Here is a 72089-nt window from a genome sequence, read left to right as displayed (position 1 = left end):
TGGCCACCTCTTCAAGGTTCAAAAGGATGCAAAAGTGTAATTCAGAAGTCTAATAAATTATTGTATGCGACTCATGATTGTTATGAAAGCATACAAAAAGGTTTGGTGAGAAACTATTTGGTGAGATAGTGAAAATCTTGACCGACCGTTGCTTTCCTATGCATGTTCATGAGAGTGCACAAGAGCAACAGTTCACGCAGCCTTTGCTCGCGAGATTGGTCATTCAAGAGAAAAAATGCTTTGTTTACCACAAAAGGACCACCACAGAGAAATTAACAACAGAGAACACAACACAGCTGCACAGAAACCAAAGAACTGACTTATCTAAGAACTAACATATCTGAAGAGTTTGAAGTCGAAAAGGAGGAGATTACCTTAAACAGACTTATTTGTTTGAACTGGAGTACTTGGAAATTAAACAGAGAAATGGAGGGAGCTGATGATACAGCCACAGTCACACCGTGTCCTAACCAGACACCAAACGACACGTGATAAAAGGTATCTTTTCTGTGTAAATCAGAGTGTTTGTCCTAACCATGTGCAATGAGCGACAGGACATAATGTCGATCACTTGGTTTCTATTTGTGGCATTGCGCATTTGTGGAAGAACAGTTCCATTTGTTGCCACTAGTGGTGCTGTGTATTAGGAAAATGGTGACTCAGACAAAACAACAACATAAAGTGGAAAAACAGGAAATAAAATAGATGACAGCTGTAAATACTTTCTGTTGATATGCCTTACAAGGTAATGCAAAGGCAGTCCTTTCATAAAATGAAGGTGTGATCATAGATTGTCTCAATTAGTAATAATCCTAATCCTCTTTCTTCTCTGCACAAACACCCCTGTGGGTGAAGAGGTCTCATTCACTGATGTAGTCTGGCAATGGACTGGGCTAGTGTGTCAGTTTGAAAACAAGGATTGGTGGTTATTTGTTTTTCTGTTTTAAATGCACCACCACACTGAGCACTGGAGCCCCCCAGGGCTGTGTGCTCAGTCTACTGCTGTTCACTCTGCTGACTTACAACTGTGCAGCAATGCACAGCTCGAATCACATCATCAAGTTCGCCGATGACACGACCGTGGTGGGTTTCATCAGCAAGAACGACGAGTCAGCATACAGAGAGGAGGTGCAGCGGCTAACAGACTGGTGCATAGCCAACAACCTGTCTGTGAACATGGACAAAACAAAAGAGATGGTTGTTGACTTCAGGACAGCATGGAGAGACCACTCTCCGCTGAACATCGACAGCTCCTCTGTGGAGATCATCAAGAGCACCAAATTCCTTGGTGTTCACCTGGCGGAGAACCTCACCTGGTCCCTAAACACCAGCTCCATAACCAAGAAAGCCCAGCAGCATCTCTACTTTCTGTGAAGGCTAAGGAAAGCTCATTTCCCACCCCCCATCCTCACCACATTCTATGGAGGGACTATTGAGAGCATCCTGAGCAGCTGCATCACTGCCTGGTTTGGAAATTATACCGTTTCGGATTGTAAGACCCTGAAGAGGATAGTGAGGACAGCTGAGAAGATCACTGGGGTCTCTCTTCCCTCCATCATAGACATTTACACCACACGTTGCATCCGCAAAGCCACCAGCATTTTGGATGACCCCACGCACCCCTCACGCAAACTCTTCACCCTCTTGCTGTCTGGCAAAAGGTACCGAAGCATTCGGGCCCTCACGGCCAGACTGTGTAACAGTTTCTTCCCCCAAGCCATCAGACTCCTCAATATTCAGAGACTGGACTGACAACACACACACACACACACACACACACACACACACACACACATACACTCAACTGAACACCATCCGACTCCCTTTGCACATGCACTTTATGTAGAAATGTGTAAGTCTTATTTAGTTCTGTGTAGTCTCATGTGGTTCTGTGTTTGTTTTATGTTGTTTTATGTTGTTTTATGTAGCACTATGGTCCTGGAGGAATGTTGTTTCGTTTCACTGTGTACTGTACTATCTGTATCTGGTTGAAATGACAATAAAAGCCACTTGACTTGGCTTGAAATGCATTTCCTTCCAAGAAACGGATGTGTCTGTGTTCTGATGCAGGAATCCAGATGGAGTTTGGGTTTGGTTGACAGCTTTCTTCTCTTTCTTTTTTTGTTTTTTTGTTCCTTTGTGTTTTGGCACTGCTGTGTTTCTTTACCTGCAGACTAGCTTCGAGAATACTGCCAGTTGGATCCCCACTGCGTTTTTGACAAAGCTTTTGACTGGTCATATTAAATGTCTCCAGGTTGTGGCAGAACACAGTAGGGCTTAAAGGAATATTCCAGGTTTACTACAAGTTAAGCTCAGTCGACAGCATTTGTGGCATAATGTTGATTACCACAAAAATGTATTTCAGTTTGTTCCTCTTTTTCTTCTGGGTTACAGTGAGGCACTTTCAAAGAAAGTGAATGGGGCCAATCCGTAAACGTTAAAATACTCACTGTTTCAAAAGTATAGGCACATGACCTTAACAATGTGTGTGTTGTAACTAGGGCTGAAACGATTAGTCAGCGTTATCAACAACGTCGACAATAAAAAATTGTTGACAAAAAATGTAATTGTCAAATAGTCATTTGATCTCATTTAACATTAGTTCACATTAAACTCTAATGATGATGCGCGAGAGCAGCACTGCAGCTCGCACCTGACTGATGAGAGGAAGAATAACACAGCTCACAGTCCAGATGCACTCTTAGCTTTCCAGGTGATGTAGATCGCAAAGTATGAGGGAATTATAATGCAAAAATACAAAATAAGTAAATACAGAAGCACTCTCGTTGTGGAATAAGCGGAGCCGGAGCTCTTTAAAGGAAACACCCTGGCGTTTCATTCATCTTTAATGAAGTTATATTTAATGTGTTATAGCTTTATTAAAGTTCAAATAATACGGAAGCAGATCATTTAAATAACCACAAACTCCAAAACTGGCATTTCTCTGTGTGGTCAGCGCCTCTTCTTTCTTATTTGAAGAAAAGGAGGGACGAGTCAAAATAATTTTTGTTGTAATCAACATTATATCACAAATGTTTTTGATTGAGTTTTACTTGTATTAAACCCGGAATATATCGTCTTTTTAAACCCTATGATAAGGTCACTTTTAACCTTGGGTAAAGCAAATTTTTACACTCGTAATTTTAAAAGAGGTTTCATAACGAAGGGTAGCGCCGCTTTTAACCCTGGGTTATGAAACCCTGCTCCGTAAAAGGTTTAATACCGCTTATGTGATGTTAACCATGAATTGCATTGCCAAAGGTATATATTGTGACACGTTGTGGTGCTAGAATGTTATAGCGAGTTGTTTAGCCCCAGACAACTAATCACAAACTGCCTCAGTGCTTATCTCAGTAAATGTTCATGTACTTTGTACAGTCACAGGAACTTTACACACGCTTTGTAGTTTTATTGTCTGAGGGAAACGGCAAATGCGTTTACTGAACAGAGAAACCCCGGGGTTTACAAATGTGCATTGAGCAATCTGGATACCTGAATACCCAGGATTAATTATTAATCCAGAATCAAGTATAACCAGTGTGAAATATGGATCAAGATAACCCAGGATTGCGTTTACACAGGGTTAAGAATGGTCCTGGGTTAACCATTTCAAAGGGTGAAAAGCAAAAGAATTGAATTTAGCTTTGGGTATCTGTGTTAAGATTATACAGTATATATGAATATCATTACACTTCAAATAAAATGCAGATTTTTTTCTAGCTCTGTCGTAGATATTACACATCAAAACTGTGTGGGAAGTACTGAACTACATGGGAACACCTTAGCTGTCCATTCACTCAAGTGTATCATCAGAGATGAATATTTCACTGCATTACATGACCAGCACAATGGCCGTTTTCCCCTTTTGCAAATGCAAATACGAAGTAATCAAAGCTCAAGTGTGGTTAGTGCATAGGATGATCGAGCACATGGCTTTGATGCTGATTGATGCTTTATGGACAATGACTAAAGACCCCAATAAACAGTTGTAAAGTGAGCAGAGGAGGTGTGTTTGCAATAGAAATCCTACAGTCCTTTGCCTCTGAGCAGAGGTGTCCAGTTAATCAGCTTTGTCATACCTATTAAAGCACTGTGCAGTGGTACTCAATCTCATTAAAGTGACCTTGACTAAAGAGTGGAAAAGAGAGCTTTAATACTAATGCAGCCATGCCACGTTTTAAGCTGTGAACTTTTCGTTAGCTTCCTGAATTATTATGCAAAGTGCATTATTATACCAAATGATTTATAGTACTGAAATTTCCCATTTTTTGACCTTATATATATTATTTTTATTTTTTTAACCAAAATGTGCATTTTAGCTTATATAGCAAAAATGCTATATTGTGTTGGTGACACAAATGACACACATTTTGTTGAACGACCCCTATTCTATCAGTTGCTTTTGCACAGGAATACAACAATAAGATTATGGTAAAAAAATAAAAAAATAAACAAGTCTTGACATGGTACACAGTTGTTGTCCATCTTATTACTACACTATAAAAAAAAATCCGCTGTGGTTGCCAGAAATTTACCATAAAACCGTGACCATTTTTAGGCTTTACGGGATGTAATTTTGATGCCTGTATATTTTACAGTTCACTGCCGTTTGTATTATTAAATGATATAAACTTGATATACTAACCTTCTGGAGACATAAATGTCTGCTTTACCCTTAAATTGTATTGCTAATCACCATAGTAACTAAAAAAGGCCACATGATGACTTAGTTCATCAAGAGTGACACTTTCCAGGAGCAATAATTAATACACATGTTGTCAGGCTGGTTGTGGAATGGAGTAGCGAAGACACAGGAGTACTTTCAAGGTTTTAATGGAAGATGTTGGAGTAGAACAAATGCCGTACAGGGAACAATCAAGGAAATATGCTGGAGTGGAACAAATATCTCACAAGGAATACATCGAGGAACAGGCTGGAGTGGAACACTGCTGAATGACAACATAACAATTTAAGAACTGAAAAAGGAATGGAAAAACTAGAGGGTATTTATGCAAAGAGCTAATGATGGAATGGAAAACAGATGAGAATGATCGGGAACAGATGGTAGTGATGAGGGCAGAGCATTCTGGGAAATGTAGTCCGGGGAAAACACTTCAAAATAAGATTCCTAGGAAACACGAGGGAGACAGACTGTGACATGTAGAGACTTACACAAACACAAAATACCATCAGAGTAACACATGTGACGCTATAAAAAATGCAATACAAATTAACTAAACTACATAAAATATAGCACAGAACACCCCAATGTACATAATAAACTGATATTAAAAATATGGAAAAATAACTTCCCATAAAATATTATGAAATGTGATGGGTCACACAAGGACTTCTTGGACTTGTTTTATTGTAAAAAGTACATGTATTCTCTTGTAAAGCATAATATACATTTTTACCATTAATTATACGGTCATTTTACACCAACTTCACAGTTTCATCCCTTTTTTTCATTGCAGATCTTCCACCCTTTTGCAAACCTTGGAGTGCAAGAGTTGTCCTGCAAACAGCAGTAGATAGACAACACAATGAAGGTCGCAGTATTCTTTATCCTCAGTTGCCTGGTGGGGGAGGGCATGGGGAAGCCTGAGTTTCCAGGTCAGTTAAGGCACTTTTCTTCCGCACTGATAAGCTTATATTGTCATTACTAAGTATAATTTTATCAACCCTCAATGGAGACATTGGATAAAAAAATGCCATTGGCTAGTACATTTTTGTTCTTATTCGCAAGACTTTTGACATGAAATGGAAACGTAATGCAACTAAAACTGAAAATGTTGGGGGGTGTTGTCACACACACACACACACACACACACACACACACACATGTTGGTGTGGCTATCATTATGAGGACTCTCCATAGACATAATGATTTTTATACTTTACGAACTATAGATTCTATACCCTAAACCTAACCCTCACAAAAAACTTTCTGCATTTTTACATAAAAAAAAAAAAAACTAGTCTAGTATGTTTTTAAGCGATTTGAATTATGGGGACACTAGAAATATCCTCATAAACCACATTTATAGCATAATAACCTTGTAATTACCAGTCTGTAACCTAAACAAATGTCTCCGTAAACCACCCAAACCCACCTACACACACACACACATATATAGTACTTATACTGTATATTCATATGTATGTGACTTCATGCACTACAGAATGTGAAAGTGTTTACTGTATTTTTATCATTGTTAGAATGTGGAATTTATATTTTTAGACATTTTAAAAAGCTAAAATGTGATAAATATTAGGAAAAATAAATTATGAATTAAAATATACATATAAACATACATTAGGGCTGTGAATCGCTAATTGTTTATCGAATTAATTGCATAGTATGCCAATTAATTAATCAAATTAACCGCAATTAATCGCATACATAAATATGCCCCTCAAATAACAATAATTCAATATAAAATGAATAAATAATTAGAAATCGTTTTATTTAAATTATAAATTAGATATATATATTATAAAAAATAATAATAGAGATAATTAAAATGCATCACATTATATTGGCACACAAGTAAAGCATTAAAAAAGACAAAAAAAAGTGGCATTAGAATGCAATATGTTGTTTATTTCCATATTATTGAACATAAGCCTGTCACTGGCCTACAGTTCACAGCAATCTATTTTGCAGTTGAATTCTTCAGTAAGTCCGAGATTTATTATAAGCGCTTGTTTAAGGACGTGTCAATGTACACCTGCATCAGATGTATGCTTGTGGAGCGTCTCGGATGCATCGTGTCATAAACATACTGTTTTTAGGTCACTGTGTCATGTTAAACTAAGTTTGAAAACATGTCTTGAGATCCCTGCATTTAGATTTGCACTCCATCAAGCTGTGTTTGAACACAAGAACGTGTTCTCATCTTGTGTTGTCTGCTCTGAGTAAGTGTGGTTGTATAAGCTGCGCGTTGCCTATACAGCGAGTTTCACTTACTGCCCCCTGAAGAAAGCAGGTGGTATTCCAAACCTGAATTGCTCCGATATAAGGAATATTCCTTATTACGGTCTGGGGCAGGGACATGATTAATTGCGTAAATGTTTTCAGGCACTATTTTTGGTATAATTAATCGCACTGAATTAACACGTTAAATTGACAACCCTAATATACTGTCACGGATCCATCTGACCCTCCTGCCACATTCACTCAACCCTCTCTCTCTCCTGATTACTGATCACCTGTACCTGCCTCTCATCACCACGTCAGTCAGCTCCTCTACTTAAACCCCATTCTACTTTCAATCATTGTCTGGTCTCGATAAAGAATACAGACTCACTTATCTGTTCCTTCAAACATCCTCCTCGCAAGACTCCTAGCGATTCCTCTCCACTCCAGCGATCCCGATCTCCTAGCGATTCCTCTCCGCTCCAGCGATCCCAAACATAAGCACCCAGTTGTACGTTCGCCACCTTAAGAATATCCATCTCCAGAATTATCTCAGTCCATCATCACTGCTCCTTTCTACACGTCTGAACCAATCTGTTCAATTACTACTCACCTGTTGGTTTTTTTTTGTTTTTGTGTTTGTGTTGCAATAAACTCCTGCCGTTGGGGTCAGGAGTCTGGGTATTCCTGACATATACATATATTTAATATATATATATATATATACACACATACAGTATATATATAAATATAGAGAGAGTTGTATGTCAGATACTGTATGTGCTAATTATAAATAGTGTAACTGTTTCAGGCCACCAAAGGGTTAATATCCCTCTTTGGTCTTGCCCTAAGTATGGATGTAGTGCAAAACTCATTTCAAATGTATGTGATCTTTCATAAGAAGATTGGACCTTTGGGTCAGATGGCCTCAGATATATTCATTTATGTGATTGTGGGTTTAAGAAGCTTATGTGGTCTGATGAAAACATGCATAAAATAGAAATTAATTTGTTACCATTGTAGTGAATTTTACAGTAAACATTGCTGTATGTAAGTTATAAATACTGACATTTGAATTGAACTACATGGGATATCTGTTGTACTGTTTTCCAGTCAAAATATTTAAATAACCTTAAAGCAAGATTAACACGGGATATCTACGGTATCTACAATTGTTGTCCCATTGGATTTGGTATATTCTGTTCAGTTTATTTTAGGAAGAGAGATAACATGCTCGGTATCTCTTCATGGAGACCTCCAGTCTCAGTTCAGGATTGTTATCTTGGTGAACAGGAGCATCTTTAGCGGTTGTTGGTTATAATTTGTGGTCAGAAGTGTAATAATGTTTTCTTTTGGCTTGTAGAGAAAGAGAAGAACCCTGCTTTCTGGAGACAATGGGCTCAGACTTCGATAAAAAATGCCTTAAACCTTCAGAACCTCAACAAGAACATTGCCAAGAATCTTATCCTCTTTCTTGGTGATGGTAAGTGATTCCGTTGTTGAATCTTTGTGGATTTTTACCCTGAGATATTCGTCTGGTTTTACCAGGGGTGATATGTTGAAAGATACTAATTTCTGTCAAATTAATATACTTCTAACCAGCTTTTCTAATATATTTTATAATTTAATTGCTTAGAACATGCAAAGAGTACACATAGAAGTTTAGATAAACAGTCAAAAATTAGCTTTACATGATATGGGACTTTTAAGAGAAAACAATACAAAAATGCCATCTATTCCATAGTTGTTAATTTTTTAAAGCCCTATAACATGCTTCAAAATTAAGCATTAAAGCAATAGTTCACCCAAAAATTAAAATTCTCTCATCATTTACTGCCTCTCATGCCACCCCAGATGTGTATGACTTTCTTTCTTCTGCAGAACACAAATGAAGATTTTTAGGAGAATATTTCAGCTCTGTAGGTCCATACAATGCAAGTGGATGGTGACCAGAACTTTAAAGCTCCAAAAATCACAAAGGCAGCATAAAAGTAATCCGTATGACTCCAGTGGTTAAATCCATGTCTTCAGAGGCGATATGATGGTGTGGGTGAGAAATAGACCAATATTTAACCTTTTTTACCATAAATCTCCACTTTCGCATCTTCTTTTGTATTTGGCGATTCGCATTCTTTGTGCATATCGCCACCTACTGGGATGGAAGGAGAATTTATAGTAAAAAAAGGACTTAAATATTGATCTGTTTCTGACCCACACCTATCATATCGCTTCTGAAGATGTAGATTTAACCACTGGAGTCGTAAGGATTACTTTTATGCTGCCTATATGTGCATTTTGGGGATTCAAAATGCTGGTACCTATTCACTTACATTGTATGGACCTATAGAGCTAAGATATTCATCTAAAAATCATTGTTTGTGTTCAGCAGAAGAAAAAAAGTCACACATCTAGGATGGCATGAGGGTGAGTAAATGATGACAGAAATGTCATTTTTGGGTGAACTATCCCTTTAACATTGGCAGCGATAGATGCCAGTTAAGTAGAAAAACGGATTTAGCAAAGTTTTCGATTTGAACAATTTGTGCTTCAGATTGCACAATAGATTTCTTCTAGCCAAGTCTGTGAAAACACTGTGTATCAAAGAAAGCCTGGAAAAAGATGGTAAGAAAGAAAGGAAGGAAGGGGCATTTTTAAAAAAATTTTTTTTAAATATTATATACAGTGAAATTCTTTTTTTCACATATCCCAGCTAAGCTGGGGTCAGAGTGCAGGGTCAGCCATGATACGGCGCCCCTGGAGCAGTTAAGGTCAAGGGCCTTGCCAAGGGCATTGTAGTTATTCTTGAGAAAAATTGGGAAAGATAACATCAGTCACAATAGAATTCAGCTATTTCAATTATATGGAGAATTTGGTTGGAAAAACTACCCTACAAAAGCAATGCCAATGAAAAACGCCAGTTTACGAAAACCTAAAAAATACACGTTATGAAGTCTCATCTAGATTTATTGCAGTACTCACTGTCCACCCCTTCAGAAACCACATATCAGACACAAAAAGGAAGATTTTACATAGAGGATTATCTAGAAGCCATGAAATAGAAATAAAAGAAAATTTGGACCCATCGAGCCATCCATCTATTTGTCTGAGAAATGCTCTGCGACTTATCTGACTAAATCTGAAGTATTCCTGGAAGTCTCCCTGTCAAGTTCTGCATCTGCATGGGTTCTGTGGATCATTGTAGATTTGCATTGTTGGTGTGGTTTCTAGAATGCTTTTCAAGTAATTGTTTTACTCAAAATAGTTTTATACTATTGAAGATTGGAATATGTCCAAACAATGTCTAAACAAAGATGTTTATGCATAATTATCAACATGACAATAGGTGGAAAATACAGCATGATTGCGAGTGTGATATTGCTTTTATACAGCAGTTAAACAAGCAAGTAAATAAATAACTAGAAAAAACTAAAGGCTGTCCCAAAAACACATTTGTGTGTGAAACTGCTTTCTTACTTTCTTATAGTTCAAAAGATGTGCCTCCGTTGACATCGCTTTAGAACAAGTAATGACAGCTTTACCAAATTGGAGGAACAAGGATGTGTGAGTGAGAGAGATAGAGAGAGAGAGCGCGATTGAGTATGTGATTACCTGCATCTGTTGCATTGATGAACAGTAAGCTGTTAGTGTGTTCACACTTGTAGTTTGGTTCTCTTGGTCCTCTTGGTCTGGACCAAAAAAATAAAATGATGCATTTAGTCCTGGTTCGCTTAGCGTTCACGCTGGCATTTTTAACACCGAACCTAACGATACAAAACAAAAGGCATCAGGAAAAAGTCACAACCTGATTGGACAGCTTTTATGACGTATATTTTGTGATGGAACTTGCCAAACATCCAAAAAAATGCTTGCTGCTGGGCGAAATGCGCTCATTATATATCTATATATATGTATGTATATATGGTGGTATTTTTACCAGCTGAGAACAAACAAAGATCTAATAAAATGTGTAAAGGAGTCAAAACAGCACCAGGAATTCCTCTGTTGCACACACAAACGAAGATATGCTGCAAGTACGGCTGACGGTAGTTCCGACGCCTGTACCGAACTGTAATGGGTAACATAGCTCCAACCAGGTATGTTTGAGTTCAGTATTAGGCAAATTACTTCCTGTTTTTGGTCCGTTTAGACGTCTTTGGTCCAGAGTTCGTTTGGAAGCAGACCAAGACCCACTATTCAGGCGGAAGACAGCTTCCTATCTTGTTTACACACTCTACTGATCGGTTAGGTTTAGATAAGGGGTTTGAGTAAGGGCATAATATTAATAAGCACGTCCTTGACATCTTGTGCATGGAACTCGTGCTTACTTCCGCATTACACATCCGGGCATTTGCGCATGATGAAATTTTATGAATTCATACAAATGAAATTGTACGAAATCATACGAAATAGCCAACTCAATATGTACAGATTTTCATGAGATTGGGTTGGAAACTCGCGCACTGACTGACTGCATTTTATCAATGGCATCTCAACTCGCTAATAGCACACACAAGACGGTCTTTTGTCGCCACCTGCTGGCTCAAATCTTTAATGTCACAGGGATGAATGAAAATTCACATATCTAGCTGCTCTTACATATATGTATTGCTCTCTTACTCTTTAGTTTGGAATGCCACGAACACAAGCGGAGTGATACAAACAGTGAAGTGTCCCAGTGCTGATGGTCTGAGCAATCAGCACTCTTGGGATGCCTCTCATCCAATCAGATTTGATGAGTGGAATTAACTGTTGTATAAAAAAGAATATAGGAACTTTCTCAAGCACACTGAAGGGGATAGTTCACCCAAAAATGAAAATTCTGTCAATTACTTACCATGTTGTTCCAACCCACATGACTTTCTTTCCTTCTTGTTCCATCAGTCAACATTCACTTTCATTGTATGGAAATGAAAATGAATGGTAACTGAGGCTAACATTCTGCCTAATATCTCCTTTTGTCTTCTAAAGAGGAACGTCATACAGGTTTGGAAAAGAGCATGAGAATTTTCACTTTTGTGTGAACTATCCCTTTACAGATTGGAGGAACAGGCAGTCCATGTTACTCATGACTGACAATACTTACAGGGAAGAGGCATCTTGTTAAATATAGACAACCTTCAACATGCCACTCTTTATTGTGTGTAGGTATGGGTGTACCCACAGTGACGGCAGCACGGATTCTAAAGGGTCAACTGAATGGACAAAGCGGCGAGGAGTCACAACTGGAGATGGACAAATTTCCCTACATTGCCCTCTCTAAGGTATGGCCCACGTGCTATAGTCCCATCATGCCGTTCCTTTGTGTTCATAATCCATGCAGTCGCATAACAGCCCTACCCCGGCCACGGAGCACAGAGATTCAAATTATAGTTTGATTTCTCTAGAGGTCAGAGTTCTCGGGTCGCCAGCTCATGTAGTTAGATATTTCACTGATATGTACGCTATTATTAGCTATTATACTAAGGTAAGTTATTATCGTGATGTGTGATTTTTAGGCCTGGAAATGTCATGGAAATAAATACAATCTTAAAAAAGTCATGGAAATTTCTATAGTGAACGTAATTTTTTTTTGTCCCACTTTAAATTAGGTGTATTTAACTACTATGTACTAACATTGAAATAAATACAATACAATTAATTTATTGTGTAACTACATGTTGTTCTGCAAAATTCTCACAAGATTCAAATTTGCTGCTGCTGAGGTTGAGATACGGGTAGGTTTATGGTTAGTGTTAGGGTTTAGGGTAAGGGTTGGGGTAAGGTAAACAGTGTAACTACAAATGTAATTTAATATGCCCCATGACAATGAATGCCAGGGAGTAAATAATTACCCCTTAATGGAAAAGTTCATTTCTGACCCTGTTATAATCATTTATGCTTTATACTGAATTATGATGAATCAGTACCTACAGTATTGACCTAAATTAAGTGATATTTCATTTTGCTCATGTGAAATGCATTCAAATGTATTGCATTTTATATAGTGCGCTTTGTTTCCTCAGACATATAACACCAACGCTCAAGTACCAGACAGTGCAGGCACTGCCACAGCATTCTTGTGCGGGGTGAAGGCCAACGAGGGTACAGTGGGAGTAAGTGCAGCAGCTGTCAGATCCCAGTGTAACACCACTCAGGGGAACGAGGTCACCTCCATTCTAAGATGGGCCAAAGAAGCAGGTGAATACACCCACACAACAACTATAGATACAGTGGGCAGGCCCTGCCAACCAATGGGGGACAACAAATTCCAGCCATAGTTACACATTCATTTCTATGGGAAAATTGGAGGAATATCCAATATACAGTATTTGGCTGTGTTTAAATACTGCATGTGGGTTTTTGCACTTAAAGCAAAAAAAAATCCCAAACTGATTATATTTCACCAGCCAGTGTAATGAAAGAAGCTAAAAAAGACTGCTGTCAATATAAGCAATTTGGCGACAAGATTATAAGAGATGCATATGAATGAATGTTTTATTTATATAGCACTTTTGCTGATACTACACTCAAAGCGCTTTACACAGTGAACAGGGGACTCTCTTCCACCACCACCAGTGTGCAGCACCCACCTGGATGATGCGACGGCAGCCATAGTGCGCCAGTGCGCTATTGGTGGAGAGGAGAGAGTAGAGTTATAGAGCCAATTAGTGGATGGTGATTATTAGGAGGCCATGATGGATAAGGGCCAATGGGGGGAATTTGGCCAGGACACCGGGGTTACACCCATACTCTTTACGAGAAGTGCCCTGGGATTTTTAATGACCACTGAGAGTCAGGACCTCAGTTTAACATCTCATCCAAAAGACGGTGCCTTTTTTGGTTTGGTTCATGGCTCACAAGTCTTTAATGAAGGATTTAATTAAAAGTCTATGGAAGAAATGAATGGAGAAAATACTTCCAGAACCCAGACATCTGAAAAAGTGGGCGGTCACTGTTGCACTCTATTGTCGACTGTATAATTTCTCTCTGCTTCTATGGCGATTAGAATACAGATGGGATATTTGTTGCTGGGAACATTTATCATTTTTTTACATTAGGAATCCATTAACTTATTTTTGCATGAGAGAAACAAAGGTGACACTGGGATAGAAGACAGGTTTAGCAGATAAAAGATTGAGGAAAGTAGAAAAACACATCCTTATCCAGAGTAAAGGAATAAATTACAAGAGTGACATTTTGACTGAGTGAAGCACACAGACCGTTTCTCATATTTTATTCTCATGTAGAAAATAAAAACAAATGAAGCGTTTTATAAGATGGAAGACCTCCGTTGAAGGTGAATGGATGCAGTGGAGCGGAATTTGTAACGTGTCTGGACATGACAAGAATAAACATTTAAAGATCCAGCTGAGTGGTTTAAAAGATGGAAAGGACTAAAGGTCTGATCAGTGTCAAAGTGTTAACCTGACCTGATCTGAGGACTGGAAAATACAGAGAATACATTAAAATACTGTACCATACTACTGCATAACCCTAGCCAGACAAAAAGACACAGGGATGGCATCTCCTTTTAGAACAATAACATCTCCTTATGTAAGGAATAATTGACAGTGGACCGTTGAATTTTGACAAATAATGCACACCCGAGGTGGTAATGCAGTCACGACGTGCAGCAGAGCATGTTTTCAAATGCAAGAAAGAAAGTCATATGGGTTTGGAACAACACAAGGGTGAGTAAATGATGGCAGAATTTTCATTTTTGTGTGAACTATCCCTTTAACATGAAGAGGTGATTATGGTTTCATGTCCAGCATAGGATTGCAAACCCGATGCAGTGCACTTCGAGTTCCTTTGTACCTCCGATACTTAATAGATTTCATCATTTAACCAAAAGTCACTAAATATGTTCCGTAATAAAGTCAAGCGGTAAACAACAAGCAAACAGGAACAGTTAACAACTGTTACTTACAACTCCTATATGTTTCCCCAGGCAAATCAGTGGGAATTGTCACTACAACACGTGTGAACCATGCCACGCCCAGTGCAGCCTATGCCCACAGTGTAGATCGGGACTGGTATTCAGATGGGGATATGCCCACCGAGGCACTGCAGAGTGGCTGCAAAGACATTGCCCGACAACTCTTCGAAAACATCCCTGACATTGATGTGAGTTCAGTGCAAAAATTCATTTTCTTAATCAGTACTTTTGTCTCATTTTCCAATACAAAATATCTGAACTTCCTCATATCATGGTTCAGTTAAAAAATGCTGTTAAATTCAGGGAATATATATTGAATTAAGTAAAAAAAAAAAAATTCTTAACCCATTCGCACATTTGTGTGTGTTTCAAGCATAAATGTAATAGCATCTGGTGAGGTTTTTTTTTAAAACAAGAAAAAACAATTTGCTGGCAGGGTAAGAAAAATAAACTTTAAGATGGATCCTCTGAAAAAAGGAAAAAAGTCGGTAACACTTTACAATAATGTTCAATTAGTTAACGTGAACTAACAATTAAAAAATGCTTTTACAGCATTTATTAATCTTGGTTAATGATAATTTCAATATATAGTAATACATTAAAAAAAATAAAAGTTGGATATGTTAACATTAAGTAAGTTAGTAAATTAATGTACTATGAACTAACAATGAACAATAGTATTTTTATGAACTAACTATTGGACTTACACTGACACCTAGTGGTGTGGATGCAGCATAATTTAAAATCAGTAGTTTTCAGTTACAGATGCCATTGTAAAAATTCACTATACACAGCCAGCCAAGATTAATTAAACCCTGAGTGAAAGCGTCCAATATCAGGACGGTTACTGAGATTAAGCGAGTAGTATTCGGCTGGTCATGTGATTCTAACATGGCAGCCCCCATGAGGGGACCCTCTCCATGTAGAATAAAACAGCTTTTATAAGGTTACTGATATGACTGGAGTCTTTATTTTAATGTGAGTGCTCATGATTTTAGACATTGATTTCAAAGTTACAATACATTTTTTCAGAAGTAAAACTTTTTAAATGAGAAAAAAATTACTGAGTGCACCTTTAACAAAGATGAAAAAATTCTGTAAAACAGTATTGTTCATTGTTAGTTCATGATGCCTAATGCATTAACTAATGTCAACGAATGAAACCTTATTTTAAAGTGTGACCAAAAAAGACCTGTGGACTTGCACAATTTTTCTCTTTGCTATTTTTATATGACATTTTCTTGTTTTAAGGATGTTTAGATATTTTGAATGGAAAATGAGACAAAAACACTGTTTAAGAAATGTTTTTGCAGTGTTGACTTGTGGTAGTCTTCAAACAAAATTTATAAAGTAGTGTTTGTGTTTTCATTGATAGTTGAATGTCAGATATCTACAGTATTAATACTGTGTTTGCTTGCTTGTTTTTTCTACTGCTACAGTTAGGGCTGTTACTAAATCGGTATAAGAGTCAATGACATGATGCTAATTGTTTTGTCCTTGTCTAATAAATTATTCAAAAACAAATGCAATTCAAACAAAACAATTAGTTGAATACTCATCTTCTTTGATGAACGTGTTCAGAAAACGTGAGAAAACGTCCTGATATTCTTGACTATTTTTCACCTTAAAACATATGTTTGAAAACCTTTTTGAAATGAATGTTTAAGTCGTGTACACTCATGTATTCAAGGTGCAAGGAAACTATTTTAATACCTTTCACTTGATGGTTGCACCACATGACAGTTTTAAAGTTATTAAATCAATTTTTGTTGTTCTAAAAAAATTCTATAAATGTTTTTCAGACAATTTGTAAAAACAACATGAACTACGAACTTGACACATGTTTTAAACCAGATGTTTTAAATATTTCAATTTTTTTTCTCCTCAGACAAACTTATTTGTCAATGGCCCATATAATAAATTGGATATTAAAGATATAGGTAACACTTTACAATAAGGTTGCATTTGTTAACATTAGTTAACATGAACTAACAATGAACAATACTTGTACAGCATTTATTAATCTTGTTTAATGTTAATTTTAAACATATACTAATACATTTTTAAAATGAAGTTGTTTATGTTAACATTAATTAATGCACTATGAACTAACATGAACAATTGTATTTTTATTAACTAACATTAACAAAGCTTAATAAATGCTGTAGAAAATATATTGTTAATTGTTTGTTCATAATACCTAATGCATTAAATAATGTTAACAAATGGAACCTTATTGTAAAGTGTTACCAAAATATATAATGAATCAGAAATGCTTTACAATAAGGTTGTATTGATTAACATTAGTTAACTAACAATAAGCAATACCTTAATCTTACTTAATGTTAATTTCAACATATACTTATATATTTTTTTAATTAAATGTTTTAGATGTTTGCATAATTTATTGCATTTTATACTAACATGAAATAAGAATTAATAATAGTATTTTGATTCCTTTAACATTTATTGATATTTCTTAATAAATACTGTAAATAATTATTGTTCATTTTTAGTGCATGATACCTAGTGCATTTACTAACATTAACAAATACAACTTGTTGTCTCTTCTTTTGAATGGGCAGGTGATTATGGGGGGTGGGCGGAGAAACATGTACCCTAAAAACGTATCAGATGTGGAGTACCCAGGAGACAAGAAACACAACGGTACACGCAAGGATGGCAGGAATCTTTTGGCGGAGTGGATCGACAGAGTGAAGGATAAGGTGAAAGATGAAACCTGTGGAAAGACGGCCCTCCATTCCATCTTTTCATTTACAATGTCAAGCTCAATTCAGTTCAATTCAAAGCTTCCATGCTACGCCTCTGCCAACAAATCCCTCTCTGTTTGTCTGGCTCTGGCAATGTACTTGTGCTGTTTTGATGATGCCTTCTTTATTGAATTCCCTGAATGTGATTCGATACTCTTGAGACCCCTAATTTTAACAAATGAAGATGATTTGTACTTGCGTTGAAACAGTATTACAGAGATTTGGTTACAAGATACTGGATCATTGCAATGTAATACATTCTACACATTTTTTTTCTAACCAATTTCTTCTCTCTTCACCTTTTGGGACTCAGAGAGGTCATTATGTATGGAATAAGGGGAGTCTTCTTTCCTTGAACCCAAACAATGTGGATTATCTGTTAGGTGAGTTTCATAAACATTCAGATCAAATAACTTTGTCTGAGATCTTGTTTTACTGTAATTACAACTATTCATGTTCTAATTGTACTGTAGGTCTGTTTGAGCCAGCAGATCTGGCATATGAACTTGAGAGAAACAAAGACACAGACCCTTCCCTCACCGAAATGGTAGATGTGGCCATTAAGATTCTCAAAAAAAATGAACGTGGGTTTTACTTGCTTGTGGAAGGTAAGAACATTGTGTAAATCATTGCTCATTTAACCGCAGGCCTGCAATGGGAGGCCGTTTTAACATCTAATTACAGGTGCTTTAAGCGATTTTTTTTATTATTTTTTTTTTTATTCTGTGGTGAAAGACCGTTACAAGCGCTCATTAAAATACAGAAAATGAGGCTTTGGTTTTATCAATTTAAACTTATACTCGTCCTCTAATGACTTGAATGCCTGAAAGGGATTTTTTTTTCAATTCTGTCATTATTTACTCACCATCATGTTGTTTCAAACCCACATGACTTTCTTCTGTGGAGCACAAAAGGAAATGTTAGTCAGTATGTTAGCCTCAGACACCATTCTCTCATTCTCTTTACATTTATTTTTTGTCAAACCATGAAAGTGAATGGCGACTGAGACCAACATTGTTCTAAACAAATTGATTTGTATTCCACAGAAAACAGGTTTGAAATGGCATAGGTGTGAGTAAATCATGACAGAATTTTCATTTTGGATGAACTATCCCTTTAAGAAGACACATAAAGTGCGTCCCAAACCGCACACTTCTGCACTGTTCTACGTCATTTTGGAGTGTAAGTAGTGCGAGTAGTGGTCGACCGATACAGGTTTTTCAATGGCTGATGCCGATATCGATATCTAGAGAGCGGGATGGCCGATGGTCGATATAAATGATGATAAGCATAATACAACTTAACAGCAAATCAGATGTACAAAAAATAGTGAAACATTCAAAATAGTGAATAGTGAAATTGCAGATTATCGCAAAATGGCCAAATATCGGCTGAATAATCACTAATGTTAACACTGAAAATGCAACAAAAAGAAGTCAGCTATGAGTACCCAGAAAATGCATTTCTTCAACCATCTAAACGGAGTGTGAAATGTTGGACACTTCATGCACTCAGCGCTCGCGGCCTGCCGTACATAGCGGAAGGGGCGGAGTTACCAGGCTGCGATGCAGGTCTGACAGAACATTTGTAAATAATGGAGAATGTAGCAACTAGTGAAACTTTAGTGAAGACGGCACTTTACAAATGTAAGTTGGATGCTTTACCATCACTCCACGCTGTGTTAATATGTAGGTTGTTTTAGATACAAGTGTTGAACTGAGGTTGGCTAAAGTTAATGGCAACACATCGCATGCGTTTGAAACGTCACTTCCGTTAGCTGTTAAATGGCTAATGTTTCTGCTACCGTTAAATTTTTCATTTGAAACAGCACTACACTTTGAAACAGCCATGTATTCATACACTACATGACTGAGTGCATAGTGTATATTGTAAGTGCATGGTGTATAATGTGTCATTTGGGACACAGCTAACAACATTTACAGTAATGGAATATAGTGAGCAGCTGATGCTGACTGTTTTTTTTACAGTGAATTTCTAGGGAATTTCAGTGCACTGGAACAGTGACAATGAGACAGCCCAAGAAATGGATGTCTCCCTGGCTAGTGCACTGACTAAGGTACTAGGGAGCTGATTCGGACACACCCTATTTCTAGCAAAACAGCTGAAATCGCTTACAGCACCTTTTAAACTAGTAATAATTATTTGGCAAGCCTCAGTGTTAGGGAAAAGAGATTTCTGACCGGGTAGTCTACTCACAGGTGGGCGCATTGACCATGGACACCACGAGGGAAAAGCAAAGCAGGCCTTACACGAGGCCGTGGAGATGGACCGGGCCATTACCCGAGCTGGTCTTCTCACCAGTGTCCATGACACCCTGACTGTTGTCACTGCTGACCACTCTCATGTCTTCAGCTTCGGAGGCTACACACCACGAGGGAACTCAATTTTCGGTTGGTAATAAAGGCTCAAGACATATTGGGAACATTTTAGTTGTCGAGTTGTGATTTCTTAGTTTATGGTTAAAAGTCCCTTTAAGGGAAGTCAGGTCACTCGGTGGCCATATTAGTTATGCTTTGAGGCAACTATTTTCTAGTCAAACAAGTACAGCTCCTATCTACTTGACCGAAATCTACTAAACTGAATGGCCCATCTGATCCTTTTATGACCCGTTTACATGCACTAAAGAGAACAGTTTATTTCAGGGTTTTTGCAAAAAGCGGCATTCTGAAACGTCATTTAATACCGTTTTTCTTACACCATTTAAGGGATTAGGAGAAAGCTGTTTAACACACCTAGGTTTTTGCCAGAGAACGCAGCTTATGTGACCATGTAAACGCATAAGCATTTTTTAAGAGTGAGCATTTGTGTATATGCTCAAGTGTGCTGGGGGAATCCTGGAGTATGTCGTAAGAGGGAAACCCCACTATTGCAGCGTAATGCCGGTAGAGGTTGGAAAGTTAAGAAAACAAAGACAGTATCGCAAGCCCTTTCGACATTTAGTCACATGTAGGATATGATTTATGGATATCAACAATACAATTTTCACTAGTTAAATGCTAATTCTTGGTATCAGGAATGGATTAACAACTCGTGAAAGTGCTAATTTTTTAATTCAGTAATTACATTGGCACTAGTAAAAATGTTATTTCTTGATATAAAAATGTAGTGCTGTCAATTTAACGTGTTAATTCAATGCGAAAAATTATATAAAAAATAACGCAATCAATCATGTCCCCGGTAATAAGGAAGATTCCTGAGCAATTCAAGCTTGAAGTACCACTTGTTTTCTCCAGGGGGCAGTAAGCGAAACGCTGAATAGACAACATGCAGCTTATGCAGAGAAGAAATCACACTTACTCAGAGCAGACAACACAAGATAAGAACATGTTCTTGCGTTCAAACAGATTAATGGAGTGCAAATCCGAAGGCAGGGATCTCAAGACGTGTTTTTCTAAGTTTCAAACTTCGTTTAACTTGACACAGCAACCTTAAAATGGTATGTTTATGACGTGATGCAACCGAGACGCTCCACAAGCATACGTCTGATGCAGGTGTACACTGACATGTCCTTAAACAAGCCCTCATAATAAATCTCGGACTGATTGAAGAATTCAGTTGCAAAATAGATTGCTGTGAACTGTAGACCAATGATAGGCTTATGTTCAATAATATGGAAATAAACAGTATATTGCATTCTAAAGCCACTTTTTGTATTGTAATTTTTAATGCTTCACTTGTGTGCCAAAATAATGTAATGCATTTTAATTATCTGTATTATTATAATATACTGTATATATATTTTATAATTATTTCATCATTATATATTGAATTATTTTTATTTGAGGGGATTTCTCAGCAAATATTTATGTATACGATTAATTCGATTAATTAATCAGCATACCATGTAATTAATTCGATAAACAATTTTAATCGATTGACAGCCCTACAAAATGACATTTTTGAATAGGAGTGAATGACAGATAATTGTTAAATTCTACTAATGAAAATGCAGATATTAAGAATAATGTTTTTTATTAGTTGATATTGCATTGTTGATATCAAGAATGTGGATTTCTGCGCGTTATTACAGCACATAAGTTTTTATATAAACTAGTGCAAATGTAATTATTACTGGTATGAAAAATTAGCACTTTCACTAGTAGTAATTACATGACTGATATCAAGAATTAGCATTTTAAAGGAATATTCTCGTTTCAATTCAAGTTAGGCTCAACCAATAGCATTAGTGGCATAATGTTGATTATGAAAAAAATAAAAAATCTTTAAAATAAGTACAAATCAAGGGTAAAGTGGGGCACTTATAGTGGAAGTGAATGGGGGTACTTTATGGAGGATTTAAAGGCAGAAATGTGAAGCTTATAATTTTATAAAATCACTTACATTAATTCTTCTGTTAAATTCATGTATTATTTCAGCTGTAAATTTGTTTAAATCGTTGTTTTAACAGCTGTTTATCTGTCATGGCAACAAAGTTGTAAAATTGGATATAACTAACTAACCAACCGAAAAGGTTAGTTAGCGATTTTATCACACTAAAATCATGTTAACACACATATTTGTGGCTGTATTTTTGAAACAGTGAGCATTTTAACATTTACGGATTGGCCCCATTCACTTCCAAGTCGAAAAATGTTTTTATAACATTATGCCACAAACGCTGTCAATTGAGCTTAACTTGTATTGAACCCGGAATATTCCTTTAACCTGTGGAAATGTAATTGCTGATATCCATAATTCATATCCTGCCCACGAAAGAGCTTGCAATAAACACAGCAGCAACTGTGGGACATCGGCAAATAAAACGAAGCAATGTGAAGCAAAAGTGAGAGAAGTCGTCCTCAAATACAATGTTTGATATTTACACCAGCGTCACGGAGAAATTACATTGCTAAGAAGAAATCTGCTTACTGATGGAGCCGCATGTATACAGGGGTAAATAGTACGGCACTCACGTGTATGTTAACGCAAACCCCGGTTTCGAGTCTTTAGCAGCTTTCTCGCAGTAAACAACATTCTGGTGTCAATGTAAAACAAATGGTACAGACTCACAGTTTGAATTATCTTTCTACAGGTTTAGCCCCCATGGTGAGTGATGTTGACAACAAGCCTTTCACGTCCATTCTGTATGGAAATGGCCCAGGGTTCAAGATGGTTAATGGTGAAAGAGAAAATGTCTCGACCGTGGACTATGGTGCGTAATTGCAGTCTCATCGCTTCCTGCCGATTTTTTTCAACAACATGGGGATCTACTTTTGGGATACTTGGAATGTTGGGATATAGTTTTATTTGCTCCTGTTTGGCTGTTAGTGCTATGACATGTTACAAAGGCTTTAAAACTGGTTCTCAACTGGTTTTGCTTCAGGAGTGGCGACCCGACAACGAGTAAGCAAAAACGCCCTTAAAATCAAACACTGATCTTTATTAATATTAAAGGTGCACTCAGCGATTTCTGAGAAACACTGTTGATATAAGAACTCAACTGCCAAAACAAACACAGCCCTCCCTTCAGTGCTCCTTTGGAAGCTCCGCCCCCCAAATTCATGCATGCAAATTCATTCCTTTTACCTCTCGGAGGTCTCTCCACCACTGAAAAGCCTCGCCGATGTTGACGCGGCTCCTAGCCTTCGACTTATCATAATCCTTCGTTTTTAGTTTATATTCATCTGACCTTTTTCTCTCGGTCTGTTTCTCAGCCATTTGTCCTCCTTGGAGTTTAGAAAGTTCACATCAGCCAGATTTGCCGTCGCTCTTCTAATGAATTTCCCTCTCGCTCTGCCCCCACCCCCTATCCTGTGCACGCTCAAGAACCACCACCCCTGTTGCTGATTGGCTGGAGTAGTGTTGTGTGGATCGTTCCGATCCACTTTGTTTTTGTCCCATTTATATGGCCAGGGCTGTGTACAAATACTAGATTTTTTTCAGCCCATCCACAGAACGGACAGCTAACAGATTGTGAGGAGATATTTGCAGAATTTGACAAAAAGTGTCTTGGATTACAATTACTGAGTGCACCTTTAACAAAGTTCATAGGCCCAACAGTACGCAAAATTATTAACCTAAATTACATAGGCTGAATAAAAAAACATTTATTTTATTTTTTGTAACAAATTTTGTTTTAAACCATGTTTATCACATATTTAATGCTTTTAACTTGCATAGTTTTGTTCATGGAGGATGAGTGCCTGTAAGAGAACCTGCCCATATTGGCCTTGACTGAAATATGGCTTGCTTCTAGCAAGTGACAAATACATTTGTGCCGAAATAGGTTACATTTGATTGGATGCCCCGCCTTTGATGTCAACAACAAAAGATCTCAGAAACATTGTCTCCTCCCATTTAAAAGTTGATAAGCCTAGTGTTGTTCCTATCCTAACAATGCACGATTATATGGTTTGGTGCATTTTATTATTTGCATTCATCATACTTTTTTGCCTACTGTTCGCTGCCCTATAATTACAGACCAGCGACCCACCAGTTGAGAATCACTGCTTTAAAACATTCAAAAAGCCTGTACTTTGGAGGGCATCCAGTAAAAGTCAACCGCCGTGTAGTTGAATAATTATAAAATGCATCTCTGTCTCTCTCTCTCTTTCCACCATCCATATATTTCTTTCTCTCTATCAGTTTGACAAGTCATAGAATTATGTCTGTTGTTCTGTCTTGGTCTTGTCTCTCTCATTCTTCCTCTTGTTCTCTTATCTGTCTCCTCTCTCTCTTTAACTCTCTTTTCTCATTCTCTTCCCATTTACTCTCCGCCTGTTCCTGTTTGTCTCATTACTATCCCACTGCATAGATTTGTCTGTTTTCATTGCCGTTTTCACTGACAGAACAAAACCCCATACAAACCCCAAACAAAACAATAAGGTAAAATGCATCGTCATCCCTCCAACTGACTTTCTTCTGTCCTTAGAGCAAAATAACTATCTGGCGCAGTCTGCCGTTCCCTTGCGCTCGGAGACTCATGGGGGTGACGACGTGGCCATCTTCTCCAAAGGTCCCATGGCTCATCTCCTTCATGGAGTCCAGGAGCAGCATTATATTCCCCATGTCATGGCCTACGCAGCTTGCATTGGTCAAAACAAAGACCACTGCCGGGCAGGGTCCGGTGCAGCTCCCTCTTTCAACCACATCTCCCCTATTTTGGCTGTTCTTCTCACAGTTACATGGCTCCTGTGTTGACCTGTTGCTTTTGGAATAATCTCTCAACCTTCAGTTATTAGATTAGGAACTATCTTTACTGATTCCTTCAAGTGGAGTTTCGATGATTTTAGATAATATTTGATTCGTTTTTCTTAACAGCATTTCTTAACATTTTATCAACACTGGGACCAATGCCTGGGCATTATGAAGAGCCTGAAGAGAATACGGTCAATATTTGGGATTCTATTGGAATAATGGAAAGAAAAAGTGATGCAGGAAAATGCTGGCAATTTTGACTTGCCATTTAGAGTTAGAACAAGCTCACACTACACCTTTTTGTGTCAGAAATTCTGCTAAATTGCATGAGCAATTTCACTTTTCTCTTGTGTATTTTTGCAATGATGCAAACAAAAGGTCATACAATAAAACGTGGAGAATTTTGTTCTTGCCATTTAAAGTAAAACACACTCACATTTACGGAGCCCCTTAGAGGACAGGGAGGGAATTTATTTTCATAAATAGTTTTACGTTCCTTTGCAATAAACAAACCTTGCTTTTACTTTAGTAATATTGTAATGGCCATGACTGTAGTAACCATGGCTATTTTGTGTTTACTATAGTTTTACTACAAATATCATGGTTAAACAAAGGTTACTATTTATTATTATTAAATATGGTGTTACTAGTAAAACTGTAATAACCATGTTTTTTTTGTTCTTTCCTTTTTTTTTATGATGATTTTATTTTATTATTGATTTGATTATGATTTTTATTATCATAGTTTTGGTTTTCCTGTATTATTACTTTGGTTTTACTACAAATACCATGGTTAAAATATGGTAACGGTATTAAAACCATGGTAAATTTTGTGTTTATGGTTTTAATACACATATCATCGTTAAACTATAGTTACTGTAGTAAAATCATGGTAAAAGTCGTGGTTATGGTTTTACTACAAATATCATAGTTGAACTATAGTTACTGTAGTAAAATCATGGTAAATGTTGTGGTTATGGTTTTACTACAAATATCATAGTTGAACTATAGTTACTGTAGTAAAATCATGGTAAATGTTGTGGTTATGGTTTTACTACAATTATCATAGTTGAACTATAGTTACTGCAGTAAAATCATGGTAAATGTTGTGGTTATGGTTTTACTACAATTATCATAGTTGAACTATAGTTACTGTAGTAAAATCATGGTAAATGTTGTGGTTATGGTTTTACTACAATTATCATAGTTGAACTATAGTTACTGTAGTAAAATCATGGTAAATGTTGTGGTTATGGTTTTACTACAATTATCATAGTTGAACTATAGTTACTGTAGTAAAATCATGGTAAATGTTGTGGTTATGGTTTTACTACACAAACAGTGGTTTAACTTTAAATACCATACTGTAGTACAACTATGGTTACTGTAGTAAAACCATGGCTAATTTATTTTGAGGAAATGCAAAACATATTGCAAGGGAGTGCAAATCATTGAGAGGGAATGCAAAATTTCTTTTTTACAAAATAAATTCCCTTGATGTCCTCTGAGAGGCTCTGTACACATTACACAATTTTTGCTCAGAAATGTTTGCATGAGCAACTTCACTTTTCTCTCTTGTACTTTAGTGAGTTTCGATGTCGGGATAATGTTAGGTCAAATGTCATAAAATTTGTGCACTTCATCTATGCTTAATCGTATAGGATGCGCACTGCTATGTCAGGAGGACCGATAACAAGATACAATGTTGTTTAATATAAGCAGTACACCCTGATAGCACACAGATTTTGCCCAGACGTCTATCTGATTTATCTGTTTTCATCTGGAAGATGTAATTTTATCTAAATCGTTCCCTGTCGGATGTATTGCAGTTGGCAGAAGCTTCTATCCAAAGCAACTTGAGGTGAATTCAAGATATACATTTATCAGTTTGTGTGTTCCCTGGTAAATCAACCCATCATTTTGCCTTAAGTATCGGCAATCTACCAGTTGAGCTACAGGAACGTTTATTTCGATTTTGATTTAGAATGTATGTGAAAACGATCTTTTTAAGATCTACTTCAGATGTTGTCCAAGATAATTAAAATGTGATGCTTTCCAGATGATGCACTCTTTAACAGACTACTTGGTGACATATGTGTGCTGGCTGGGAAGAGAGTTTGAAAGTTGTGTAGTGTGAGCTTGGCCTTAATTACTCGATAAGTGTCAGCAAAGCGATGATTATTTTTGAGTAATTTTTAAAGAAGTAATTTTGTGACAAAATCAGCCTGAACACAGAAATTGCTCCACTTACCATAATGACTGTTTACCATAGTAACATAACATTGTAGCACCTCAATTAGCATTTCTTTGTTTTTCCTAAAAATTAAATACAATCTACCTCACTGCATAGCATTCCCCTGTGATGATTAGTTAAAAATTCCCAGATCACCAATTTAGAGCAATTCTTAACTGTTTTGTATTGCTATTTAAAATGTTGTTTTCCAGAAAGACTATTTCCTTTTACTAGTAAAGCCATGTTTTTAAATTTGTTGGTGGATCTGAAATTGAAATTGAACTTTATCTGTATCCTATTTGATCATCATACTGAATGTGGTGTATTTTCTGAAGTTTTTTTTTTGAGCTCTTATGTTTAAATATGAATGTAGACAATTCCTTTGAATTACACATGAATAATAACAAAAATGTGGACTCAGTTTAACAGTCTAAATGGCAGATGTTTCATTTCAAGTTAATTTCTTTTATTTGCCAGAGCTTATTGGCTTTTCACTTGGACCCAATTTCAAACATTCTGAAAGAACAGACGGATTTCTGGGGACTGAGAAAATATTACACAATAAAGAAAGAGAGTGGAGAGAAACATTTTTGCTTGTGTCATTTTGTTTTAGATGGCTTTCATTCACTGTTGTGGCTTTAGTAAAATGTAGAGAGCGCAGCCACAGTAACTGGCCCTTAATAAGCAATATGGGAAAAAGAAAATGGCTAATATGGCATTTAGTCATTAAAAATTGTGCCAATAATTTAGAAAAGAATGTGTGAAAATACTAGTCATCAAATTTCAAGGCTATTTAAGAAAGATAATATTTTATCACATTCTGGCCTCAGTGCTCTGATGTGTTTCTATAAACATCATAACTGTGCATAAGTAGGAAGTATTGCAATACATTTTGGTAAAATACTGTAAGTCAGCACAACCAGCTGTGTTTGAGTCTTTTATGTAGTAACTACATAGTCAGACGAAATGTTTGATGGGTAGGAATGTGTAAGGGCACATACACAATAGATTACAATGTTAAAAAAAACAAAAACAAAAAACAGCTGCAAATCCATAATTTTCATAGGGGAAGACACAAGGGTTTGTGAAAGTGACATTCACGTCATGCAACCAAAAGTTGAGAGCACTTTTCAACACACACTGCAAAGCACTCTTATGTAGGCATGAGAATGTCAGAGGAGCAGGTCCAGTTGTGCTTTCTGAACTCCAATAGGCAACAGTGCCCATCCACTTTTTCCAGAAGTATTTTTCCCATTTATTTCTTCTATAAGATTTTCATAAAATCCTTTATAAAACAGTTCTAAGCCATGAACCCAACCAACCAGTTCCGAGGTAAATCATAACATTACAAACTTTGATTTGAAGCAAAAAAAGCGACAAAGGCACAATACTGCGTACTTCTATAATGAGGGAATAAACTGCAATCCCATGAAGCATTGTGAGTGCATAATCGAATTAAAAACGATGGGACAATATAAAACTATTGATTTTAAGTTGTTGATAAGCATAGAAACAATATATTTAAATTGTATATTTTAATTTAATTTTAATTTAATATTTAGATATATAAAAATTTGTTCTGTCAGTCGATTGAAATATTTAATCATGATTAACTGCATAATTGTTTTGTAGTCAATTGTGATTAATCACAGATTTTGAAAGTGCTGCCATTTGACTATATATATATATATATATATATATATATATATATATATATATATATACACACACATCTTTTCCTGTCAAAATGCATTTATTTCCTTCTTAGGAAAGAAAACAAAACAATATATAACAATATTATGCTTTATTCACATTTTCCAAACAAAGCCTTTCACAGTATAAAGATGGAAATGCACTAAAATAGCACCAATTCAAGTTACATTAAACGTTTCCCAAAGTCTAAGTGGGAGGTTGACTAATTGATGGGCATTAAATTTCTTAAACTCTCATCCCCCAATATATTAATCAGCTGGCAGACTGTGGCTATCTGCTTTCATACAGCAATCGTGAAGCTACGTTCGTGATTCGCGTCAGGGCGGCAGTGTCAGTGCTGCTTTGAACTCCACATGAAAACAGCTTGCAGACAAAATGTCTCATTCTGCGTTTTGGTGATAGTTTTTTCCTTTTCTTTTTTCTCCCCTTTTCTCCCCAATTTGGAATGCCTAATTCCCAATGCGCTCTAGGTCCTCGTGTTGGTGTAGTGACTTGTCTCAATCCAGGTGGCGGAGGACGAATCTCAGTTGCCTCCGCGTCTGAAACCATAAATCCACGCATCTTATCACGTGGCTTGGTGGGCATGTTACCGCGGAGACATAGCATGTGTGGAGGCTTCACGCTATTCTCCATGGCATCCACGCACAACTCACCATGTGCCCCACTGAGAGCGAGAACCACATTATAGCGACCACGAGGAGGTTAGTCCATGTGACTCTATCCTCCCTAGCAACCGGGTCAATTTGGTTGCTTAGGAGACCTGGCTGGAGTCACTCAGCATGCCCTGGATTCGAACTCGCGACTCCAGGTGTGGTAGTCAGCGTCAATACTCACTGAAGTGTGCGTAAGTGTAATGAGTCCAGGCAGAAACATTACAAAGATTCCGCCCTTCCAACCAGTGTTTATGCTGGTTTATGCTTTATTAAAGGTTAACGCGTTAATTCTGACAGCTCTTCTAAACAAATAAAAGTAGTTTGATTGTGTAGGTAGACCGACTTGATTGCTTCTTCACAGAGTTTGTTTGGCGCACTTTGTTGGCCGCAATTCTCTAAATGGTTGAGTGTTTCTCTTCAGGATCATGGGTAGTGTGGTTCTTCACCAGGACTATTAAACACGATTTCTAAAAAATGAAGTTGAAATAATGCAGACTGATGGCTTAAACAGAAGCAAATATTATCATTTAACAACCTCAGATCTCACGGTATGTCTGTCTTTATTCTCACTTGTCAAAGGATGCCTACGTAAGATTGTGTTGCAGCAAATGTTAGTCGCACTACGGAGTGCCACTCTCACAAACCCATACATTTTTTCTCTAAATTCTTACGACAAATGATCCCTTTGAAATCAATGGATTCACAATCAATAGATTCTCTGATTTAGCATCAACTCTAGTGTTTATGGGTCCTAAATTGCAATAATCTATCCAGCAGAATGATATAGAAATACATTCTAATTTGTGCATATTTTGTTCTCTTTTAAGAATAATCACTCCTAGTAAAGTCTCATAGTGTGACAGAAGAGACCACCAACCAAACACTCTGCCAGTTTGCTGCATTAATAAGGAAATGTGATATTTGTACTGGATGTCTCCTGAGAGACTACCTCCATGGAGACATGGCCCAAAACTCATCTTCTTTTCACTTCTTTGACCTCTGTTGCAGTCCCAGTTGAGTTGTCCTTTAATTTGTCCTTATCTACCCATTTTGCATTACATGACAATTTACTAGGCCTTCCACTCCCTTCTGCAAGGCCATTGGCTTTTATATCCATCATACAGTTCTGCTAATATCAGCCTGACATTCAAATACCAGAGCTGTTTATTTCCATAGGCTTAGAGCGCCAGTGTCCTAGCCTCCGCAAAGTGTTGATAAGGTATAAGCCAGTGGGGGTGGTGTATCCCGCACTGTTAATTTTAAGGAAGAATAGACTATTCTCAAATTGCAATAAGTTGAGCACACTGCAGCAAGAGGCATTTACTGATGACCCTGAAGAGAATCTGATCGTATCTTGAAAGCCTCTTCGGAACTACTGTGACTGACATAGAGAATCCATCAGAGGAAGTCTTTATCTGTCAGAGTCTGGAATGAGGGCACTGTCTGACAACTCTCTATCTGCCTCTCGCTTTCTCCCTAATTTTTAATGCTCTCTCCTTTTCTCCAATCTAACCTCTTCTGAACTTACTTTTTAACCTTGAAGAAGTACATTCTTTAGATATGGAGCTCTGTAGCATAAATACATTGCACAGTCCTTTGACCCCATATGTTCCTTCACAGACTGAATACGGAGGTAGGAAGGCAACTGCTAGGCACATCTGAATGCCATGTTAACATGCCTTCATCTGGTGGTCGGTTTTTGAAGGCAACATAGATGTGTCCTTTACTACCTATGATCTCCTACATTCCTATGCGTGCAGTTCGGTGGTTGGTGGAAAGAATAAAAAGGAATTGTGACAGGCCTCAGGTCAGTCTCAAGGGAAAATGAGGAAGTGGGAACCAACTCACACTCTTTAGCTTCGTTTATTACAGATCGTTCTCCAACACACACACTCAAAACAAAACACTCCGTTGCTTAATAATCAAAGTAAATTATCTCTTTAACCAAGATAGCATTGTCTTGGGACTCTAGCTCCTCTTTCTCCTCCAGCGGTTCGGACGGCCCTTTTATCCCTCCCAGCTCTCATTGCAAACACAAACAGCTGTTAGAGATAATTTCCCACAGGTGTCAATCCTTACCGTTCTTCCTCATATATTTAAGAGCGGTTGAAAGAATTACATTTTAGGGCTGTCAATTAAACATGTTAAATTAGTTTGATTAAATATATGAACAATAACGCGTTAATAAGATTAACACAATAAATCATTCTCCCCACCCCTATGTAAATACTGTAATAAGGAAAGTTCCTACCATCAGAGCAGCAAGAGGTAGTTAGCACACACTGTAAACATTTTTAGTGTGAGTTTACAGTAAATTCCTGGCTACTAGTTGCATGAATTTCACAGTATATTTTATAGTAGTCTTTCTACAATTTATTACAATTAAAAGACAACTGTACAGTGAACAGGACCAATAAATTACTGTAATGTAGCAGTGCTGTGTTGTAGAATCACAATGATCATCTGTATTTCTTTATATAGTGTTTGTTAATTGTCACCATCGTCGAGATTTGTATGCTGAGTGTAGACATCTTTCGTGCCTGATTGACAACACATGACAAAATGTTAATAAGCGATAAAACCAACCATATTATAGCCTAGCTTTGCAAACATCCCTCACTCATTGTTCATTTAAAATAATATTATTTCTTTACTTTCAAATGCATCATATGGTGTAGTTTACACTCCATGGGCCGACATAAATTCAACCACTAAATTGACTATTTTTGCCATACATTACAGTACAATAATTTGTTTTCTTAAACACAATTGCACCAACTGGGGGAAATTTAATTAGAAATAAATAACATATGGTCCCATCCAAAGGGGACACTAAACACCATAATGGTGACTTCATACAAAATATTCAAATTTCTTTTTTCACAGTAATTTGATGTGTTGTGACAGAAAATGACCTAGCCTGCATTTATTTTAAAGTAAAGTATTGAAAACAGTATTATATTGTAAGAAATTAATGTTAAATCTTGTAAAATCCTGGCAATTTTTTACAGTGCAACTCCAGCTGTATAGGTAACGCGCCTTGGTTACCGTTACTCTCTGAACCCTAAAGTTGTCATTAATAAAAACATTTAAGTGGTCCTAATTAAACAGTACTTCAAATGTCACATTTTGGAATCATAAATATACACATTCTTTAAACTTTGACTTCGAGTGCTACTAACTCAAAATTATCAAGTACAAAATTGCAGCTGTGTTGAATACCCATAAGCCCTTGTGCTTTAACAAATTATGTATGTTTGGTCAAAACAAGGGCACCTATGTTGTAAATTATTATTTAAAAATGTATATAGTTTTAATTCTTATGACTATTATTGTTTTGTTATAGCTGGTTGATAGTTGTGATTTGTGTGAAGTCACCATTATGGTGATTAGTGCTACACCTGGTGAACTTGGACTTGTTAAATTTTAGTCATTCTTCTTTACTGAGTTGTGCTTAACAAAAGTGCAGATTTATGTGCATTAATAAGAAGTACTGAAGAGACTCCGATGTGCCATATGACTTACCAAGATTCCAGACATAATTTCTCTTATACTAAGACATGCTATTATTTAATTTAAATAATTAAATAAAAACAATGATACTTTAATCAAAGATGAGTTTTGTTTACTTGTAACTAGTTTACTTAAATTAACTTTACAAAAATTATGTCCGGTTTACTTGAGCCAAATTAGTAAGTTTTCTTAAAAAAAGAAAAAAGCATGCAAACCAGTTGTCTTTAAAAAACCTAAGTAAGGTCAACTAATTCGATTTTACAGTTCAGAAGGAAGTAGGCCAATAATGGGGTTATGTTCAGTGATACAGAATTAAAACAACATTTAGATTTCTAAAGCCACTTTTTGTATTATCCAAATGCTTTACTTGCAAATACATTATTGCTGCCATGATTTGTTTATAATGCAATGTATTTTAATTATCTGAAATATAACAATTATTATGTATTATATTTAAAATTATTTTAATTATTATATACTAAATAATCTATTGATTAATTGTGAATAATTAATTAATTTGATTAAAAACATGTAATCGTTTAACAGCCCTATCACATTTATTTATAAAAATACTTTATTATATTTTCTTTTTTTTTCATTTCTCATTTTATATGAATACATAAGCATTATAGTCATTAAATATTTGTTTGAATGTTTGCTTGAGTTTTAATTTGGTCTAATTCGTTGTCACATTTGAGGTTATCATGCCTTGGAAGCCGGGTTTAAAACTAGTGTCCTTAGGAGGTAGCCTAAACAGTAGAAAGTGAATACATGCAGTATTTCTTGGTTCCAGTTAATTTAGGCTTTACAAAATTAAAAAAAAAATGTACATGCCAAATTACAAAACCAATATTTCAGTATACCTTAATACAAAAAAACGTTGCCCAATAGTCAGTGACTGACTCGGCAGTGAGATAGCAAAGCAGCAGCCTGCGGTTTTGGACACAGCCTGTGTCTTTTGCAGGGCTGAACTTGTGATCTCTCATCTTGAGAGGCTTGCCACGAGGCATGTGTAACCAGGTTGAATAATTGAGGGAATGGGCCTTTGAATGGCTCTTGCTCTCTCAGATCAAACCCAAGGAGCAGGGCCAAGCTGACAGCCAATGGCCACCCTCATAAAAGAAGCACTGAGGCTGCAACAAGACAGTAATGCCCCCTTTTTCAAAACTCACATCCTTCTTTAACCTGTATCGTTCTCTCCCTGATCTCTTGCACAACACTTGAGCAAAACAGTGCACTAAAGCCTCCAAAAGCCGTCAAATAAACTGACAGTACACCAGAACAATGCATCTGCTATTCTCAGATTAATCAACTTTGACTTTGATTAGCAAACCAAACACTGTAGCTTTGTGTACAAATGTCACAGGAACTTATAATGTAATGGCAAAATATGATTTAGTCTGTTTTTGATTGTATTAGTTGTAATTATGATGTCCTGGAACAAGGAGTGGTGACGGATCTAGCAGGTTAGAAGCAAGAAGGGAAGGGAAGGGTTGTCACGGAACACATATATTCAAATGAGTGTTTTTAATATTAGTGATGACATAGCGTTACGACTGTACACATTAATGATGAATGTTCCGAAAATTTGCATTAGAGCCAACGAAAGTGTAAATACTTTTTATTTAGCTGCAAGCGAAATATACAAAAGCTTTCCATTTTATTTTGTTTTTGTCTGCTTGAAAAGCAAATTTAGTAAAGCAGACCATAAACTGGACATCTGCATATGAGCCATGATGCACTGCAACTTAGGCTACATATATGATTCATGGGACAGATCACCTGAAAATGAAAATTCTGTCATTATTTACTCACCCACATGTTATTTTCAACCCATATGACTTTCTTTCTACCATGGAACACAAAAGGAGATGCTAGGCAGTATGTTAGTCTTAGTCATCATTTGCTTGCCTAGCATTTCCTTTTGTGTTCCACAGAAGAAAGAAAGGCATACATGTTTAAAACAAAATGAAGGTGAATAAATTATAACAGAATTTTCAATTTCGGGTGAACTATTCCTTTTAAATAAATCTGCATTGCTACTTTTTACAGCGATATTGCAAGTTATACAGTAGATTATTATTGATATATTTTCTGAATACTGTATATTATATCTGGTTTGTCATGTAATAAAAGATTCATTTCATTGTCTGCAATGTTGGGGTGATAATCACAGTAAAATGTGGTCAAAAGTGCAAAAAATCTCCCAAATTATACTAAATCACCTAATTTTTTTCATTTAACAAACAGTTAATCCGTATCCGGCTCGCTCAGACATAAATTAAGCCCTGGAATTGTGAAATGTGACTGACTGATGATAGGGTTAGTCATCTTACACACAGTCTGATCAATAAATGATTCAATCTTCCTTGGGGAATTTACTCTTCATACTTAGTAATGTTATGAACATAACATAAACCTGAACATATATCTTATCCTCTATCCTGTCCCTTGGTCTTGTGAAAAGTAAATTAACTACTAAAACATGGAATGGACAGAATGAATGGACATAAATATTAGATACATATCAGAATATCATACACTCACTGAGCACTTTATCAGGGACACTTTGGTCCTAATAAAGTGCCAAACGTGATCTTCTACTGTTGTAGCCCATCCGCCTCAAGGTTCGACATGTTATGCATTCTGAGATGCTATTCTGCTCACTACAATTGTACAGAGTGGTTATCGGAGTTACCGTAGCCTTTCTGTCAGCTCGAACCAGTCTGGCCATTCTCCATTGACCTCTCTCATCAACAAGGCGTTTCTGTCCGTAGAACTGCCGCTCACTGGATGTTTTTTGTTATTGGCACCATTTTGAGTATACTCTAGAAACTGTTGTGTGTGAAAATACCAGGAGATCAGCAGTTACGGAAATATACAAACCAGCCCGTCTGGCACCATTAATCATGCCACTGTCGAAATAACTGAGATCACATTTTTTTCCCCATTTTGATGGTTGATGTGAACATTAACTGAAGCTCCTGACTCATATCTGCATGATTTATGCATTGAACTGCTGCCACACGACTGGCTGATTAGATAATTGCATGAATAATTAGGTGTACAGGTGTACCTAATAAATTGCTCAATAAGTGTAGTTGAAAGACTAACAAATCCTAAAAAAACTATCTAACGTGTCATAATATCTAAAGTCTTATTCACATAGACAGTGACTTGCAGTGACCAAGCAATCAGTTATTCATTCATGAAGTCATCAAGTTGTTAATTTTCATTGACAGTCGGCAATTTCTGGCCCACATCATTTTCCTTTATACACACAGAATAACAAGTTTTGGCTTTCTGCAAAGCCACAGGGGTGAGTCCATAAATTAATTTAGAAGGGAAAAAAGTTCTGCTTTGCCACCCCCAACATATTGCTTTGGTTTGTTCTTTAAAGGAGCCCATAATAATGAAAATAATGAAATGGCCACAAATGAGTCCTCACATGAAAAGACACATAAAATTAATTCAGCAGAACACACGGTGAGTCTTTTCCTTTCTTTTTTTTTTTTGTTTGTTAAGGAAACACTATTAAAAACCCAAATTAGTCATGTTGGTTTATCAGTTTATAGAATGCATACCATTACAATAAAGTTGATCATTCCTTCCAAAGAAATCCAGCAACATCATGGACTGTCAGGTATAAGATGGCCTGTAGGAAAAAAAAACAATCACAAATGAGATCTCTTTAATATCTCAATTGGTTCTCCAAGAAACCATAGAGACTAAATACAGAAAGTAATTGGATATTTTCGCTGAAGTCTCCAGCTTCTCCTGAAAAAAGTCTCTAGTAATCTCATATGTATCTCCAGTAGAGTTTCAGAAGAGATCTCAGCAATGTCTCAAACTGTGCTCAGATTTGCCAAGGTCTGTACACAAAGTATGAAAGTGTGTATTTTATGTAGAAGAACAAAACGTCCATGTTTCGTCAAGTAATGTTTACTACAAACCCCATTATAAAAACCCATAGGAAAACCCAGAGGGAACCCATGGCAAATTAGACTTCCGGCTTCGCCTACAAATTGACGTCATGGCTGAACAGCTCTATTCCAGTTGTGACACCAAAGCTGGATTTCCTGTTCCTGTTTTGACTCCAAGACAGGATGATCAATTTTCAGTTTCTCCCAAACCCATTCTCCCCTGACACTTAATGGCCCCTTCTTGCCTTTACACATAAACCTTCAGTTCTTAATGAGTGTCTTAATTTAAAGCATGTGTGAGGTTCTTGTGGGTTTGGGGTAAACTCTTCATTCAGACTGCACCTTTTTATTTTATTTGTGTTAATTTACCCTGAAACACATCTTATCTTTCTTCAGATATAGTCATGCACAAACATTTTTGTTTACTCTTTATCAAACATTCGCTGTCCTCTGTTAAAGTCTCCTGTGGTGGTAGAACTTGAAGTGCAAGTTCTTTGTGACTTATGCCAATTTAAATCAAACAGGGGCAATGGTAAATTACAGGACAGCTTTTGTCATTGTGTACTATGCGCTGGGAGAAGTTAGCGTAAATATGCTAAGTTAGGACACGGGGCTTGACTAACCAAGAGATACTTTGTGTATTTTAAGATCATTACAGTGCAAAAAGAGTTCAAACATTTGTTATTTAACTATGTAGAAAATGCTTGAGACTGACATAGGCCATGTCTACACTACTCTGTTAAAGTTTGAGACCCCCGTTTTCAGTTTGGGTTAGGGATAGGTTAGGGTTAGGATTAGTGAGGGTTAGGTTTAGGTTAGAGTTAGTCATCATTTTCTAAAGTAGACTAATCTCACAATGAAATCGGAAACCGTAGGTTGACTTTTCTTTAGCTAAATTCGGTCTGTGCTTACCGAAATTTAAAACACTACCCCCAGCTGCCAAAGCGGTAAGTGTTGTTGGGCGTATGGGCATGTGTGAGCTCCATTTTCAAGGTGAAATGTCCTCGGAGGGGTGGCAAAAGCAACTTGCGAAGCGGGTTGTTTGCAGCTGTACAGGATGTAAAACAGTTACGAGGAATGCGGTTTTAAGATGGGATGAAAACCCAGGTCTCCCACGCTGCTGATGCTACGCACTCCTGGTCGCACCACAAGGGAAGGTAAACAGGCTTGAGCTGATGCAAAAACGTCTGATGGGAGATGATGCTTGTCTGTGAGTCTTCTTAATGTGGTCAACCCTAAGTTTATGAAACTCTCTGAAACAGCATGCTGACTTTTCGTGTGATCATGTTGCCCAATGTATGGGGTTATGAAGAATGTTTTTGAAAGTCTCTGTTTTCAGTGGAGGAAAATGCCATTCTAGTGTGAATAAGAGGCGTAAATGTAAAGAAATTAAGAAGTTTTCCAACAAAAACGTATTAGTGTGGACATGGCTATAATAATCGTGTAGAATGTGTGACAATAACAGGCTCCGAGATGCTGTTATTATTGTGATAATAGTGGGATCTGAGATAATAACAGGATGGGATCTGGTGCTCTAGAGAGGTTTTTGAAAATACTTACTATTGTTTTTGACGATTGCTTTTAGAATACAAAATGCTTTGTGTTATAAATGATGATTTGCTTACCCTGAAATAAGTTACATATAACTGAAGAGTAAGTGAGATAACATCAATTAAAGGTACCTGTAAAAGCACTGAAAGCCTCTTTCAAGATCTGTCTTGTGTGCTCTGACTCAAAGGCCATAATGTGTGTGCTACAGAAGAACTGTGTTGTGAGAAATTTCGTGACACTAGGTAACACTTTCCATAAGGAGAGAGACCTTGTGGAAATAGCACAGCTTTTCAATGTACAGCTTATGAGTGATGAGCATCCGAACATAAGGATACATGGAGTTTCTGTATGAAATGATTTACTCATGTCTTTCTTAAGATTTGAATGAAACTATGATGTTTTGTGTAGGCTGACGCTGTGTAATGTTGTTTTCATCAAGGACAGTGGAAGCTGTCAAGAGTCAAAACACGTTACACGCTGACTTATAAAACAGAGAGATAATGAGAGAGAGAGAGAGAGAGAGAGACTGGGATAAAAGGACCACCACACTCTAAGTGTGAACAGCACCCTGGCATGATTGAAAACAAATGTTTGAAAACAGAGCCGAATATCTGAAAAAGTGTTCTTTAGTTTCTCCCACAGTGCTCCAATAACAGTACAGCTCTTCCGAGACTTGTAGAGGGCATCAATTTAATGTTTTGTACAAAACGTACACAAGCAGTAGACAGCCTTATTCATTACAGCCCATTCTGTGCAATACCAACTAAACACACAGAATGAGTAAATCTTTGGTTTAGACTGAGACGTCATTGTGCTGTTTGTGGTGGCCATAATATTTAGCTCCTGTCTCTATAACAATGCAATTTCCATTTACAGATAGTCATTCAAACTGACAAAAAGAGTGACTGTACTCTGAGACCTTGCAGCGGAGATCTGTTATCCACACACTGTTTAGCAGTTAAACATTAATATTTATTTTAACAGAGTGAGGTTATGATGAGTACCCCTCAACATTTAACTGTTTAATGTTCCACATTTTAAGGTCTTTTACTTATTTACTCTCTCCACAACGGGTGAATATTATTGAAAAACGTAAAAATGAAAGTTTGTGTCAAGATAAACTTGGTAACTTTGCAATAAGGTTCCGTTCGTTAACATTATTTAATGCATTAGGTATCATGAACAGACAGTTAAGAATATATTTTCCACATTATTTATTCATCTTTGTTAGTTAACCTGTTGATGTGCATGCCCATTTTATGCATACACTAGCAGATGCATATGGTCAGGGTTGGGAGGGTTACTTTTGAAATGTATTCCACTACAGATTACAGATTACATGCTGTAAAATGTAATTTGTAATGTATTCCGTTAGATTACTCAAGGTCAGTAACATATTCTAAATACTTTGGATTACTTCTTCAGCACTGGTAGATTTTTTCACTTGTTTTGACTATAAAAACTCTGCCAGTACAGTAAGACAAAATACACATGTTAAAAATACATTCTCTGAAAAACCGAAATATCTTATGCAGTGTTGTTTCTAAAACAAGATAAATCTAATTGATCTTGTTTTAAGGATTTTTAGATATTTTTACAGGAAAACAATACAAATATTATTATCAAGAATACTATTTTTGCCCTAATATCAAAGGTCTTACTAGAAAAGAAGAAATTATCATCTAATGTGAATTTTCTTGAAAAAAAAATTATCGTGCCTGGTAACGTGCATGTTCATACAAGGTTTATTTCTATTTTTTCTGCTCCAAACTTACTTCAAACTTCTCTGTCTGCTCGTATGAATGTAACACATCATAAGAAAGTGTTTCACCGCTGTTCAGATGCACTTTGGATCACATCATTTATATGTATAAATGTTTTCCATCTGAAAGGACTAAATATTAAATGAAACAAATGACAATAAAATGCAAAGTAATCTCTTCAGTAATCAAAATACTTTTTGACTGTAACTGTAATCTAATTACCAATGATTTAAATTGTAACTGTAGTGGAATACAGTTACTTATATTTTGTATTTTAAATACGTAATCCCATTAAATATATTCCGTTACTCCCAACCCTGCATATAGGGCAAGTGACATGAATTTTGTCATTGGCAGGGTATGCCAGCAATGTACGCACACAGCCAGATTTTTTCAAGCTGTCATGTACATACTCAAAGTCTGCACACCTGGAATTGTTTGCACTAATTAGTGGGTCCACATGGTGGCAACACTCACCAGTGGGCAGTTGCTGTCACAAAGCAGTAAACGACGTAAACGCCAGCGAACCGGAGATGAAGATGGAAACAGCAACAGTTAAGCACATTAAGAGCACATCCAAGTATATCTCGAGTCTGAAAGACTATGAAGACATCTTTATGGGTCTAAAACCCAGAAGAAAAATAGTCCAGTATTGCACAACAGTCGTAACGCACATGTGTATGTGTGAAAAGTCAAATGGAGTATACTTACGTTTGACTATACTTTGGGCTTAAAGGCCTGTGCCCAGCTGTATAAAGCTCCTTAAAATTTTCCATTAACTGTAACACTTAAGGCATTATTTCCCCTTAACTAAGGGAATTATTTAAGGGTGTTGCATATAGTCCCTTAGACACTTGTCTTAGGTAAGTGAAACCGTTAAAGGTTTTACTACAGTGAGCCAGGTTTTACCATAATAAAATTGTACTGTTACCATGGACAAGCTCATCATGTCCCTACCACTGATCTATAATTTAGACATTTGAGCAATTTTAACACAAAGAATACTTTAACTTTTTACTGTTTTTTTATTTTCATTTTAGTGACTACTAAAGTTTCCCAGTATCATTATTGATGTGTAAATTATTTTCCGACCTCTTACGAATTAGCGCATAAACAGCATTGTTATGTGGCACCTCTTACTTTTCTCAGCGCTGTTCTGGATGCACCAGTTACAGTCGTTTGTTATTACTGCAGAATACTGCATAAACATTTTTAAATCTCATTTTCTGGAGGTTACACGGGCAGATTTTCCTTTGTTTCTCAGGTACAATCCTCAAAATTAATAGATTTAAACACGTTTTTTTTTTTTTTGTACAATTTTTTTTTCTGTGTGAATTAAAAAACGTCTTGTGTTTATCATACGAGCAATTCATGGAGGATTCTGCTTTTATGGCAGGTGAGCATCCACTTGAGAAAGACACGTTTGATAGTGTGTATTTGAGGTGTTAGATGTGATTAGATTGCCTTTCATCTTGTTAGCGATTCCATTTAGTAATCCTACACTTTATTATCACTAAGATAATTTTTTTAGAAACTTGTAACTCTTAGCCAACACATAAGGTGACGTTTTACTACCTTTAAGGTTTACTTAGGAAAATGGCTGTTAAGGGGCTTTATGTAACACTTAAGTAAAGGGAATACTTAAGTAAAGAAATATATATTTAAGGGAAATTGTTGGGGATTATGAAGTTTTACCATGAAAGACCCTTAAGTAAAACTTAAGGGTTGTTTTCTGTAACACCATTAAAATTAAACTTTAGGGCGATCTTAAGGGAAAATTTAACTTAAGGTGCTTTATGCAACCGGGCACTGTTCACTCTAAGTCAGTTTTTACGGTGCGATTGTTCATTCCGAACAAGCTTTTGAAAGGGAACAATGCATTCCTATGATGCTATACACTTTGGGTCCAACAAATCATCCGCCGACAATAAGAAGGCTTTTTTTTTTTTTTTTTTACGGAGAGTGGTCCGATTTTTTTTTTCTTCGGACTGCGATGAAAACTGACTGACCAATGAGATAAGAGCTTTTTGTCATTTTTCCAGAGTTGCTGCAGCTGCACAATCAGCGCGCTGGTGGCGCAAATCAACTGAAAACACTGGCATTGGACGTGCAGCTGAAACAATCCACGGATTTCATATTAGCAAACTATACTTTTGGCTAGTCGTTTAAGATATCTACTTGGTGCATGACACAAGTAATTTTTCCAACAATTGTTTACAGACAGTTTTTTTCACTTTTAACTGACTATATCACAGTTCCAGTGGGGCAGAAGTTTACATACACTAAGTTAACTGTGCCTTTAAGCAGCTTGGAAAATTCCAGAAAATGATGTCAAGCCTTTAGACAATTAGCCAGTTAGCTTCTGATAGGAGGTGTACTGAATTGGAGGTGTACCTATGGATGTATTTTAAGGCCTACCTTCAAACTCAGTGCCTCTTTGCTTGACATCATGGGAAAATCAAAAGAAATCAGCTAAGAAATTGTGGACCTCCACAAGTCTGGTTCATCCTTGGGAGCAATTTCCAAACGCCTGAAGGTACCACGTTCAGCTGTACAAACAATAGTACGCAAGTATAAACACCATGGGACTACGCAGCCATTATAACGTTCAGGAAGGAGATGCATTCTGTCTCCTAGAGATGAAAGTAGTTTGGTGCGAAAAGTGCAAATCAATCCCCGAACAACAGCAAAGGACCCTGTGAAGATGCTGAAGGAAACAGGTAGACAAGTATCTATATCCACAGTAAATCAAGTCCTATATCGACATAACCTGAAAGGCTGCTCTGACAGAAAATTTGTGGGCAGAACAGAAAAAGTGTGTGCGAGCAAGGAGGCCTATAAACCTGACTCAGTTACACCAGTTCTGTCTGGCGGAATGGGCCAAAATTCCAGCAACTTTTTGTGAGAAGCTTGTGGAAGGCTACCCAAAACGTTTGACCCAAGTTAAACAATTTAAAGGCAATGCTACCAAATTCTAACAAAGTGTATGTAAACTTCTGACCCACTGGGAATGTGATGAAAGAAATAAAAGCTGAAATAAATCATTCTCTCTACTATTATTCTGACATTTCACATTCTTAAAATAGAGTAGTGATCCTAACTGGCCTAAGACAAGGAATGTTTTCTACGATTAAGTGTCAGGAATTGTGAAAAACTGAGTTTAAATGTATTTGTCTAAGGTGTATGTAAACTTCTGACTTCAACTGTAAATAAATAGTTGCAGTTTATGAACCCTTTGTACTGCAAACATAAACCCGGACTGTTTTTGAAAGTCTGCTTAAGGCTTACTGTCTTCATGTAAATTATTCAGTATATCACTGTGCCTGTTATGTTGTCATGGCATTAAAAATAGCAGCAAAGGTTTGGCAATTAGTTTGCACTAAGCTCATAGTAAAATATCCCTGTAACAGATGAAGAACGGGCAAGGAGGAGGCTCCCCTTTATCTCGCTCTCCCGCTGATCAGCTGATTCAGTTCCGGCCGTGCATCATCATGGACCGGCCACAGACTCCTCCTCATCACACTCTTCCCCCGATTCAGGCCAGGGTGCCACCGGTCTGACCAAACCCCCCCCCCCCATCTCTGGAGGGGAGATGCTGCCATTCTGGCTGTTCTGTCAGCCGGTGGTCCACCCTGTCTCCTGTGAATCTAGGGGAGAGATGAGGGGAGGTGTGGGGAGAGGGAAAGGGCGAGCAGAGACACACACACAGAGAGAGAGAGAGAGAGAGAGAGAGGAGACAGAGAGAAGAACTTGCTCGCTGGCTCCCGGAAGCGCTGTTGCCCGGTCCTCAACCGCTCCTCCGCCCTCTGGCGGATGGCAGCTTGCTCCTCCCCCGGTGGATGGCAGCGAGTCCTCCAGCCCCTGGCGGACGGAACTGCTCCTCCCCCTTTTACAACTAAAAACAACTCACTTTACAGCTTGCTTTAGGCGCCCCTATTTGTACATTTCACCTGGACACTGGAGTGCGTGCTTATACATTCAAAAACACTTCCAGCATCAGCCACTGCGGGCAGTGATTCGAATTTCAGTAAGCACAGACTGATATCAGCTGAAGAATCAGACAAGGTTTTGCTGGTAAAAAGCATGGCTATGCTGGTCCACCAGCTAGACCTTCACCAATCCAGCACTAACCAGCATAAACCAGCCTAGACCAGCATGGGAATTGCATGCTGGTTAAGCTAGCCTTTTCAGCAAGGCAGGGACTTTCAAAATACAAAAGGACAAACAAGCACCATAAAAGTATCATAAATGTACTATTAAAGTAGTCCATGTGACTCGTGCACTATATTCTAAGTCTTCTGAAGTAGGACTGGGTGATAAAAAAACGATATAGATATTTATCGGACAATTTTTTTCTTTTTTTATATTGGCGATAAACTTTTGAGTAATTTTCTATATTCAGCCTATGATCTACATCTAGACGATCAGATTAGGTACGTCTTGCTAAAAACGCAAGCAGTTCAGCAAAGTTATTCACACAACTAGCTAACTGAATCACAGTCATGAAATCAGCCTGTTAGGAAGAATAAGCAGGCTAGCGGCTACATAGCCCTTCTATCCAGCTAATATGCTTTATAACATAAAAAAATTAGACCTTTTCTGTCTGAAAATGCTGCACAGCTCCTGGTCCAAGCTCTGGTCAATCCAAGACTGGACTACTGTAATGCTTTGTTGGCTAGTCTCCCAGCTAACACAATTAAGCCACTGCAGATTGTCCAGAATGGCTACCTGTAGCTGCCCGAATCTAATTCAAGGCTTTAAATCTGGTATTCAGGACAGTCAATGGAACCGCATCCACTTACTTCAGTTCACTTCTGCAGGTCTATGCTCCAACTTGCTCTCTGCGTTCTATGAAGCGTCGTCTAGTGGTCCCATCACAAAGACGCTCAAAGTCTATTTCACAATCGTTAACTTTCTCTGTTCCTCTGTGGTGAAATGAGCTTCCAACCTACACATGATCTGGTGATACCATCACAACATTCAAGAACCAGCTGAAAATGCATCTGTTCCGCGAGTACTTAACCAATCCACACTAATTGCACTTACTATTGAACTTGCACTTACTGTACAAAAAAAAAAAAAAACTCTTTCTCTGTATCTTTCTTCTGCGCTAGTGCCTATCCTACTCCAGCCACCTTGAAAACTTGTCAGTACAACACTGCAGTTGTTGTTGAACTTTGTATGACAATTTGCTTGCTATGTTTCTTATTTGTAAGTCGCTTTGGATAAAAGCGTCTGCTAAATGAATAAATGTAAAAGTAAATGTATGATATCATTGTGTACTGAACAAGACAGCACTGACAATGCAATACAGCTATCAACTGAACACAACAGCAACTCCGACATCAACACCATTGCTTTTTAATTTATGTATTCATGATCCCTAGTTAATTCTTCTTGTGATGTTTTTTAGTGGTTGACAATCCAGCTTATGGTGCATTACCGCCACCTACTGAGCTGGAGTGTGGAGCATCACAAAGTCTTTCAGTGGAGTCAAACGTCAGCTAAATTTCATCGTAAAAGAGGTCACACACCTTATATAGGATTAAATCCTAAACAGAGTATACTTTAAAGGTAGCTAACCCTCTGGGGTTTACTTGTGAACAAATAAGTTATGTTTATATTCACTCTTGAGGTCTTACAAACATGTGGAATGCATTTTCTCTGCCATTAATGGTATGAAATGTATATTGTGGTAACTATCTATATCACATGATATGAAAAAAAATATATATAGTGATAATATTTTTAGCCATAACACCCAGCCCTATTCTGAAGCCATACAATAGCTTTGTGCCAGGAAAAGACCTAAAATTTAAGTCATAGTTCACTGAAAATCTTTACTTTGTCATCATTTGCTTTCATTCTATAGAAAAGAGCAGGTCTGTTATTCTGCTATAAACATCTCCTTTTTTGTTCCATGGAAGATAGAAAGTCAATAAAGTCTTGAAAGACATGAGGGGGAGTAAATTACAACATTATAGAATTTTTGGATGAAGTAACCTATCTCTTTAGTTGTGCTATTGTGTGTGTGTGTGTGCTTATCTTTTACATCAACTTGTCTTGTCCAGTCACCGTCAGATCATGAGGTTAAAATAATCATGGAATTTTTGGTTAAATGTCAAAGCTCAGAGTGAACCTCTTCGGGTAGGGCAGAAATCACGAAAGAATGTTCTCATTATGAGTTGGAGCAGATGAGATATTTCTACAACTCATAACAACCTGCATTTTCCAACAATTACAAAATGCTACATTTATCACATTGTATTGTGCATGCAGAAATACACCCGAGCGAGTAATCAAACGTGTTCGCCTAAACCTTCCTCCCTCTCTCATATGTAGTGCTGGAAAATCTGAATAATTTAATTGAATCGATTCATTCGGACAGTTCAAGTAAATTAACTGTTTAAAATAAACGATTCACTTATTTTATTGAGGATTATTCATTATAGTGAATCGGTTTGTTCAGGCGGTTCATGTAAATGAACTAGTTCACATAAATGATTCACTAATTCTCTTGAGCCCCTGAGCAGCCTTAAAGGGACTTTACCTTCTTTTTTGAAGTAATAATTAGTTGATTGCATCTGTTTATCACTCTATTTTGTCTCAGTAACATAAAAAGGGTGTTATCTAGTCTTATTAGTTTATATTTAGTAGAAATGTATATGTTGGGTATAATGTTGCTATCCTAAATAAATATATATTTGCAATCAGAACTAAATAATATCATCTGATATCTTTTTAAAATAGCTTTAATGTACTTAGCTTCTTTTTGTTAGTAGCTTGTAGTGCAGCTAACTACTTTTTTAAAAGAATAGCTTGACTGTAGTTTAACTATTTTAAATAACGAGTAGCTTGTGGCTCGGGAAGCTACTGTTTAAAAGTAGCTTTCCCAACACTGGTGGAGTCAAGGATTGCATAATCTCATTATGTTTGATGGAAACTGCATTTTTCATCAGTTGACGGTGAATAATTATAGAATGCATGACAAAAAAGCCCCTTTGATTCGATTTGCCTGTCTTTGTTTCAAACCGACTGCCCAGTTCTGTTAACATCCAATTAACCTGGTTGGTGAACCTGAATGATGCCCACTGAATGACTGCCACAAGATAATGTTCCCAATTAAAGAGAACATTAGGCCAGACTCCATTATGGTATCATTATCCAAGAGCAGCAGGTTACTATACTTATTATTGCTCAGCTATAGCCTGCCCTGTCTGTTCCGACATGGTAGCTTCGTTTTCTGAAATTCCAGTGCAACATCAGTGAGTTAACATTATTAAACATGCAACCATGAGCCCATTTAATCATGTAATGTATAGTTACAATTATAGCACCATTATGTATAATGCTGATAACAAACAACAGTTTGTAGAACTGAACATGAATCTCCATGCTGGTTCAGGCTGGAGCATAACCATGCTTTTTAACTACAAAATATGTTGGTCTATCTGCATGATTTTTTTCGGTGAAGCTGGTTGACCAAGGAAGTGTTGCTAGTTAAGATGGTTTACCCTTTAAGCTTGGCGGGCCAGAGAGAAACAAATTATTAGGTATTGTATGAAAGCTTAGAAGCTCTACTCTACAATGCTTGTAGGCATTATGACCAAAACTGAACAAGTGCTTTTAAATTTGCAGGCAAATCAGAAGTTTTCCATTTTGATAATTTATTAAAAATAATTCCACTGCACATATTATTGTAATTGGTAAAAACATCAAACTGATCAAATAGCCAAATACTCAAAGAGTAGAATTTAACCAGCCTATTTGTTTTACTCACAGACAAATATATAGCGAGTAATAGCTAAGTATATGTCTTTGACATATGTTACACCCACGTTTTCGCTTACAACTTCACTAAATATAAACAGAACATAAAATTTATCATACCATTACTTAGAGGAGATGATTAAATTTAAATCAAGCCCACACACAATGTAATCGGATGCATAGATCATTAGATAATCCACACGAAGCTCAATGTTCACACAGCACATAATGTGCTATCTGGTTAAAAACACGTTAGCTTTCCTGGATCAGAAGACTTTATCGGAAATTATGTAGTATGTTGTTCAGCGTCATGGCAAGCCAAACCAATCGTGTTGGGGTTCAGATCACTGCAACCAGTGGTGGAACTCGTCCAAATATGGGCAGAGAGGATCATACAATGTAATTATATATGGCCACCACTAGATGCCCCCAAGTACAGACAAAGACTGAATGATGACTTAAATGACACAGAATGGAACTTAATGAGATCTCGTTACTCATGCCTGCATGCTTTGGAGAGAGAGTATAGCTTCAGTCATTGTTCTGTTTGCATGTGTAATTAGTTCTTATGTACAATTATTATGTTTTATTTGTTTGGAGGCGTTTTTGGACATTATGATAACTACTTTTTGTAATGCTATAACTTTTGATCGCTTTGTCGTATCAACACTCATGTACAGGTGACACAATTTGGAACAAAACAAAAGCAGTTTTTCTGAGCCTTATTTATACTCAGAGATATACAATGTCAAATTAGAAAAATAAGAAAAAAAGTTACTTTTTGGCTCAAGTTTTTTTTCAGCAGTTTCTTAAAATTAGTGTCTCAGGATTTATCATAATTTATATCATTAAAAATTTTTAAGCGTTTTCTTTACAATGATACCAAACACTTGACCCTTCTGCCCCCTTTATTTTTGTTGAGTTATAAGCCTTTAACTTTGGGTTTGCCACTATAAAAGGAAATCTTTAAAAACAACTTCAGAGCTTAAAGGGTTAAAAAGCCTGGTGGCGGACACCAGCATCAAAACACAACATATTCTCATCACCAGCATATTGCTGGTCTATTCAGCAGGAGGTTACAGAAAGTTCATCAAGTATGAGAACAACATGGAAGTGAAGCCTGATGATTCAGAGGCACTGCATACAATCTCCAAGTTCATTTTCATCATCAGACAGTAAATACAGACCAAAAACAATTTTGATGAAATCCTTGAAATCCTCAAAATGTCTTTCAACAGCTACTTTAGACAATCCAAGGACATTCTCTCTCATTGACTCTATATCCCCGGCTACGGCTTGTGCCTTCAAACAGTCCCTCAGTAGACATCTGATAATTAAGCCTCTAATCCCCTCTCCACTACCATACTCTTCTGTCTGTCCATGAAATGGGATTATTAATGGAACTCCAGAGAGCCACCCAAACTTCGGCAGCTTATTTCCAGGGACTCCAATAGGAATTGGTATGTTTCTGCTGATTTCCGAAAGTCCAAATCCAGACGATTGAAGGATACATTTCATAGCTTGAAACCGAAGCACTGTTCTTCAAAACAAACCATGTTTCCCCATTATTTCATGTTGGATGCTACAGACCTTATTCACAGCAGCGCCATCTTTGTTTTTTGATACCAATGACAACGAGGCTGTGAGAGAGCTTTTTTATTGCTTTATTCAGTATATGTCATTGAAGAGATGGCAAGTCTATCCCTCACGGTCTCGTTTTAATTCCCATCAAAAATCAAAGATGGTGCAATTGTGAATAAGTTGCCCAAGTGTCAGTGTTCCAACAGCAAATCAAACATTCTTATCCACACAGAAAATGGAATGGCACAATGTGAGCCCAGCCTGAACAGTTCCTCTGTGCCATGTAGCCTTTTAGTGTCTGGCAAGAATTCATTTTTCCCCCTCAATGTTGTCTTCTGTTTGTTTAAGTAGCCCACATGACTGGGCTGTAATTTTTTGGAGGGCAGCTTTGTTACTTGTTTATACACTGTGTTCTTGTTTTAGCTACTACATTAATAGCATCTTGCCACTTTGCATATCAGTCCTCTGATTTATTTTTTTCAGAGAGTAATCCAGGTGGAAAATAAGGGTCAGTTATGTGCATCACAACACAACTTAGCTAAACAGCAACCAGAACACAAAATGCCACGCAATACTCTGCTTTATGATAGACCAACACAGAAAAATGCACAAATAAGTACATGACAAAAAGTAACAAATCAGTATGAAAAAACTAGACACATATAACTCTTTAAAACACATAACAGTAATGTCCCTCTCATGCTTCTCAAAAATAACATGTCATTTGTCTGACTTAGCCATTATATACATGAGCATATCTCAGTGGGAAAATATAATGTATGTTGAAGGATTTGTGTGGGAGGGGATGAATACGTCAGTCTGGTAAACTGTAGTAATATTACACCTCGCACAAAATGTGCATTACAAAACGTAGTCATTTTCTTCTCCTTCTGTGGCACACAAAAGGAGATGTTAGACTTAAAGGAATATTCCGGGTTCAGTGCAAGTTAACCCTCCTATTGCGTTCAAAATCTGCATACACCTTTTGCATTCGGGACCCAGTGGAGTTTTAAGCTTATAAAAATTCATAATCCAATTGTTTTCATCAAGAACCATATTGTAGCTCAATGTTAACTTCCTAGCTGTTCATACATGTCAAAAGATCTATATTTTTGGCATGTTAACTGAAAAATACAAACGTTATTATGAACAATGTCAGTTTTTTTTTATTAAAACATTTAGAAATTCTTTAACATTTCAAAATATACATTAACTACAGCTAAACCATTGTGATATATATTTTAATCAAGGTTTATATGAAATTGAATTAGAATATAACTTTGCATTAAATTGATATAAATATTTAAGTTGAAAATTTCTTGTAATTATCCTGTTAACTTCCATATTAATTACTCATTACTGCTGAAGAACAACTCAGTTTTCAAAATCACGCAACCAAATAATTTATTCCCCCTACCAAACAACATCAAAACAACTACACAACGAAACTACACAACAGCTGAACTTGTATACAGTGTTTTTAAACAAAATGTATTCTGTTTATTGCATGAACTGCTGAATGTTAATGTGTGATTATGCTGCAAATTCAAGTCAAATCATTTTTATCTGTGTAGCGCTTTTCTCAACACACATCATTTCAAAGCAGCTTTACAGGAAATGAAACTGTAATATCTATAAAGTCTTAGAGTCATCATTGTGTAATTGTAAATTGTGTATACAAATACATAATTAAATTGTTAAATAATAATTGTATTAGAACTCCTGTGAGCAAGCTGAAGGCAAGGAACACAGACCTCCATAAAATGTTGTTTAATGGAGAAAAATAATCTTGGGAGAAACCAGACTCATTGTGGGGGCCAGTTCCCCTCTGGCTAACCAGCATGAATATAATGCCAATATTAGTTATTTATGTGCAGTGCAAGTCATGGTTTAAAATGTGTAAACTAAGTAAGTGTTAAGGGCCAGTGTTTATACAAAGATTTTGGATGAACTGTAAGATTTATGACTAATGTCTTTGAAGTTCATCCTGGATTAACTGCAGAAGTTCACATAGATGCAACTGTCCTTTGTTAGTTGGCTGATGAAGTCTTATTGTTGGCAAATAATTAAAAGTCTATGTGTTTAATTTTAAGAGTGTAGTCCATCATTACCAAGGTGATGCAGGCAGAGATGAGTGAGGTGCACCGCAGTTCAACCAGCAGGTAATTTCGGTGAGGTCTATCCTAAGTCCAATGTTCAGGCAGTGGCATATGAAGAATCCCATGTTTTATGGTTGGAGTTGGCATCAGTTCATCCCCTGAAGTCCATCGTAATAGACTGAAGTGATGTCTGGCTGGCACCGGCTGCATTTAGTCATCATCACTCAGAGACACATAGCAGTGGAGTCCGACACCATTCAGGAATGGAGGTGGATCTGGCCGGCTCTCGTAACCTCGGGATATGAATTCCAGAATACAACAGTTACAGCGATAGAATAAACAGTCAAAAGAGGAAATAACACAAGCCTAAATTCAGTCTCCATCTGTTAGCACTCCCGGGGGGGGGGATCAGTATTGCCCAGAACACAATTCCCCCACTCAGCTGTCACCATCCACATGCCCATGTCCAATGCCATTATTTAAAATATATAACAAATGGAAGGCTATAGCATGAGAAACATGTTATCACAGCCTACTCACTGAAATTTGTCCTGGCTTGGAGTTAAAAGTTGATTTGCTTAGCTTGTTTGTCTGCATACATTGTTCTGGATAGATTATTCTAGAGAGCAAAGATCACAGTGGGTCATGCTAACAAAGTTTCTGACAAGCTCGAAAGAGGCCCTTTTCAAATACGCCACCCACTGTGATGGACACAGTGAGGTTGAGGAAAGGTACACTCTTGTGTATTTGGACATTGTGTGATTTGATGATCCAGGAACCCTCTAACTAAAATCCTTGAGGTTAACCTCTACTCAAAAGAACAGCATAAGTTGTGTTTTGGATATTGATACCCAGCAGACCTTTGAACTGCCTAAACCAGCAGGGCTAGACATGAACCTTCTGGCTCACCAGCACTGTGGCTAGTGGTTATTAGCCATTTAGCTTTTTCACAAGCCAAAATCTCCCCACAAAAAGTGCTATAGGTAACTGGAGACTGTCACTGCATGCATTTGTTTGGACATTTTAAGCCTTAAAAATTTTGAATATAGAGTGTGGCGCTTTGGTTAGGTCAAAATGAATAACCCATAAAAAACATATACGTTTTCACAAATTAAATAATATTTTTAACTTACCTGGGAAACGTCGCTCTCTCAGGCTTTCAGCTCAACCGACTTCTCTTGAATCGTGACACTTGTGCATTTTTTGATCAATCGTGCTATTAGCGCGGCTGCGATCGTGTGGCCTTTAACGCACCCTTCACAATGCAGATGGGACAAAAATAACTAGCGCAATTTTATGCATCTGTTGTGTAATTGTAAGTCAAGAACAGTCCACTGTGTTGTCCTGCATTTGCATTTGCGGCATAATGTTGATTATTTTGTTAAAACTTGTGTATAATTTAACTGTAAAGTTGTTTAAAACATAGTTTTTGCTGTTGTTTTAGGGTTTGCAGTGTAAGACAATATGAATAATGTAAATAGGCACCTATACTGTACGTTAACAATTTTCAGTTGGGTTCTTTCCTTGTAAATATTTGTAAATAGAACCTATATAGAACCAATGGTTTTGCAATGGAAGCGTAAGTGGTAGTTCTTGCAGCGAGACTCCTAGTAGCTCCATGCCTTTCAATCAAATCAGGTATCTCATCCAATCATAATCCAACCTCTGCTTCATGAGCCCCAGCTGTAGTTCATCTCTCGTTATGTCGCTGTTCGTTTTCAACCCCCTCCACCCCATCACCACCAGTTCGGGTCCCGTCCTACCAGGGTGGTACGCTCCTCTCCCTTGCCATCATAACTTTCCGGCAGGATCTGATGGTTCGAGTGATCTATCTATATTCGAGTGATGAGCACTGAACATTGGGACGGGGCTTGCACCAAGTGAAATTATTCTATCACTACTTAGTGATCAATTCTCATTGACATGAGTCTTTCTGAGAGAAATAACCTGGACCAGAACGGAAAATGATGCTGGTCTAAATTGGATTTTTCTGTAGGGACATCACTAAAAATCCTGAAAAGGCATCTGAAAAGATGTCAGATAATACTTTCCTTTCTGATCACAGAGGGAAAGCTGCTTTTATCTGTTGAATGTGGAAATATAATAAAAAAAGCGAATAAATATACATAGGCCAGTCTTGGCTTCCTATGTAAATATCCCTTTGATATGCTTACATAACTGACACTCAAAACAACCCCATTGCTTTTAGTATTCTATGCGGAATTGCCTTATTCACACTCATTTTGTGCTTGTGAAGATGAAAAAAGCATGATTGATGCTTTTGGACAGGAAATGAAGCATGCTTTGTTTGATACTCTTTATGGTGTGAGATGTAAACTGAATGATGTTATGGGTTGTTTTCAGGCCAACATTTTTGGTAGTTGTACTACCACGAAATATAGGTTCATTCTTTAGAATGTAATGAAATGTCATTTTTTTTTTTTTTGCACAATATTAGTGCATTATAAAGTGTGTAGTGTAGGTTGTTTATGGAAGTCTATTATAGTAAACACGGAGAGGCAGAGAAATAACAAGATGTGAAAACAAATACTGAACTGTTCACAAAATTAAGCACAGACTTTCTGAAAAAAAAAAAAAAAAAATGAAGTAACGCTGAAAATCTCTGTTTAGCCAAGTATTATGTGTTCATAACCTCCAGCATACAATATTCAGCTGCAATGCCTAATCAAAACTGTGCTGGCATGAAGGAAAAGGTACTTACAATTTAAAGCCAGGTTCAAAGGAACATCTGTTTTTAATTTTCCACAGTGCCATGCAAAAATGAAAAACCACTACATTATTTAGGATAGTGCTGCCCTCTAGTGTAAGAGAAATGTTTATGCATCCTTGTCACACAAAACTATTCAAGTTGAACGCATATATTGAGGTTAAACATAAGAAAAATCATTGCTGAAATCAAATGGAAATCCAAATATTCTTTTCTTATTTCTTCAAATATTATTAAATTTATTTTAAAAGGTTAACAATCTTAGTTTTTAACTTATTATCAGTCTGCTAAGAAAATATGCAAAATTCAAAGGGCTATAAATATACCATAAATATACAAGCATTCCATTTAATAACAGAATATTTGGTAAAACTTCACAATATGGTTATATTTGTAAACATTTGTAAATATATTAGGTACCATAAACTAACAATGAACCCTAACCCACCAAATTGTTTTTACACTATTTATTATCTTGTTAATAATTTATATGTTGATGTTAATTTATACATATACAATTATTCGCTGTTAGTTCATGTTAGTTTTAATGTTAACTAATAACTAATGTTAATGAATACACCCTTATTGTAACCTTTTTTTATGAACCCTTTAACAAAAAAATGACAGTATTACATATCTCAGGTCTTTAATGACCCTGTACACTTTTGTTAATTTAGCAGTTATGAACAGGGTTGGGAGGATTACTTTTGAAATGTATTCCACTACAGATTACAGATTACATGCTGTAAAATGTAATTTGTAACGTATTCTGTTAGATTACTCAAGGTCAGTAATGTAATCTAAATACTTTGGATTACTTCTTCAGCACTGGTAGATTTTTTCACTTGTTTTGACTATAAAAACTCTGCCAGTACAGTGAGACAAAATACACATGTTAAAAATACATTCTTTGAAAAACTGAAATATCTTATGCAGTGTTGTTTCTAAAACAAGATAAATCTAATTGATCTTGTTTTAAGGATTTATTTTATATTTTTACAGGAAAACAATACAAAAATTATTATCAAGAATACGATTTTTGCCCTAATATCAAAGATCTTACTAGAAAAAAAGAAATTATGATCTAATGTGAATTTTCTTTATTAAAATATGTGTCTGGTAACATGTGCATGTAAAATGGCTAGAAATAGCATTTTATCTTAGTGTAAAGCTGACAATTTACACAAGGTTTATTTCTATTTCTTCTGCTCCAAACTTACTTCAAACTTACTTCTCTGTCTGCTCGTATGAATGTAACACATCATAAGAAAGTGTTTCACCGCTGTTCAAATGCACTTTGGATCACATCATTTATATGTATAAATGTTTTCAATCTGAAAGGACTAAATATTAAATGAAACAAATGACATTAAAATACAAAGTAATCTCTTCAGTAATCAAAATACTTTTTGAATGTAACTGTAATCTAATTACTAATGATTTCAATTGTAACTGTAGTGGAATACAGATATATATATATTATAACTGCTAAATTAACAAAAGTGTATAGGGTCATTAAAGATTTTTTTTTTTGCGCTTCCATAAATTATATTTTTATGATTATTCCATATCTATATATGTTTACTATTACAGGATATATATTTCTTTATTCATTTCAAGACAAATGATTACTATATCATGTTGATTTTCTTTGTGAATGGTGAATTATCAGTATTTCATATACATACATATTATACATGTTATTTCTTACTCAAGGTGGCGCTGATGTGTCAATGATTGACTTGATTTACATTTGACATTGTTAATTGATGAAGAAGCAATTTGGAACTATAGCACGTGTAACACATGAAGAGTATGGTTTGCTATTGTCATTTGGGTGTACCAGTAGCAGATTTAGGCACGGCCAACATGTGCAAAACACACATGCATTTAAAATTTAAGTTATACTTTTTAATTATGAATGCATATAAATATGTCATTATCAGGAATATTCCGTATATAAATAATGCATTCAGATTCACTAGGGGGCAGTCTCTCCATTCAATGTAGAATTCACTTTCTCCAAGTAAAGTGTGGGTGGTTGGAAATGAGATGCCTGGTGGAGTTCAGGATGCCCACTTGTCTGTGTGCGGGGGGCTGCCCATGTCTCCATGCCTAAATATGCCACTGACTACACCCAATAATTAAACAGAAGTAAATGCATTTAAAGCTTAATCTTTAGGGTCCTTCATTATGTAGAGTGGCAATCATACATGTTTGGAAGGTAATTAATGCCATTCATGTCAACGTGAACTTGTGGACTCTATGTGCAGGATGATTTCTCTACTCAGACACAACCGGTGCAGGCTGCATTGGCACAGATCTCACAGGGGTCTGCAGGAGTGATGATTTTAACTGTTGACACAAAAGGGACACAGCATGTTAGAGTACTCTGTCTAATGACCCTGAATTATGTTTGCAGACATTAATGTCTCTTATCCACTCTGAAAACTTCTGGAGTGCTCTCACGTTATGCAAATAATCAAGTGTTAGGCATGTTTACAAAGAGGCAATTGTACATCTGGTACAATTTATTTATCTGCCTCTTTATTGATTCTCATCAGTTCTAGTCAAACTAAAAGGTCACTCCCAAAAATTATAAAGACAGAAAGGGTGAGAAAAGGCACAATGCAGTCAGAATAAATATTTTGACCAGTTCACTTTGACCAGGCCTGCTGCCAGTGTCAATGGTGGGTGAGAGACAGGACCCAAGAGCAGAGGGCAGAGAACAGTTTAATAGGATTTATTCATCAAAAAAACAGTTCCTTTTCCAATACAAAGCAAACAAGCCCAGATGAGATCCTCCCCCAAGACGTGGGCAGAGACCGTGGAATCCTCCTCCACAGGAACAGGGCTTAAGTGCCGTGAAGGCGGCGGCAAACGAGAAGGTAACCACAGACACACAAGCAAGCTCCAGCTACACAAGAGAGTACAGTTAACATAGACAGCAAACAACACCTTCACGTTTGACAGTCACAGTGACAGTGACAATAACAAACAGTACAGTGATCCGACCCCGGACATGACACACGAGGGGATTTAAATAATCAGGGAAACAAACAAGGGTCAGGTGCCGCTCGCAGCCGAAGGTTGTAACAATCAGCGTTCCCATGGAAACGTTGATTCAGCATGCCAGCGGCACCTGAAACAGATGAGGGTAAAATGTAAACATGTTTTGACAAAAACAGACAAGGGATGATGATGCCAGGGTCCTCGTCAGACAAAACACACAACCTGGCAAGGTGCCAGGACCGTGAAATCACCGGAGGGCGCATGGCGGCAACTCACGTACCACCAGACCCGTGCTCCCACACAAAGCACGAACACGAAACACAAGACAGACAGGGGACAACGATGTCATGGTCCTCATCAGACAAAACCCAACCTGACAGGTTGACAGGACCATGACATTACCAGAGAGCGCGCACAAAAGGGGTACACAAAACACTAAGGCAGGCTGATACTGTAACGGTCCCATCAGGCAGAACCCCAACCTGACAAGGTGACCGGACCGTGACAGCCAGAGCCGTAATGTCGCCCCACCGCTGCTGTCTGTCTGACACCAGTAAATCAGGCTGTCCATTGAAGCAGCTGTATGACACGCAAGGGAAAAATATGGAAGAGCATCTTTGTTTTCAGAAGATTTGAGCACATATTAACTGTTGCATTGACCAGTGTTACACACATTTACAAGCATGCGAACAAGATAAAGAAGCATTCTGGTACATTCTTCAGTGTATAATATGTGAAAACCAACTGATTGTGTGACATTTTGACAGTTTTTACCCTCAGGACATTTTATCACATGAACAATCAAACTGCCTTCGGGACTCCCCATAGTGCATATGTAAATTCACTCATATTTAATTTAATAACTGTACATACCCCTACCTTGCACACATATAACCACTTTCATATGTTATATGTCCTATTATTATTATTGTTTTGTATGTCTATTTATACTCTTACCTTGTTTATATTCAGTGTCTCACTGTAATGTTCTGTGTGCATATATCACATATGGGGTTACAAAAATACACTGGGGTAAAAAAAAATTATTGATAATGAAAATACATATATTTAGCATTTTTCTAATTTAATGTTTTTTTTTTGTTCATTACAAAATATTTGATCAATGAAACAATTTGAGTGAAAAGTTCAATGAAAAATTAATTAGAATTTCTAAGTATTTGTTATGTCCCCCTTTTGCTTGAGCTTGTTTACATGCACAATCTTAAAACGATTATAATTTATAAGCTGACAATAATTGTGGTCATGTAAATGCCTTATAGGACTGCAATCCGACCCAGGCCCGATGGGACCCAAGAAACCAGGTTTCAGGTCATTTTTATGATTTTGGGTCAGGTTCAGGGATGTAATTAATAATAATAATAAAAAAAATAACAGGCCTACCTAACTTGTTTTGCGCACACGCTCTCACTCACAGACACACATGAACACATGAGTTAGGGACCGTTCACACACAACTTGTTTTTGCGTGCATCTGCTCTGCTTTGTCCATTGTTTTCCTATGTAAACACATGCTGAACGAACGTCTTTGACCGCTGCAATGCTTGTCGCTGTTTCTTCAGCGTCTCGCGCAGGACCGGCACATTTTTTTAGGCACTGTGTTAAGATCTGGTGGTACAGTGCTTTATCAGGGTTAGGTCATAAACGGTTTAAACATAAGATTTTTGCCCATTAACCCAATTTCTCTTTGCATGTAATCACCTTTATAGGCATTCTAATCAGCGTATCCAATGTGTGCAAGTGTTGTGCACATAACTGTTTAGTTTACGTTTGACATTAAAAGCAGAGAATAATCCGATGATTTCAAGTCTCGTCAAAAGTCTCATGTTTTCTTGTGTTGTCTGATTTTTGCTAGTTATCAGCGTATTGATGTATTGACGCCTTTTAATGCACTCAATGACAAACTCAATTCAAAACCAGATGCTCTATGTTATCCCAACTGGATTTGAGAATGTTACACAGAAAATCTTGTGTGCTTCATTGGAAGCGAGGAAATCTGACCTTTTGTACAAAGGAGTTTACATGGTCAATGTCAAATTAATTGATTAGTGACCTAGAAATACTTTAGAATCTTAAATATTTCTAACAGTATTTCTTTTATGGAATAACTTCTTTTTATTTACATATATTTAAATCCTAAAACCTGAAACTGTTCAGGTTTAAATGAGATTTTGAATTGAGTCTCAGACTTTTGGACCTCACTGTTGGTTTATCAATGACTTTAACTACAGCACACCAACCCAGATTTTTGAAGACTGTGTCTGCATCCTCTTTGTCGCACATCACTGTCAACTCTCCTGGCAGTTCAGGGTCGGCACATAGGGATGCTGAATCTCCGTAGGTCTGATGAGGGTTTCTGCTCGTGTCAGACTCCATAAGCTTTTTCAGGGTCTTCACTGCCTCTAGGGAGAAGCTGTACCCTCTGTCCTATAAAACAGACATCCAATAGAAAGCTAAGATGTGAATTACTGTCCCACGCTGAAGGGAATTTTTCCACATGGGTCTGTCATAAACCAGCCATAAAAAGAGAGACTTTATTTTAACAACACAATTAAACCAACAGACATTTAGATGCAGTCCTTCTAAGTGTCAGTGTCACTTTAAAAGGGATATATTGAGATAAGAGTGAAGGGCTGCCATTATTTACATTGATCGAAACTGAAAGGAGTTTGACTCTGAATTATACACTGAATCAGAACACGCTTATTTGAAACCTCTTATATGTAAATAAATAGTTAATAAGAGGAACATCAGGCACTTAGCCAATCAGGCCATCACAGTTGATCTGAACTTTTGAAATCTTTCAAAAATCGTTACTCCGAACATTAAAACTAGACTGAAAAATATCCATCAGAATCGTATCATAGTCCTTCACCAACAGAACAGCAAATGTGCTACTTTTAGTATCGGCAGTCTTACTTATCTAAGGTATGTTCAAGTAAATCTTACAAAATCTGCTCAGAACATTAAATAAACAATGAAACATTAACAAAGAAAATTAAGCCTATTTTTTAGGCCATACAATATTTTTCATTGTGACATTACTTTAGATATTTTTTTTATATTTTCCTTCCCAATTCTCATTACTTTAAATAAATGATATTCTATTCAATTCCGAAGAGTTTCATGCACAAATTAAGTAGAAGTTCTCGTTGATTGTATAACAGTAATATGCAGGGGTTAAATTGGGATTTTCGAAGTGGTCGAACCCTATGTGCAGGACGGGGCTGGTTGGGTGTCACACATTTCTTCCCACTGTTTGAAATGTTTGAAGTGGGTAGCAGAGTGAATATAGGCGAATATAGCAGAATAGGTTCCGACGTCTCACAGACTGGACTGTATTTCTTTTTTTTGGAATCAGAGTTCCTGGAACACCATGCCGAAGTGCTGGAACGCAATTCTGGACCATTATGCCCCAATTAAACCTCTGGTAATATGGGCAATTACCATGAATGGTCAGACTGATCTCACAGTGAAATCGGAAACAGTAGATTGACTTTCTTTAGCTAAAATCAGTACCCAAACAAACACATACTGTATATGTAAGTACAATGGAATAGGATAAAATATTTTTTGTTTGTTTTTATACAAAAAATAAAAAATAAATAAATAAAACTTGTACTGTATGTTGCAAAATTACTCTATGTAGCCATATTTGATGTTCGAAGTGGTGAGGTGTACTGAAAAAAGAAAGGTTGCAGGTTCAAACACACTAGCTAGTATCAGAATCAGCTTTATTGCCAAGTATGCTTACACATACAAGGTATTTGTCTTGGTGACAGAAGCTTCCAGTGCACAAACAATACAGCAACAAGACAGAGATAATAATAAAAAATTGAATAAAAAGAAAAAGTGAATAGAAAATAAAGTATATATAGACACACGCACGCATGCAGGCAGACAGACAGACAGACAAACAGACAGACATACAGACAGACAGACAGATAGATAGATAGATATATGTATGTACAATATACAAATACAATCTGTTATATACAGAAGCAAGGGAATGTAATGGCAGAAGAGGTATGGTATGTTGGATAATATAAAAAGACTAAGCTGTGTATTGCACATTAATTATTGCTCAATGGGGTAATTTTAACTGTTCATGAGATGGATAGCCTGAGGGAACAAACTGTTCCTGTGCCTGACGGTTCTGGTGCTCTGTAGTGCCTGCTGGATGGTAACAGTTCAAAAAGGTAGTGGGCAGGGTGAGTGGGGTCCAGAGTGATTTTTCCAGCCTTTTTCCTCACTCTGGAAGTGTACAGTTCTTGAAGGGAGGGCAGGGGGCAACCAATAATCCCCTCAGCAGCCCAAACTGTCCTTTGTAGTCTTCTGATATCCGATTTCGTAGCTGCACCAAACCAGACAGTTACTGAAGTGCAGAGGACAAACTCAATGACCGCTGAATAGAACTGTATCAGCAGCACCTGTGGCAGGTTGAACTTACTCAACTGGCGAAGGAAGTACAACCTCTGCTGGGCCTTTTCACAGTGGAGTCAATGTGGGTCTCCCACTTCAGGTCCAGTGAGATGGTAGTGCCCAGGAACCTGAATGACTCCACTGCTGCCACAGTGCTGTTTAGAATGGTGAGGGGGGTCAATGTTGGGGTGTTCCTCCTAAAAAGTCCACAATCATCTCCACTGTTTTGAGTGTGTTCAGCTCCAGGTTGTTTTGACTACACCAGTGAGCCAGCCGTTCAACCTCCCTTCTGTATACAGACTCATCGTCATCTTGGATGAGGCCGATGACAGTAGTGTCGTCTGCAAACTACAGGAGCTAGACAGAGGGGTCCTTGGTGGTGCAGTCATTTGTATACAGGAAGAAGAGTAGTGAGGAGAGCACACATCCCTGGGGGGCACCAGTGCTGATCGTACAGGTGCTGGAAGTGAATTTCCCCTGTCCGTCAGAAAGCTGGTGATCCACTGACAGATAGTAATTTAGTCTGGAGAATAGCTTATTTAAACTGTACCCCTAGGCATCTAACCTCAGGCTGCTATATGGAAACTGTAGGTATAATGTCTTGCAATTTGGATAAAAGCAGTGGCTGAATGACAACTTGTTAAACTTGCATACTACACATACTGTAAATATGAACATGGCATTTAACATAAATTTAATCACATGATGGAAACAATCTACAGTATGTATTACAAATGTAATACCAGTAATAAATGCATTGAATACCATAGTAAACACATTTAGGTCATATATAGTACGACCCACATATGCATACTGGGGTAGTGATGCAAATTCTGTAATAATTAAAAAAAATATATATATTCAACTAAAATTTCACATGGTCAAAGACACCTTAATTGAGGAATAACTGGAGTGTCAGATCAAAAGGCTGCTTCATGTAAAAATGATCAAAAAGAAGATGGCCGTGCAACGGGGTCGGATTAGGCATGGGCGACATGGTCAGTCGCCCAGGGTGACAAATTGCTGGGGGCGGCACGAGGAGCCCACACAAAAAAGTGGGCACCCTGAAGTCCACCAGCCATCTCATCTCCAACCACCCACAACCCCCAGCCTATATTAGGCAGCAAGTGAACAGTCAATTCTTGAATTTCATGTGTTGGAAGCAGGAAAAATGGGCAAGCTTAAGGATCTGAGCGACTTTGACAAGGGACAAATTGTGATGGCTAGATGACTGTGTCAGAGCATCTCCAAAATGGCAGGTCTTGTGGGGTGTCCCCGGTATGCAGTAGTTAGTACCTACCAAAAGTGGTCCAAGGAAGGACAACCAGTGAACCGGCAACAGGGTCATGGGCGCCCAAGGCTCACTGATGCATGTGGGGAGCGATGTCAGAACACATAGTGCATCGCAGCTTGCTGCGTATGAGGCTGCATAGCCGCAGACTGGTCAGAGTACCTATGCTGACCCCTGTCAACCACCGAAAGTGCCTACAATGGGCACATGAGCATCAGAACTGGACCATGGAGCAATGGAAGAAGGTGGCCTGGTCTGATGATTCACATTTTCTTTTAGATTATGTGGATGGCTGGGTGCGTGTGCGTCGTTTACCTGGGGAAGAGATTGCAGCATGATGCACTATGGGAAGAAGGCAGGCTGGCGGAGGCAGTGTGATGCTCTGAGCAATGTTCTGCTGGGAAACCTTGGGTCCCAAGGCATTCATGTGGATGTTACTTTGACATGTACCACCTACCTAAAGATTGTGGCAGACCATGTACACCCCTTCATGGTAAAGGTATTCCCTGATGGCAGTGGCCTCTTTCAGCAGGATAATGAGCACTGCCACACTGCAAAAATTATTCAGGAATGGTTTGAGGAATATGACAAAGAGTTCAAGGTGTTGACTTGGCCTCCAAATTCCACAGATTTCAATCCAATAGAGCATCTATGGGATGTGCTGGACCAACAAGTCCAATCCATGGAGGCCCCACCTCGCAACTTACAGGACTTGAAGGAGCTGCTGCTAACTCTTGGTGCCAGATACCACAGGACACCTTCAGAGGTCTTGTAGAGTCCATGCCTTGATGGGTCAGAGCTGGTTTGGCGGCACGAGGGGGACCTACATGATATTAGGCAGGTGGTTTAAATGTTGTGGCTGATCAGTGTAAATGCGCAGTCAAAATCCTGAAGTAAAACTGAATTATTCCTAATTACAATTTGCTTCCACCATGATTCTTAAATCGACACACCCCAACTCGGAAAGTCGGGGCTTGTAGAAAATCCATAGTTTCCCACTCGTAATTACAATTTTGTGGTGGCATTCATATGCGCTTAACTCATAAATACCATATTTCCGACATGACTTGAATTAACCATATGCATTATAGGGTGAACTTATGATGATTTGAACTAAAAAAATTATGTTTTTGTATTACAGTAATGAGAATCTAAGTAGAATATAATTGAGATAATTGTATGAGAACATCTGCATGCATTACGGTAATGATAATTTTGGGGCGAAATGTGTAATTGTTGAAAAATAATGTCAGACTGCAAAAATTTTTAAACATCCTAAACATAAACTACTCTTTCTGTATGCAACATATAATTTAGATTTTATTTCTTATGATTTTAGGTTGAGATTTACCCCACGCAGAGGCAGTGTAAATATTATAGATTAACAAATTAGTAGCCTACTCTGAAGTGTTTCATCGTAATTCTATAAGGTGCTTTAGTTTTATCTATACAAAAAGAAATAAAGAAAAAAAAAACCACACTAGTTCCTGCCAGATTTAGTCTAACAAATGGTTGGACATAAAACTCACTGAAGATGCTTAGATATTTATCAAATACAGAAAAATAATCTTTGGCTTTGCACTGCAACATGTAACAAGCAGACATTCAAACTGACCAGGCAATCACAACCACAAAAACTCCCATTCGATCCTGCCTCACCACTGTGAGAATGGGCAAATTATGACTCACCATAACCTGCACACATTGAGAGCTGTGAAAAAGGCATGTGGCCAAGAGGATGAAGATTGTCAGCGCTCTCATTTTCACCTTCCAATGGACAGTCTCAGGAGCGTGGCTCTTCATGCAAAGGGTTAGCAGAGTGATTTCAGCTGTATTGATGGTCTTCCTATATAGCCCGTACTTATTGTGTTTAATAGCTTACTAAGTAACCTATTAAGACTTGGTGGTTGTAGACAGCATGTCATTTATGTTCTGACCTCGGCTCTGATAACAAAAAAGGATATAAGTGTTTCTCAATAGCTTCTGTTTTTTCCCCTATCGACACATCATATGCAGTCTTGTCAGTGATAAACACAGTGTACTTGTTATGAATCTCATAAATCTATCCTTTATGAGCACATACAGGACATAAATGTCAGCTGGTTGGCTTGCAAACTGGGATTTGGAAAATAAATTGCACACAAGTTGTCTGGGTTTGATACATATTGATACATAGTGTGCCTGAATCAGTGACCTGATTTCCCACCATAATCTGAAATGTATAGAATTGAAATAGTCACTGATGCCAACTCTATCACTCAGAGATGCATAGTGTGCATGTACTTAAACAATTATTGACAAAATAAATAAATAAATAAATCTTGCCTTTTTTATGTAAAGCTGAAGTGTAGCGGCACAGAGCCACAGTGTTTACTATTTGATGATTTGGGGAGAAATCAACCTACAAATGGCTTCTAGTTCACTCTGCATATTAAAGGAATAGTTCACCCAAAATGAAAATGCTGTCATCATTTACTCACTCTCATGTTTATCCAAACTGTAAGACTTTTCTTCTTCTGTGGAAAACAAAATGAGATGTTAGGCAGAATGTCTATCTAGTAATACAATGAAAGTGAAAGGTGAACAAACAAAAAAAAAAGAAAGTCACATAGGCTTGGAAATATATGAGGCTAAGATAATGATATTTGTTTAGTAAACTGTCCCTTTTAAGCTGGGAAAGGAGAAAGTATTTTAGCATAAAAAAAATTATCTTCAGCTGTAAAAAAAAAAAAAAAGGTTTATAATAATGAGTTTGTGGTGAGTGTGAAAACAGAACAGCCTGTGTGATCTGATAATGCACAGCGACATAACAGAAATGCACTAACGTAATCCTGACAAAAGTCGGAAGTGAAAACTACAGGATATTGTATTTGCGTCAATACACTGGGCCACAGCAGCTGTGCAACAACACCCACTAAACACAAAGAGATTAAACAAATACAGTCACTGGAGAATGGATATTGCCATTCCTCATTGTTGGCTTTGCAGACAAGACAGCATTTGATCAAACATAAACTGCGGACCGTTGTTGCTCCAGACACGATACAGTCTGCCTGCTTGCCTGCGTTGCTCTTTTGGAAACCTCTATCAGTCTGCACCTGTGATGTGCATCAGCAATGCAACAAAGGAATTCTTAATGCAAACAAACCATCCAGACATCGTAATCCCTATAAGCAGATGGAGTCTTATTGACAAAGGAAAAAGCCTTGAGCACATTTAAAGGTGCAATATGTAATATATATACTGTACTAAAGCATAAAATTATCATAATATGTTATCAGAGATTTAGGAAACATGCTAAGTTGAAATACTGGCTTCTTCGAAAACAATGCTACAGCCAGTATATTCTACTTTGAAATGTCCATTCCCGGGCCAGAATTTCTGTTTGTGTTTGGCCTGTGTGATCCCGCCCACTGCCCATTTCCCAATAGTATTTCGACACCCCAAGTTGCCAGATTTGAAACAAGTTATAGAGCAAACACAGCATGCTGCAGCCATGGAAGTCAGCAATACATCTAGCTAACATTGACAGAGTTATAAAAAATCCACATGAGATGGTTTATAATTTGCAAACAATAAAAACATTGCAAACGTTGTCAGTTTTCTCGTTCCTGTTGCGTGTCCTCAACCTGGCAATTAACCCGCGTGAGCTTCGAGACTGGGGAGGAGGGGGCGGAGACTCTCTCCAATATTTTGAATTTGGACTGCAGTACCCATTTTAAACGCTTGATGTCAATGTTATATATTGCTCCTTTAAACCCTCTTTGATTTATTTTCGGATTTCAAGGAACATTACTGACATGGTATGACTGGTTCCAAACTGGGCATTGAAGCAATATCACACCTCATTTTTGCCATACTGAATATCAGCATGGCTGTGATTACCTATGACCAAATCACAGCTGTGCTGCACTGCAAAAAATTATTTTCTTAATTTGTATTTTTGTCTGTTTTTTTTTTCTTTCTCAGAATAAATACCTAAACATCCTTAAAACAAAATGCATTCACTTGAAAAGCAAAAAAAATTATTGAGAGTTGTTTTTAAAGTATGTACTGTATCTTGAATTAGAGTAAGTTTTTCTTACTGTATTTGCCATTGTTTTTGTCTTTTTTTAAGCATAAATGTAACAAAATTTTAGTCACTGTAATGCAGATAATTTTTTTTTTCAAAATAATTTTTTGAGTGTAAATTATTTTTGTGGAAATCAAAATTAGGGCACAAAAACTGTTAACTGAGCTAAACTTATAGCATATTCAACATGGATATTCCTTTAAGAATGTTTTTATTTGTATTTTTATTTTTTTTTGTAATGTGATTATCCCCTTATTCTCCCAATTTGGAATGCCCAATTCCCACTACTTAGTAGGTCCTCGTGGTGGCGTGGTTATTCACCTCAATCCGGGTGGTGGAGGACAAGTCTCAGTTGCCTCCTCTTCTGAGACCGTCAATCCATGCATCTTATCACGTAACTCGTTGTGCATGACACTGCGGAGGCTCACAGCATGTGGAGGCTCATGTTACTCTCCGCGATCCACGCACAACTTACCACGCACCCCACTGAGAGCGAGAACCACTCATCTTGACCATGAGGAGGTTACCCTATGTGACTCTACCCTCCCTAGCAACTGGGCCAATTTTGTTGCTTAAGTGACCTAGCTGGAGTCACTCAGTAAAAACACATAAGTATGCGAACAATGAGAGACAGCTGGCAGGCTTATAAAGCGGAGGCTGTTGAATCCTGAGATCTTCCTGCTAGAACTATGCTTACGCTTACATTTCTATATATATAAAAAAAACTTAATATAGAGAATCTTACATTTTAGACAAAATATGGCTAGTTATTTCTTCTATTTTTGCTTTGCCAATTAAAATATTTTCAAAAGAAGCCAATGGTTTCATATCGCCAAGCAAAGACAGCCTGTCTGGAACATGTGATGCAAACAGTGAAATGTCTCAGTGCTGTTAAACCCAATATCAACTGCTTGTCAAATAAGATTAAAGGACCAGAACCAGTGTTAGGTAAGTTACACACAGAGTTGGAAGGGTTACTTTTGAAATGTATTCCACTACAGATTACAGAATACATGCTGTAAAATGTAATTTGTAATGTATTCCGTTAGATTACTCACGGTCAGTAACGTATTCTAAATACTTTGGATTACTTCTTCAGCACTGGTAGATTTTTTCACTTGTTTTGACTATAAAAACTCTGCCAGTACAGTAAGACAAAATACACATTAAAATTACATTCTCTGAAAAACCGAAATATCTTATGCAGTTTTGTTTCTAAAATAAGATAAATCAAACTGATCTTGTTTTAAGGATTTTTAGATATTTTTACAGGAAAACAATACAAACATTATTATCAAAAATATGATTTTTGCCCTAATGGGAATTTTGCCCATTCATGTTGGATCATAATTTCTTTTTTTCTGGTAAGACCTTTGATCTTCAGTAATCAAAATAATTTTTGAATGTAACTGTATTCTAATTATTTAAATTGTAACAGTAGTTACTTATATTTTGTATTTTAAATACGTAATCCCGTTACATATATTCTGTTACTCCCCATCCCTGGTTACACAAAATAAGTAATTCACTACAAATGACTAATAACTTATGTAAAATGTAATCATATTAATTTACTGATTACTTAATAAAAAGTAATCACATTACCAATTATTTTCATTTAGAATTACTTTCTAAATCACTTTTCCTAGAAAAGTTTTTTTTTCTGCTTAAATTTAAAATGTCTATTTCCTCCTTAAGGCTAATTTTTACTTAATGGGCAAACAGGCTTCACTTAGTTCGCCTAAAAATGATGATGAAATGCAATGACGTATTTGTTCTGCCATTGTGTTCGTTTGGTGATATTTCTTCTGTTCACATTCTCCGAAATTCTTGACCTAGGAGAACTCGGCTGGTCGAAGAGCGTTGATGACTGGTTGAAAGTAATCGTGGGTGTGGTTTCGACGTGACGATTTTTATTTACAGTCGCGCGTGCCAGCTGAGGAGTTTTTACCTAGGTTACTGTTGTTAAAATGGATAATTTTAAAGCCTGTCTCTCGAGACAGCTTACGTGATGTGTCAACCACCAGAGAGTTAACAGCCTTCCGTGAATGAGCTGATTTTAAAATGACGTCACGCAAAGTATAAATGCCGGCTTTGTTCGTCTAGGGTGCTTTAGTTCATCCAGGAGAAAAAAGGTCAGCTCCTTCCAAAGTATACATCAGGCTTTATTCATTGTCGCACACCCTTCAGCTGTCACAGAAACGCTAACAGACGTACATATGAATTCATATTTTAAATGCATTATACAGTACAGTACTTTAGTGCAAGTAATGTACTTTATTAATAGTAATTAATTGAAAGTCAGAAACTGTAATCTGATTACAAAAATGTAAAGTGTAATATTTAACATTACGTTTTTGACTAAAAAGTAATTAGATTACAGTAGCTAATTATTTTGTAATTGCATACACCCAACACTGACCAGATCTGTCTTTTGTAATCCATAACAAATCGTCTTATCCTTTTGAAGATTTCAATACTGTCACTCAAAATTCTCACATAATAATGTATTTAGGGTTTGCAGTGCTTGGACAGAGGTCTACCCTAATGACCCAAACCTTCAAAGAAAACATGAAGTGGGAGCTGAAAGAGATGGTGTACTCTACATTCTTTTGTTCACCATTTCAGCACAGCTTTCAAAGAACATGAAAATTACAGTGTCATCAGCAGCCATCCCGAGCTTACATCAACCAAAACAGAGAGCAGTAAAAAGGACAATTCTACCTTATCAGTTTTTACTCAGAGCACAGGGCATCCTTATTAAAAACGGCAAAATCAAGGTGGCTGATTCATTCATGTTAAAAATTTTGTTTTTTATATAGGTTTGAATTCTCATCTGGTTTACTATTGCTCTACTTACATACTCCATCTAAACCTTTTACAGTCAGTAGCTTGACTGTAGTTTAACTACTTTAAATTATGAGCTTGTAGCTTGTGAAGCTACAGTTTCAAAGTAGCTTTCCCAACACTGCTTTCATCATATACTTTCTGCAATAAAAAAAGTATCAAATACAAAAAGAACAGATTATTTAGAAAGCATTTATTAAAGTATCGCACATACAGGAGTATAAAATCCCCCCAAAACTGAGAAATAGAAAAATAAAAAGACATTCCTTTCTTAAATAAATGAAATACATGTATATGCTGTAACAAAATAAAACATGAGGGAATTGAAAGTGGGAAGTTTAAGTAACAGTTCAAAAACAATCTCCTGACATTTTGAGTCATTTAGGCTATTACATTCACAATGATCATTTGGTCAATATTTATTAGTACTGGGTAGTTGTTCAGTGATGAGCACTTATTATACAAATTTTGATGAATTTTGATGAAATTATGTGAATTTTGAATAAGTGAAGGTGAGGATGATAAGATGAGGAGGCATTGATCAGGATTAGCACCCAGTACATGCAGCAAAAGCACAGATTTCACACACATCCACCGGCACAGAAGCTGTAATACAGACAAAGTGATAACACAAGTTAGATCAAAATACACTTGGAATTTTAGGTATTAAAATCATATTTATGTATATGGATTCCTACCTAGTCTAGCAAAGGACATTGTTGCGCCTTTTTGCATGCACAGTGGCACAAACTCCTGTGGCAGGGTTGGATTGGTGCATACAGAATAGTAGCTTGTCTTGGCCAGGCGGGGGTTTTGTGATTGAGGTTGGTTGGCCAGCTGCTGGAGAACTTTCACCGATTCCAATGAAAAGGAAAATTCACCTTCCTGCAGGAGAAAGAACATAAAAATGCAATTCTCTATGTCAAGACCCAAGGTGAACAATGCATCAGGATTTGAAAAAGCTTAAGCAATGGAGTCGAACTTTATGACATTCAGGTGAAAGATTATTTTATAAATTGCTAAAATAATGCAGAAGACACATATACCAATCAATAAAGGCATATACAAAAGATTAGACACCATACAATAAAGTCAAAAGGCAAAATTGACGTCATTCTAAAGATATTGCGTAAATCGAAGTAAAAAGAAGTAATGGTCTCCTATGTATTTAAAGTGATGATTCACCCCAAAATTTGCTGTTCCAAACCGGTTATTTCCTTGAAATGCAAAAAGAAGATTTTATGCACATTGTTAGGGACTGATAGCCTCATTACCATTCACTTTCACTTTATGAAACAAAAGAGCATGGTCAACATTCGAAAGTTCTCCTCTTGTGTTTCACAAAAGAGAGAAATGCATGATGAAAGAATTTACATTTTTGGGTGAACTATCCCTTTAAATTATCTTTAAAGGCTATAGTCTTCATTGTAGAACAGGAAAACAAACATAAAATAAATTAAAATAATAATAAGAGAAAGAATAGAAAAACAGCATACCTGGACTTGCACAGCCTCAGAGACCAGGCAAAGAGCCACAACAATGAAAGCAATAGACAGAATTCTCTTCATGTTGGTTTGGTGTTGGTGTTCTTCTTAATAAGTGTTTAACTGTATGTTTTTCGGTGGTTGTCACAACTAGTTCTGCTCTCATAGTCTTCCTTGTCCTCTTTTAAAGGAATCAGTCTCCAGCCCAGCTCTGTGGCAACCTATCAGAAACGTTTTTCCTCAGCAGTTAATGAATAAAGAGGATACATTTTACAATGTTGTAAAATGGAATTCATAAATCCTACCTGACCTCATCTGAAGTGTGACGTGCACATTCTGTTATGGATCTTTTTGCTAAGTCTGCCTAGGCCTGTTCTTCAATCTCTAGTTAGAGTTAATTAATAACCGCACAATGAGCACATAATACTCGTTTTGTGTTTAGAGCTAGCATATTCCAGTGAGAATAGCAATTTGAATATAAAAACAAAGGGACACCTTACATTTTTGGAACATTGAGCTTTGTTGGTCATAGACTATGACTAAAAGTTTAGCCATTGTCTTTAGTAAAATATTTGCAAATGTTAATGATCTAATTCAGCATGTAGTGTCTGTGTAGTACTGAATGGCCCCTTGGACTTTACGAGAGG

The 72089-nt window shown here is 37.1% G+C and overlaps 3 protein-coding genes across 3 annotated transcripts in view; 1 reads left to right on the top strand and 2 right to left on the bottom strand.

Annotated features, from left to right (window-relative positions):
* alpl (alkaline phosphatase, biomineralization associated) overlaps positions 1-27581 on the top strand; it is a 29846-nt gene extending 2265 nt beyond the window's left edge. Inside the window, exons 2-12 of the mRNA XM_051672852.1 lie at positions 5478-5616; positions 8286-8405; positions 12068-12183; positions 12925-13099; positions 14853-15028; positions 17426-17566; positions 17925-17994; positions 18085-18219; positions 19831-20022; positions 22665-22784; positions 24504-27581. Coding sequence (XP_051528812.1) covers positions 5547-5616; positions 8286-8405; positions 12068-12183; positions 12925-13099; positions 14853-15028; positions 17426-17566; positions 17925-17994; positions 18085-18219; positions 19831-20022; positions 22665-22784; positions 24504-24772 — 1584 coding nt within the window. The 5' untranslated portion in view covers positions 5478-5546 and the 3' untranslated portion in view covers positions 24773-27581. The remainder of the gene's footprint in view (positions 1-5477; positions 5617-8285; positions 8406-12067; positions 12184-12924; positions 13100-14852; positions 15029-17425; positions 17567-17924; positions 17995-18084; positions 18220-19830; positions 20023-22664; positions 22785-24503) is intronic.
* A 27764-nt stretch (positions 27582-55345) lies between these two features.
* On the bottom strand, positions 55346-64908 carry LOC127426239 (guanylin). Its single transcript, XM_051672909.1, has 3 exons — positions 64729-64908; positions 59567-59753; positions 55346-56651 (listed from the first exon to the last, which is right to left on the bottom strand). The coding sequence occupies exons 1-3, from the start codon at positions 64840-64842 to the stop codon at positions 56584-56586; spliced, it is 369 nt and encodes a 122-aa protein (XP_051528869.1). The 5' UTR covers positions 64843-64908; the 3' UTR covers positions 55346-56583.
* Positions 64909-70142: 5234 nt separating this feature from the next.
* On the bottom strand, positions 70143-71649 carry LOC127426242 (guanylin-like). The gene is made up of 3 exons (XM_051672912.1): positions 71455-71649; positions 70657-70843; positions 70143-70564 (listed from the first exon to the last, which is right to left on the bottom strand). Exons 1-3 carry the CDS (start codon positions 71524-71526, stop codon positions 70506-70508), a joined length of 318 nt encoding a protein of 105 aa, XP_051528872.1. The 5' UTR covers positions 71527-71649; the 3' UTR covers positions 70143-70505.
* Between the last annotated feature and the right edge of the window lie 440 nt (positions 71650-72089).

This window comes from Myxocyprinus asiaticus, chromosome 35 (genome assembly GCF_019703515.2).
Source record: "Myxocyprinus asiaticus isolate MX2 ecotype Aquarium Trade chromosome 35, UBuf_Myxa_2, whole genome shotgun sequence".
NCBI classification, from domain to species: Eukaryota; Metazoa; Chordata; class Actinopteri; order Cypriniformes; family Catostomidae; genus Myxocyprinus; species Myxocyprinus asiaticus.
The sequence above is the reverse complement of the archived record's forward strand: the minus strand, read 5'-3'. Positions and strand labels throughout refer to the sequence as shown.

Bases quoted from the DNA above. Each gene is read 5' to 3' on its own strand.
- LOC127426242 (XM_051672912.1), bottom strand. From the start codon at position 71,526: ATGAAGAGAATTCTGTCTATTGCTTTCATTGTTGTGGCTCTTTGCCTG. The intron at 70,844-71,454 runs GTATGCTGTTTT...TTTCTCCTGCAG, and splicing joins CTGAGGCTGTGCAAGTCCAG to GAAGGTGAATTTTCCTTTTC. The intron at 70,565-70,656 runs GTAGGAATCCAT...TCTGTATTACAG, and splicing joins AATGTCCTTTGCTAGACTAG to CTTCTGTGCCGGTGGATGTG.
- LOC127426239 (XM_051672909.1), bottom strand. From the start codon at position 64,842: ATGAAGAGCCACGCTCCTGAGACTGTCCATTGGAAGGTGAAAATGAGA. The intron at 59,754-64,728 runs GTGAGTCATAAT...TCTGTTTTATAG, and splicing joins CTCAATGTGTGCAGGTTATG to GACAGAGGGTACAGCTTCTC. The intron at 56,652-59,566 runs GTTGGTGTGCTG...TTGTGTCAACAG, and splicing joins CACAGTCTTCAAAAATCTGG to TTAAAATCATCACTCCTGCA.